The sequence below is a fragment of the Parambassis ranga genome, chromosome 9 (assembly GCF_900634625.1).
Source record: "Parambassis ranga chromosome 9, fParRan2.1, whole genome shotgun sequence".
Classification (NCBI taxonomy): domain Eukaryota; kingdom Metazoa; phylum Chordata; class Actinopteri; family Ambassidae; genus Parambassis; species Parambassis ranga.
This window is the reverse complement of record NC_041030.1, coordinates 590968-663056: the sequence shown is the minus strand read 5'-3', so window position 1 is coordinate 663056 and position 72089 is coordinate 590968. Positions and strand designations below refer to the sequence as shown.

The 72089-nt window shown below is 40.3% G+C and overlaps 2 protein-coding genes and 1 non-coding gene across 14 annotated transcripts; 1 reads left to right on the top strand and 2 right to left on the bottom strand.

The window, feature by feature from the left end:
• Positions 1–9826: 9826 nt before the first annotated feature.
• LOC114442096 (U1 spliceosomal RNA) lies at positions 9827–9991 on the top strand. Its single transcript, XR_003671311.1, has one exon. It is a non-coding gene; the product is annotated as a U1 spliceosomal RNA (small nuclear RNA).
• A 25029-nt stretch (positions 9992–35020) lies between these two features.
• On the bottom strand, positions 35021–62566 carry gapvd1 (GTPase activating protein and VPS9 domains 1). 12 transcript variants are annotated; one of them, XM_028413206.1, is made up of 30 exons: positions 62418–62565; positions 60504–60643; positions 58919–59137; positions 58064–58331; positions 57388–57960; positions 57211–57294; positions 57001–57135; positions 56734–56926; positions 54908–54988; positions 53648–53805; positions 53219–53348; positions 52897–53022; positions 52576–52749; positions 50479–50616; positions 47868–48002; positions 47097–47216; positions 44100–44177; positions 43105–43451; positions 42938–43025; positions 42209–42241; positions 41533–41604; positions 41331–41459; positions 41117–41243; positions 40880–40992; positions 39543–39702; positions 39230–39417; positions 38774–38987; positions 38463–38535; positions 38177–38374; positions 37748–37888 (listed from the first exon to the last, which is right to left on the bottom strand). In XM_028413206.1, exons 3-30 carry the CDS (start codon positions 59101–59103, stop codon positions 37748–37750), a joined length of 4461 nt encoding a protein of 1486 aa, XP_028269007.1. In that variant the 5' UTR covers positions 59104–59137; positions 60504–60643; positions 62418–62565. The 12 variants fall into 12 exon arrangements, with proteins under 12 accessions (XP_028269011.1, XP_028269012.1, XP_028269013.1 ...); XM_028413208.1 differs by having other exon boundaries at positions 60610–60643; XM_028413207.1 differs by having other exon boundaries at positions 60610–60643; positions 62432–62560.
• Positions 62567–64238: 1672 nt separating this feature from the next.
• Positions 64239–70865, bottom strand: unm_hu7912 (un-named hu7912). Its single transcript, XM_028414527.1, has 2 exons — positions 70678–70865; positions 64239–68538 (listed from the first exon to the last, which is right to left on the bottom strand). The coding sequence occupies exon 2, from the start codon at positions 68484–68486 to the stop codon at positions 65310–65312; it is 3177 nt and encodes a 1058-aa protein (XP_028270328.1). The 5' UTR covers positions 68487–68538; positions 70678–70865; the 3' UTR covers positions 64239–65309.
• Between the last annotated feature and the right edge of the window lie 1224 nt (positions 70866–72089).

The following is a 72089-nucleotide window of genomic DNA, read 5'->3' as shown; positions in this document are numbered from 1 at the left end:
AAAGCAAGCAGTGGGGATTTGTTGCTTCTTCCTGTTTTACCGAACTGTATCAAACCGTGACCCCAAAACCGAGGTACGTACCGAACCGTGACAACTGTGTACTGTTACACCCCTAATGTATAGTGTGTGCAGTTTACTGCTGCAAATGTTTCATTTTTAATTCCCTTTCTTTTGTTGGTATAACAGTGCAGGACCAGCAAAGGCAAAGTGTCCCAATGTTCCCTTTTTGAGTCTCTCAGAAACTGAATCTCAGCAAGAACTTGACAACTTTATCAATGAGCAGCGATAGTGCTTTCTGCTCATTGCATCTCCTCTCTTCACTTTGACTATGCTGTCGCTCCTCTACCCTATTGGTCATATTGGCAGCACAGTGTGCTCAGGGTGTCCTTGAGTTTTGTTTGGTGATGGTATTTTTCCTCTGTTCTGCTGCCCTTGGTACCAACGTCTCAGGTGAGGTTGTTGAATCTGTCACTTTGTGGTGTTAAGTTGCAGGTCATGTTGGTCTTACTGCTGCAAAACTGAGTTCATTCCTGTTGATGTTAGTAAAAGAAAAAATATCCCATCACTACCGTTCACCATACAGCCATTTCAGTACAGGCAGAAATGAGTACATCTCCTGGAACAAATGAAAAGTACAACAACAAAAAAATAATTGCATATGTGTGATATTTATAAAAAATAATTGCATAATTTAAAAAAATACTATGTAAAAAAGTCAGATTGTTAAATATAGTATGATACAGTTCAATAGTATAGCTATGCAGAAAAACGCACTCCTTGAGATAAAAGACAGCAGTACTGTGAGTTTGATGGCCCAATGGCTCTGAGCACTTTTTCTCTCCTCAGAGCTGTTATTTCCTTGGTTTAAGGTGAATGTAATGCAGCTGCTGGAGAGAAGGGCAGCATGTTACGGTGATGACTGTGGGCTTGTCAGTAATTCAGTAGATCAGATGACACTTCAATAGAGGAGCCAGAATGTGAGGTGGAATTTGAAAATTGAGTTGACAACACCAACTATAAAGGTGTTATGGTCTCTGGTATTGGTCTGTAAAAGGCTGGTGATTCTGTTGTTGAACAGTGTACTTGTGAAAGATTGCTCTATGAAACAGCAATATCACCTTTTGTACTTAAAAGTTCTGGCTTTAATATTTTTTTAAATTGAATAACAGAAGTCTGGGTAGGTGTGAATGTGCTCTAAATGTTGCATTTCAGCTTGGCTTGTACAGTGCGATAAATGCTAATATTATAAGTCTCATGAAAACACGTCAGGAAGTGGCATTTTCATTCTTTAAGACCATCAAAGAGTAAAATTGCACACAGATTATGAACCAGCAGTGATGCAATATTTTAAGAGGTGTGAATTTAAACAAAAGCAGCTGCAGTGGTATAATGTTACCATTGCACTGTCCTGTCAAGATTTCTGTTTAGTGTGTTATTTTCTCCCTCACAGTTCTGTCTGATTTGAAATGGTTTGAAGGAACAGTCTGCAAATCCTCCTTGAGCGGATTACAGCTGAGGTTGGAAAACTTGGGGCAATTTCATGTGCTTGCTAAATTGCATAGATATCAGTGAGTCAGAGGCATATAATACTGTAAAAACTGTTTTTTTACTAAAAGCATCACTTTGACTTTGTTGCCTCCCTGTGCTGAATTTAAACATGCTGTCCTTTTATATTTAATATTGGCTAATATTAGAAAATGTACATGGACGCTGTTGTATTGTTTGCATACAAATATGCTTAAAATCCAATTCTGCATTACCAGAGCTTGAGTGTTCTCCAAGTGACTGCGAGGTGTGATTTTCTGAAGGAATTGCATCAGCTTCTGAAGAATGCCTTTATATCTCCAAACGTGGCTCTTTAACACACATTTCAGAGGAGGGCTGTCAGCTTATGGCATATTAGCTGGATGGGACTGTTTCCCATGGGACATGAGCGGCTAGCTTGGAGGGATCCCAGTGAAGAAATGGAAGACACACTATGTGAAAAGCTTTGCTCTGTCATTCCAATTCAGAACAATAAAAATCAAACACAGCTTGGCCACAGACCACAGCTTCACCTGGAGCCTTCCTCAGTACAGTACAGTCTGAGACACTGTGCAGCTGCTGTAAAAAATACTGCTGTCAGGATTCATTTTATACTTTGCTTTGAAACCATGCATTATAATTGATAACATTTTCCTGTATGATATTACTCACCACACACAGTGTATTCACAGCAGCGTTTAGAGTATCAAATATGACTGAATCTGAATTAACTGGAAGTTGATTGCACCTAAACTGAAACTGATTAAACATTTTTTTTATATTATTTCTGATTATTCTTATTATTTTTTAGTAAACATGTAATGACATGTTCTTTTAGTCTTTTCTTGAAGCACACCTTTTAGCAGACTCTGTGTGCTCCACATGCCTTTTTCTAGATTCCTGACTGACTACAGTAAAACAACCTCCGCCACGCTACTTGCCCTTATAGACCCAGAAAAACACGAAATCAATACTGTATGCATTTCAAGCAGGAAAATTCTGTTATTGAGTATACTGCTATATAATGGTTTCCATTATTGACATATATGAGTTATGAAATAAAACCTAATGCAATGAGGTTGAGGAAAATAGTATTTGAGGGTTTTTATTGGATCAATTTCAAGTCAGACCAGTGAATTCTGATGACAATAAAATGCTAATCTTGTCCAGTATATGCAGCAACAAAAAAGGTTAGAAAATGCAGAGATATCAAAAATGTTAACATGGGAGAACATGGGAAATTATAATAGTGTCTCCAAGCTTGTCTCTCTTTATTTTATGACAGAAACTCAGCTGTAATTGACTTTGACACCAGTGAATGTGATTGGTTAGCTTCCCCAAACAGATGGCCATATAATCAGGTTATATCCTAAATGCCATAAAACAAACTTCTTTTTGCTTCCTTCATAGCAACTATAGTACCCACTCTAGTTTAGTCTTTACTATTGCATTTAACCTTGACAGCAGAGGGTCACTTAGACCATAACATTTTTTACACCACATATATTCCCCCCATTACAATAAACCCTCAAATTGTGCCTACAAAGAGGCTGTATGCTTTTAGTTTTTCCTGAAATCAGCATTATGATTTCTGTTATTCTGGTAAACATATGTGTCATGCAATAATCAGGACATTACAAAATGAACTTTCAACTGATGCAACCATTCAAAAGTGGCTGATCTCGGAACCCCCCCCCCCCCCCCCCCCCCCAATAGCAGCAACCCCCCCCCCCCTTCCCCTTTCTTATCCATTACATGGGAGCTGAATGATGGTGATTTGGTTGGGGCCCAGTGAGTGCCTGTAGAAAATTGGTTGTTTGATAAAAACCCTCCTATCAAAGGGGGCTACTTTCTCATTTACATTTAGATGAGTATTGATTATTTATTTACTCAGTGGAGTGGGATTCTGTTCCAATCTTATCTCTCGTCGGTGCCTGTCACCTGGAAAAAAAAAGAGATAGAGTTCTTGACACCGCACTAAGATAACAGCATTTTGTAGAGCAGATAAAACTTGGAATGGTGGTCTGTGCTTCCACCTCCCCTACCCAATTTTGACGGAAAACAGAAAGTTTGGAAAATTAAAACTGATAGCTCTAGTTCAGATTGGTGGGGGTGAGCAGAGAAGGAATCTCAATTTGTGGGAGGAACAGATCAAATTGGGTGTCCAGATATGGCCAGACTGATTCCACTGGGGGAAATCTCATCCTTGTTATCTCAATAGTTTAGTATTTCTATTAGATGTAATATAAAATTGTTTGATAATTGTGATGTGAAACAATACTGTACTTTTTATCTGATACCAGAACATGATTGTATCACATACAACAGGAGTTACACATTATCCCAGTGTTTGCAGACTGTGTAAATGAAGCCCCTGGACATGTCTGTCATGTTCCAAGTGCTAAACTCTGGTGATGTTTGGGTGGTTGACCTGGGGATTGGTCATGCATTGCCAATGAGTCTGGAGGCTTGTGGCAACGTGAGGAGCTTTGTGAGACTGACTAAAGGTGTTTAGGTGGGAGGTGCAGCATGTGGGTGCTCTGAAGGAATTGGGAACCTCTGACAGACCCTGCCTCTTCTTCTCAGCTCTTTGATGGAGAGTGAAGAGCCTCTTGAGATGGCCTCTGTCAGCTCTACTCCTTCTCAAAGCAGACACACGGTAACAGCTCAACACTGCCTCGCCTTCTCACCCTTCACCCCCCAGGCCACTCCCATCCTCTCATGGTCACTTTTCATCTCCTCTGTCTCTGTGCAGATGATGTTGTCACATGTAAATGGACTTGTAACCACTCTATTTAGAGTATATCTAATGGGGAGCTTGCATATGCTTTGACCAGAGAGTATATCAAGGTTGGCAGTATACGGTAGGATGGCACAATAAGCATAGCTGCATTGGACAATGACTATTCGCTACTTCCTCACAGAAGGTGACTTATTATGCTGCTCAAGAATTACAGTCCATTTTTCTTTGTTAGTCAGTCAGTCATTAGCCTAGTTACACATCTGGATCCCCACAGCAATTTAAGGATAGGGAAGGTTCCCTCAAAAAAACTAATTAGTCCAACTGGAGAGGAACATCTTGTTTTCCTACACCCCTAATGGATTGGACCAAGGTCTTTTGAAATGCAAACCTATCAAGGAGATGGCAGAAAACGGGCCCCAACCCCCAACTACCCCAACTGTGCCTCAGAGGACACATCCTTAGTGTTGACCCACTGCCTTTGCTGCTTTGTGGCGCTGTATGTGTTATTATTCATTTATACACCACAGGCCAATCTAAAAGCCTGTGAGTTCCACTTTAAACCCTACACTATCACATGAATGTTTTTATCATTTGACTCATTTTTTAATTTATATTTACTTCTCAAAATGTAGGCTAGTTGTTGGTTTTAAGTCATGTTCTATATGCATATCTGAGTTCTAAAGATCGCACTTTGTTACTGAAACATTAAAAAAACCCTGCACATTATTTTTTAAATATAACATTTTAAGAGCACATACTACAAACAAAACATATAACAATGTGCCTTATAGTCAAAAAGGAAGATGGCCCTTCTAAATAACTTAATAACTTAACCTGTCTTTGCATCTCATTATTTGCACAGAGTGTGTGTAATACTGTAATTGTAATGTCAGATATTTGTTAGATGATTAAAGCAGGGCCAATAAAATAGCTTATTGTCATTCAACTTGTAAGACTGTTAAAGCAGCCACAGTCTCTTGAAAGTAGGCTAATCCACATTATGCTGCTTGTTTGCCCACAGGAGAAGTGTATGTGACTGGAACTGAGGGCAGAAGCCACCACATTGTGAAACCCACACGTAAGTGCTGTGATGCTTCATAACCATACACATAAAGTCTTCTTCATCTTGGACATTTTTTGATATTCTCCTCACTTTTTTTTATTATTAAGTATTTAGAAACTAAAAAGTTACAGTACACAGTCCACACACTAACTCATGGCGACCTCTCAGTACATGTGTGCCTTGGCATTGTTACTGCAGCTCTGAAGGAGCAGTAAATTGGTCTATCAGTTTTCCAACAACAACACAGAGTGAATGGCAAGGTAAGTACAGCACAGACTTGGTTAGCTCACTGATTAGATGACAAGCTGTACGGTTCGGTCAATCAAGTACGCTTCAGAACTGCTCATTTAGGGATCTCGGTTAGAAATGACGTTTTCAGCTATCCCCACAGGAAAGCACAAATCCAAGAAGAGATCTCATGTTTCGATTTTTTCCTCAGTTTGTTGTAACAGGAGGATGAGGTTAGGGAGTTTTCTCCCACATTTCAGCTAAAGACAAGAAGCACAATCTTAAATTAACTAATGCACAGGGAAAAAAACATACATTATATTTTATGTTATGTGATCCAAGTTCTTTAAACGTAAGTGATTTAAGAAAAACAATGAGGTAGTAATTACTGCATTGATATTAATATCATTAAAGGAAGTATGCTGCAACTTACAATATTTGTTTTAATTTTGGGGGATTTCCCTAAAGTTACAAAAGAACATTGATGTACATGTTATTAATATGTCTGTGTTTTAAAGTAAACGTTTTAAATGATTTACTTGTAATATTTACATATTTTCTCAGACAGTTTTTCTACACTTCTACTTCCTTTTATTTGTCCTAAAATGACCAAACTTTTGACAGGTGGTGCTGCAGGTTTGGATTCGTGCTGCCAAAGTTTTGTAAGAGAGAGAAAACTCACCTTCATTTTAGACTCCCACAACCTTTTCTGTTTCTGCAGGAGCAGGGCCAGAGGTTGGGAGAAGGACCTGTCTGAGGTCTGGCTACATCTGCCAGAGCTTCCTCCCACCTGTCTGATGCTGCAGAGATTTATGTGGCTGTATGAGAGGAGGCCAATCCAGAGTGCCAGGCCATGTGTAGGCTTGCTTTAACTCTGACAGTTGTGTGTATGATACCTTAGCTGGTTTCCAGTGAGGCTTGGCCCAGTGTATCTGGAATCTGTCATAAGTGAAAGCTTGACAAGGTTAGGACAGTTCAGGGAAGATAAATGGTGAATTGGGAGGACAGCTGATGTAGGAATACAAACACTTCAACACGATGGAGTGGACTGCTCAATGCAGTGATGACTCTGCTTGCAGATGCAGGAAAACCTCCACTGTGTGCTCCACAAACAGAAGTTTCTAATGACCGTGCACATGAGCCACTCTATTACTCTCATCAAAACAAATGATAAAGAATGGTTATTAGCTTTTCACAATGTCTTTTGTGTAATAAAACTCGTTAACTGCATTGTGCAAAACAAATGGGCAGAATAATCAGTATACTTATTGACAATCTGTCATTTCTAGTTAGAGCACTAGGAGGACTCTCGCTATGGCTCCAGGCTTTGCCTTCTATCGCTCAAGAGGAAGAGCACTAATGGCTTCTGAAAGCAGGGATCGAAGGACCTCATAAAGCTCTGCACGATGAAACGAGAGGAGGAAGAATGTTATTAATCCTTTTGCATCAGAAGATTAATAAGAAAGACATACACAACATCTACTGGAATACAGTGTGCAAAGCTCAGGAAGGATTTCCATATCTGTCTAAGCTCAAAGTTTCTCCAATACAAACCCTGTAAATCCAATTTTATAACAACCCACATGTACTATTAACTGATCTGGTGAGCTAACTCTTGAGATAATTTCTATAAATGTTATAAATAATATCTGGCTTCCCTCTTGCCTAGAATGTATGTTGTAAAAAATAAGCCCATTATGTTAGGCCTACATAGTCAGAAGACATTAAAGGTAGGGTAGGAGATTTTGAAAACTCAGTGAGAGTCAGCCAGATTTCGAAAGTAAACACACGCCCCTTTCTCTCGGAGCTCACCCCGAAGCCACGCCTCCAATCACATGGACGCGCATTACCTGAAGACGAGCTGCGGTCTGTGACTTCGGCCATCATGCACGTACCTCTCTGGTGCACAGAGCAGGAAGAGAGTGACAACCAGCCAATACTGTGCGCAGGTGCGCCTCGTAGGATTGGCTGATGTTTTTAGCGTTTTATAGCTTCCACAGATGATTCATATTCTTCGTTTTAATGAGAAACTGCCGAACTAATCGGTTGCTATCGGATTGTAAAGAGAAGTTACACTAATTTAACAAAAAGTGCATCAGAATGAAATCTCCTACCCGACTCTTAATAGAACCACTGATTTTTAAAATATCACCACCTGCTCTTTTATATTTGCTAGTTAAAGCTCATAGATAGATAAATCTGTAAAGTGTGTGTGTGTGGCCTCACAGGTCAAACCCACAGCGTGGGAGCTGCTTTGCTTCCTCTGTTATTAAGAGGTGATTGACAGCTGTCATGTCTTCATCACTGCAGAGTGATATTTGTCAGAAGCCATCCCTTTGACAGAGGATCTGAGGGTTTCCTCAGCCAGGAGACGGCTTGCTGCTTCAATGCACTGTGAGGCTGCACCTACAGGAGATCACTGCATGTAATCAGCCTTCACAGATGAAAATATGTCTGTATTCATTTATATTGCATTTAGTCCTAAGAAAAAATTATGCACCTAATGTTTTTTTTTATTTGATCATGTTTTTTATTCATAAAAAAGCAATGTAGCATGAACACAGATGGATTAACAATCATGATTAACTTGAACTCCATTATATGGAAAAGAGACAATATACTGTGCCTGGTGTTTATCATCATTCATCATCAAGCTGCCCTCAGCTGTAAAAAGCCATGCTGAGAGAATGAGTCTCTGCTGTAACTGTTGCTTTGTACTACTGCCTTAACAACCCAATCAGTTGGCCCCACTCTCACTTCCTTCATCAATGCAGGCTCTGTAATGCATGATAGAGCTATGATTTATAATCCATGCTCAAAATTAAACAGCATAAATTACTCTTATTTACTCTGCAGGTGATAAAGATCCCGTCAAATAATGTCACTTGAGCATAATTTTTATAGAACAAATGAAATGTGTTATCAGGGAAAAGCAGGTCAAGTTCATCAATTAAAAGTCTGCTCTTTTTTTCCCTCCCTTCACTGTAAACGGTCCAGTGCTATTTAAAATGATTGATTTTATTATTTCTTCATTTATTAAAGTGAGGCTATGGAGTGAGTAATCAGGACAACAGAAACTGACTCAGCATGAATGTCTTAAAATGGCATTTACATCTCAGCAACTCTTGTCTTCTTCAAGGAGTTTCTCATTCTTGAAAATTTAAGCACTATTTAAAGAAACTCTTTGAGTGGAGCACAGATGTATGTGTGTTTATGTCTGTCAGACCTTTGGGAAAATGACTTTGTGAATAATATATATAGCAGCGGGAAGTGGAAGGATTTTTATATCTGTCACTGAATTAACTCATGGGACAAATCCATTTGAATGTAATGCATTTTAAAAAAAATGTTATATCTATGTATTCAAAAGTGATCCTGCTCTGATTGTGACCTCAAAGGGTTAAAAATGTGTGATTCTTGGAGTGTGTCGCCCAGAAAAGGAATGAGGTCCCCGGGAATGTTTTACAGATAAAATAAAAAGAATCAGGAGAATGAGGGAAAGAAGAGAAGTTGAATATATATTTCATGTGATAAGAGAAAGATGAAGCACGAGAAAAAAGATTCCATTACAGCTGCGACAGTTACAAAACTGCTGCTGTGTAGAGTAGCCTCTGTTGAAAAGATTGATGCAATAAGGACTGACCTTGGCTTGGAGCAGGAGTCGGTGATGTATGTATGAGCATCTCCCTGCTAAATGGACCCAGATTTGTAGCACTAATATACATGGAAGCCCAGTACCAAACTCACCACGGCTATAAATCAGCAGCCACTTTGGGTGTCATTTCTGGTTTATATTCTACTATTGTTCTGTGCTTTTAATTCGTGTCACTGCCATCTGTTCATTTGATGCTGTTTCATACTGTATGATTTGGCTGTGGAGATACTGTGCAGACGATATCTGTTGGACCATCAGACTGGATTAACTGCGTTGATAAATTCCACATTTTACATGTTGGGTCAGTGCAAAAAAAAAAAAAAAAAAAACAGAACAAAACAATAATAATAAACATTTAATCTATTATAGTTTGTCAGGTTCATATATATCAAAGATTAAACACATTTGAAAACATTCCATCTATTCATGCATGTGCTATTTGCAGACACTTGCAGACCATAGCACAGTGTGAGAGATGCTGAATTTGGAGTTCATTGCTACATCTGGACTGTTTTGTTTCTTTTGTCTATTAAGAATACATTACATTATTCCAATAATAACTAGTAAAGGTAAATTCCCCTGACTTTGACAGTGTGCCAGCAGATATGAAACTATACTTACCTGGCAGGGGAGATACCATGATCAAGAAGGTGGTTCACCCAGGGCGAGGCTCAGCCATTGCACTCCAGGTTGTGCTGACCCCTGCGAATTCCCCAAATGTGGGAATCTCGACTGCATAATTTCTGGTAGTGGGGGACTGCGTTCGCACTCTCCCCTCATAAAAAAATTGGGGGCACTAGTCACTGTTGTGTCTTGGGCAAGACACTTCACCCCAGCCTGGGGCGCGCCTTGCTAGTCATTGTATGACAGCAGATGACAACAGATGCTTGGCAGCAGCTGTAAAGAATTTCCCTCTGGGATTAATAAAGTATCTAAAATAAATAAAAAAATAAATAAATAAAAAATATAAGTAGTGTGCGTGGAGGGAGCCCTTTAAGTGCAAAGTAGTGCTGTACCTGAGAATAACCCTCCTGTAAAGACTGTAAAACCCATTGAGGCTAAATTGTACATGTTGGCCTATATAAATAAAAGTGACTTTACTTGTCAAGAACATTTTCCGTACACACACTATATGAAACAAGAAGGAAAGTAATGATCAACACATTTTTGTGTGTTGATTTTGAACAGGAGGAAACAAATCATGTTACTGGTGTGTGATAGACACACAAGTGTAAAACGAGCACAAGCCACGGGAAGAATTTATTGTTTGTTTTTGTAACACTTACTGAAATGGAACAGTTACTAACAATGGGGCAGATAAAAAGAGTCATTAAGATACTGCAAGCATAAAATATTTCACTGACATGAAGTAATGACGAATTAACCCTAATATGAGATTTCAGTGTGGTCCATGCAGGATCCATTCAGGCATCAGAGTAAACTGAGCAAGCTTTTATGAAGTAACTTTTATATCCTCCCTCTCATGTCCTAACCTTTGAATTCTTTCATTCCCAGCACATATAGGGTAATATTTCCTCTTCCTTCATGTCTGTGCAGCAGGGAAATACAATGACAGGTCAGGTCAAAATAGCTATTTTTGTTTTCTTTTTTTGGCAGTGTTGCAGGACTTTGTGTCTTAAATTGTGTTCATCACCCTAAACCTAAAATCCTCCTCCACTGCCTTTAATAAACCCACGATAAGTTTCCTTTCATCCCTTGGCCGCTTCAATTTTAGTGTGCCACCGAAGTTATTTAATCAGTGCTGCAGTGTCCCATTCACAGTGTATTACCAGTACTGTCTGCGATCTTTATCAGTGCAGTGATGTATGTATGAGGCAGATGTTCCAAGAGGCAGAGGAAACAGAGGCCATGAATGAATGAATTATTGGACCCACGAAAAGGAGCTATAGATACAGAATTTTGAGCCCTGTAATATGTTTGCTTTCTCTTGCTTATCTTGCCAGACAAGAATATACCTTATCTCAGACTGCTGGGGTCTGCATGAATGTGGAGCTTCTCCAGCTCGTCCTCTTGTTCAGTTTCTTTGTGTTGCATTTGGATAGGTTGTTGCTATTTACTGGGACTGTTGTTATTTTGCTGTTGTGCTGCTCTGTGTGTAACTTAGGATGGAACCTTCTGTTTGTTTTGTGCCATGGCTGCTGTCAGAGAGGCAAGTGTAAGACTTTTGATACTGAGAGTACTTGAGTTTATGTAAGCTCAAAATCCTCACAAACATCCTCACACACGGACACACCCTAATGTCCTTCCAGTGCCCCAATTTGGGAGCCTTGACAACAATAAAAAGCAACTATGTCAAATGTTTCCCTCCATGTTTCTTGTTATGTGAATTTGCAGTCAGTGTGTGTAGAATAGAAAAGGGCATCTGCACACACACACTTAACCACACACACATACAGCTGCAAGCCAGAAATACACTAGGCTGCTGGATAATGAGGGTGGACAGGGCGGAATTATCACTTCACATCACAATAATATTATCCTTCTCACAACTCCCGCAGCATCTTCCATGACGGTGTGACATTTCCATTTTACTTGAATTTAATCTTGGTCCTCTAAATAAAACCATAGCCTACAGGCCCTTCCTAAACTGACCCAGTCCTATTTTAATCACATGGAATTAAATAACTACAGTTTAACACTGTACTTGTTCTGACAGCAGTCATGACAACTGGTTTGCACAGCACACTTCCCCTCTAGTCAAATAAAGAATAAAAACAAAGTAAAAGGCTGCTGAGGATGACAAGAGTGATACTCTAAAACTAAACTAGTGAAAACAATTGTGATAAGACAGGATATTTATTTATTCTTTTTAATACAATACAGTTTTATTTTCACAGAATTAATGTATGTGCAGACAAAACATGGGATTTCTGTGAACTAAAATTAAGTTTTAAGTGCACTGATAAATTGTTACTAAAGTTTTTTTTCTGAAAATAAACATCACACCATCCTTTCATATAATAAATATACACACACATATATATATATATGGGGACATTTAAAAAAAATAGGTCCTCCCTTACGTACTGTTTACCAAGTATGTGAGAGAATCCACAATGGCTGCCACAGTCACAGTGGTCTGTGAAACATGGCAGGCCCCTGGAAATACATATAGAGGTCTTCATATTTAACAAAATCACAATAATTTATTCTTTACATGCATATCTTAATTTAATTATAATTAATGTTTGAATGAATGATGTTCATTAAACATATGCAAGTATGTATGAATACAGAATTGGTCATGTGGAGACTGACAAAGATTGAATTCACTGCTGCAGGATGTTTTACAGTGACGGTATAAACACAATGTTTTGCTTTATTCTAAGATGAGAGGTCACAGGGTCTTATTTCTATCTGGCATGAGGTTCCTTTAATTTTCACCTTAACAATGTGATATTGAACATGAGTGATTTCTTGCAGATAACTGACATATAGTATTATGTACACTGTAATGTGTGATATTTTTATTGGCAGCTTTGAGTTTTTCCACAGGTCAAATAGCACTGCAGGAACGTTCATTTTGCATCCCCTGCCAATTTAAATGCTGTGCATCTCTCCCTGTGAGCCAGCGCTCCTCCATCTCATTCCTTTGTTGCACTGGGGCTGAACACTATGTTAACCTAGTAATTGGCACTGGGCCTTCCCCATTATATGGCTTTCTATTGAGCCGTTCTACATGACTAGTTAAAGAAGATGGCATGAAGATTAATGAAGTCCAGCTAATACAGGAGGGGGGTACCTCTCCAAGATTTCCACTGAGGAGATAGCAGAGACCAGCAGTCTTCCCCCCCCACTCAGCCGTTTCTGTACACCTCTTTTTTATTGCCTGTTTTAACCCGTGAACTCTGGGCCTTCCACTTGTAAAGCAAAGCCACCACAGCGTCCTGGTTTGATTGATGCCACTACAGCAGTCAGTCTTTTCCCTTTGAATTGAAAGGCCCAGCTCTCCAAAATAGATTTTCCAGCACAATTCACACCGGGTGCCAGCAGATAGAATGGAAGGGCAGCCATTTATGCAGTTTCATTTAAAACCATGTGGTAGCTGACGTGTTCATTCACTTTTGGCAAATGCCCCTCTGGATAAGGTCTATGGTCATCACTTTTTCTACAGTTGAGAGGGTTTCATTGTTGATGTTGAGCCGCCGTGAATCCATGAGTAGAAAGAAAAGAACTGCTGAGACCTTTTAATGCATGTGTTTGTGGTGGGTATTAAATGTTTTGTAGCCTAAATTATATTTATTGTAGCCTTTATTATAATTATTATTGTTTATTTGTTTTGAGGGTTAGGGTATGTCATTTCTAGGCCACAGCAGGAATCTTCTTGGTTTGTTAGGTACTGAACCAAAATAACAGCTGTAAAAAGGCAAAACGTGTGCTAAATAGCTTCAAATAAACCTAAATACAACTGCATTTACCAAGAAAGTATGTTATGTCCTTAACAGTGAGACAGTAATATGTCACCCAGCCGTGACTGTGGCACATTGATGGCTGCACACACTAGAATCTGGAGCTGCTCAGATGCAACACATGTGAAAGGTTGACTGCAGTTTGTTCTTTGGGTGCTCTTGTAATCAGATAAATTAACCAAAGCTATCAAAAGATTGCAATAACACTCAACGCTGCCATAAACCTAAGAGCTGCAACTGTGGTGGGGGCTTTATGACAGACGTCACTGGAGCATGCTGATTTATTTATGCACCCCTGTCCTATCGATCTTTCGTACTGAGGTCTAACTCTGCCTCTCAAGAGAGACCTCTCAGGCCAGGTTCTCAAACAGCTACCATCGAAATCAACTCCAGAGCACCAGGATATTGAATGTGTCTGTCTGTATGTGTGTGCGTGTGTGTATGTGTGCATGTTGCTGGTTTTATGGCCCCCGACGTGACAGTGAGTGGCAGTGTTTTTCTTTTTTTTTTGTATGCGTGCATGTATTCCTCTGGTGTTTGTGTAACATTAGTACATCAGGAAAGAACGCAGCTAATGAAATTAAATAGAAAGCATGTGTGGGTAGCAAAGTGACCCGTATCCCGTTTGTGCATGTAATCAATATTATAGCTTGGCCTCTCTCAGTTGTTACTTTAATCAAGAACAAGCTCTACCTCTCTTAATCGCTTGGTCCCAAGATGAATGTTTCACAAATGCTGCTAAACATATGCTTTGATATATGCACCTGATTGGTGTATATAAAATATGAGGGCTCTCTTTTTCAATTGGTTCTAAGGAATTGTATAATTTGGATGGAAAATTAATTATTCTTACATACAAGGACTGTTAAGAATCTCTCTTTTTCATAAAGACACCTTTTTGCCATTTTAATCATAAATGAAAAGTATGACACATAAGGGCACCCAATCATATGGTGCATATTGCCTCATCCTTTTAACAAATATGTTTCATAGCCCTATTAAAAGGGGTCTTCATCTGTCCTGTCAAAAGGCCTAGCAGGGTTTTTTAGTTTAATTACACTATCCAATTAAAAAAAAACTCAGCCACATTCTGATCCGCCTCTCCTTGGGTTTGAGTGGATATGACATTTACAAGGCTCGCCTTTCAAGCAGACAATGCCATGATTGATGAGGTGCAGACGCTATGAAGGAGGCGATTGCCATGTGGAAGCAGTACTTAGTGCACTTTGATTTATTTATCATCTGTTTCTGAAGCAAGGCTGCGTGTTCCAGGTCCACACACTGCTAGGTGAGGCTGTAGGTGGACTGTAGCCTTGATGCTCTCTTCTCAGAGAGGTATCCCTGGAAGACCTTGAGTGGCAGTATCTTAAGGAAAATCAGCCTCCGAATTGTTGTCCTCATTGCGTGATGGTGTTGAGTCCACTTAATATTGCTGTTATTGACACTGACATGCTGTGGTCAACCAGCAGGGGCCTCTTGTTTGCTGACTCTTGCTGTTTTGTGTGTTTAGAGAATGATTAATTCGTTCAGGAGGGGAATAGCCCTATTCAGTTCACAGATGGATGCTTACGAGTACAAGAGAAAGGCTCTGAGCACAAGTATTTATTTTGCCTTTTTGTCAGAAGTCTTTGTTGTAAATAAGTACATACTTCTAGTCAGATCTTAAAATGTTTTTTGTCCACTGGAATGTTTTTTTTTTTTTTGCAGAATGATGTCTGAGAGGACTAAAAAAAATGATAAAACATTGTGTTAGTCATTTTGCAAGAACTTCAATATCATATTTGATTTTCATTAAACAAAACCATTCTAAAGTCCTTTGTACAAACCCCACCATCAAGACATTTTAGCACAGATTCATGGTCTGGTATCCTGTTACAAAACTCACTTTTCTAAAGGAGACGGTATAACATCTTGATTGGAACATCTTGAAAAGCGCAGCTGCATTGAAACTCAGTGAGGCGTGCTCACTCTCTGCAGCAGCAGCACCAACCTCATCAGAATCCACTGATGAACTTAGCCTCTGACATCTCTCTTGTCTTCACACTTGTATGGCGATGGAATAATTTAAAGCAATATTTTTTTGAGCACAAATACTCTGGTACGGGTTCACGAACAGTTAACTGAACCTGGCTTTCTTAGTGATGTCTTTTACTTTGAAAGTAATTACAAAATTCACACTTTTTACAAATTGCATCAGTTGACTCAGAAAACAACCGATTTCTTTCTTTTCTCTTAAAAAGAATCTTTTTTGACAGCTTGAAAGGAGAATGAATGCAAATCAATGTGAGTGAAGTCAAAGGTAAAACTGTGAGTCAGTGTTATCTTTTTGTCCAAACCAAAAGCACTGAAAACATTTTTGAGACAGAAACCGTCTGAAACCTTAACATGGTCTCCTTCATCTCAGTCAGACTCAGCAGTGATGGGTGGCACTGTTAACGCAGCGTGATGATGGTCAGCCCTTGGAGGGGGAGCAAGGGTGAGCCACCTTTGTTGTTTATGCGCTGCCTCCATGGCAGCCTCTTCCATACACAGACTGAAGGGGGGAGTCAGGAGACAGATGCTTAACGACTCCCTCAAGGCCACGGCTCCGGCCCTTATCTCATCCCCAGTTTGTGCAGGTTGCCATAGTAACTGACCTGAACACTTGAAAGGATGAGTAACACTACAGTGTATATTGGCCCACAAGCTTCAAGAAGAATTTATTGAACACGTACACAACTAGAGCCTGATATAATGTTGGGTTAATGTGGTAATAATGTTCATTGCTTGTTTATACATGTGCACTTTGAAACACACAGAAAAAAAATAGAGATTGCAAATCTTCAGAATTAAGAACATTGAATTTTTGTACATGTAATAATAACTCGAGTTGACTTACAATGAATTCATGCGGGAAAAAATATATTGTCCACAACTTAACAAAATGTAAGTCAGTTTAACATGAGCCTGTGTTTAATGCACACACAGGTCATGTTACAAGGTGATGACAAAGAGCAAACAGTGAGTAAACACTGAGTTATGTCCTGAACTGACATCAACACGCAGAATGATGACATGTTTGTAAATGATTTGTTTTTGGCTTCATTAGGGTGCCACAAGCATTTTAGTGGATTTAATCAAACACATAATGTTACCCAGAGCTATACTCACATTTATTATAGAAAATTACCAAGTACAATCACACAATAAAATATGTTGTATATGCTGTCTCATTATATATATATATATATATATATATATATATATATATATATATGTATATATATATATATATGTTTTAACAGAACTTCCCTGGAAGACCAGTGTAAAAATGTCTTTAAAAACAGAAGAAATTCTGCCTTGTGTACAATAATGTGGAAAAAAACCTCAGCAGCGTCTTTGTCAGCATAGTGTCCATGTGTAGTCACAGGCTAGGCCTTGAAGAGCAAACTATACTAACAAGTACTGTCTGCACTGTTGCTGGTTGCACCAGCATGTGCATGGTGGTGATCAGACAGGTGTTTTGACATCTCCCTCTCTCCTCTCAGAGAAACATCTGGCACTGCTGCCAGGCCTAATTGTAACAGTATTTTGCAGGCTGTCAGTAACCTGGACACTAACAAGCAAAACAAAATTATAATAATGACGCAAGTAAAGGCTTTTACTGTTTTTCTATACTGAATATTTCTAGAAGCAGAAACATGTAGCTTCTTCAGCTGTAATTATCTGTTCCTTGTTTGACTTACCAAAGCAGTTTGAATCAAATGTGTAATATTTACTTATTTGTGGAAGTGCTTACATTTTTCACACAATGCTTTTTCAGCCACTTCTCAGCAGTCAACGCAACAGCAACCCATTTTACTGCTGTAAATCACCTTGTTATTTCAAACTCATGAATCTTTTTTTAATTAAACTACCAACGTTAAACTGCACAGCATATACTTCAAAATCATAGTGACAGACCCTCAAGAGCAGGGCTCTCAAAGTGCCAGCCCAGGAGCCCATCCAAAGACGTCTCTTTCCAAACGGAAAAACGTGGATGATCAACACATACGGTTAGAAAGATGGACACTGCTATATTTTTATGAAATCCAGTTTAAATGCCTGATATGTAAGAAAAAAGTAATCGTCCTCTAGCAACATCTTTTCCATAAAACACAGAATACAGTACAAATATATTCAGTTAGTACAGTACAAGTTATTAAAGAAAAAAAAGATACCAGGAGTAATGTTTCCATCATTCAATCTGAGCCGTGCCCTGCCACCTTAACAAATCCTTAGGCGTACAATAATGTTAATCTACTTTGATAAATGATTGATTTGAACTAAAAATTATGGATTATATTGTGTTTTTGATTGATTTAAAATTTACCCTGATACATTGACATTGACAAAAATACCTAATTTTAACAAAAAGCTAAGATTATTAGGTATTTTTAAAATGAGAATAACTTCATTTAAAACCACTTTGGGTGGTACTGTTATGAGGTTAAGTAAACAGCAGGTTAGTTAATATCAAACACTGACAGTTTATCAATAACATATCATGTCCAATATGAATTACCATATACTGTACTAATGAAATGTCAGGTGTTTATAGAGGCTTTTAATTATGACATAATCGAACAAACAATGTGTGTGAGTGTGTGTGTGTGTGTGTGTGTGTGTGTGACAAATAGAGAATGAACAGTTTTATAAATGTAGACAAAGGGTGTTAAGCAGAACCATGGCAAAGAAATTAAACGACTACAATAAAAATGGTATGAGCCATTTTACGAGTGACAAAAGATGCTTACTTTTACAGCGTCCAGAGGACAAATTCCTGTGGCAGTTGTAAGAAACAATTACTTAAATAATTGGGCTTTCAAAGAAAAGATTGATTGTCTGAAAGCTGTTTTCTGTGGAGAATCCATTAGGGGAAACCATTTTTTCTGGCTCCTTGACATAGTGTTTTTATTAATTTCTACTCGCAAGGATGCATGATTCTTTGGTTCTTTTGCTGCTCTGTCACTGGTCTCTGTGATGAACTATGCTGCATGGGGAAAAGTCATCAGATGAACAATTTAGATTCAACCTGTGATTTACTGTGGCTATACATATCTATTAATTGAACATTTTTTTCTTCCAGTTTAGGGGCATGCATAAGAAGCACTGGATCATCTGAGTGAACTGCGATGTACTGTAAGTGTGTGTGTGTGTGAGTGTGTGTGTGTGTGTGTGGCTACAACAGCATAGCATCTTCTGTAAACTGACAAAGCTTAATTAGCACCTATTCAGTACATGCTCTTCACACTGCAAGGAGAGGCCTGGGATATGCCTGAAGGTTATCTCCCAGACAAGCTGCTCAGAGATGCTGCCTCATTCATAGTCGACCATGAGCAGCGTCAGGCAGGTCATACCCCCTCATCTTATTTTATTCCAGATCATTTTGAAGAATATATTTCCTCACATAGATCCCATTTTTAGGCTGCAAGCGATAGGCCCTACCCTTGACTTTAATACAATACTGTAAGTAACCACATGATTGATTCAGCATCTCCAGTACTCTGAGGAGGGGTGAGGGGGTGGGGGTGTTGTTAAAAACATATCACACTGGTGGGACGATAAGGCATCTCCCTGAATGCTGTTAATGTAAGGGGGGCCTGTGGCCATCTTGAGTCCCCCTTCTGTTGTGCTGATGGGAGAGAGCCACTGCCATCTGCTTCCCATCCTCCCTGTTCCCCCACCCATGGACATGGCCGCTCTCCGATGCCCTTTCTTCCAGCGTGCTTGCATTGTCTTCCGTGTCTCCTTGGAGGTCATGCAGTGTGCTAGTACAATAGCCTTAGCAGCAAGAGGGAATCCAGGCCGTTATCCTTCCAAAAAGATCCACATTGAAAAGGTGGGAAATAAAGAGCAGGTAAAATAAAAAACTGAAAAAATAAGGTGTGATACACATGATGTGTTCGGTTGTACTTCTAAAATTTTGGTTGCTAATATGAGTCAGTGGCAAATCCTTCTGCTACATGCATCATCCCATGACTCTATTAAACCTTAGGGCTGTTAGAAGTGATGCTGTGCATGGTAGAGTATTATGTAAATGTGAAGAGAGGGAAATGTATTCCAGGAAAAAAATCACTTTATTTATGTGTCCTACATCTCAACTTCTATTTCAATCATCCGGCCCCCCTCCCTCTGAGAAGGGGCCAGCAGCTTTGCTCCGGGGCAGTCTGGTCTTCTTGTGACTGACACCCTCCGTCGCTGCCCCCCCACCAGGATGCTTCACAAACAACCTGGGGGGCCCGTGTAGAATTAACTTTAAAAGTAGGGCACGGATAATTGTCTGGACAAGAAAGTGTATCAGTGCTCTGTCATGTTCAAGTTCCTGCCACTCAGCCTCATAAGGCTAATCCTGAGGAAGTACCTCACGCTGTAGGGGCAGAGTCACTCTGCTTTTTGACTTATTTCTCCACGATGGTACATACATGTTAATGCACTCCTCAGCCCAAGGCAGCTCAATATAATTAATATGTATGAAAGGTGAAAAAGGGAAGAAAAGAGGTGTTTTTGATTAATTGTTCCTCTGTGTCGGCTTTACCGTATTAATAACCAGGAGGATTAAGAAGGTCAGGACTGACCTGGTAAACATTAAAATTTCATGGAACCACTACACAAAGCTGACAGTAAAAAGACAGTAAGCGTACACACACAGGCTCTCATGCTGGCATGAATATAAATTACTCACATGGCGTAACACCAACCAAATCTGAAAAGTGTGCTGGGATGTCATTAATAATAAAGAGGCAGGCTCCCATTTATTAGAATAGTGAAAAGTCATGTTTTCTCCAATGTGGCCTATTTTAAAAATACGTCTGTGGGAATAAAAGAAGCTCTCGGTGCTTGTGTCAGAGCCGGCTTTCCAGGTCCCTGCTGGGAGGAGGTATGGCTCCTGAGCAGCTGAACACGCTCCTCATTCTAGTGGGACAGCACTGGGACAAATAGCAGAGGGAATATTTTGCAGCTTTGCATCAGCTACATTTCCTTTACACTGTGTCTCCATTCTGCTCAGGATGTAAAGATGTGGAATTTTATTATCCATTAAAATGTTATGTATATTTTTATGCTTTAAGCTATATAATGTCATAAAAAGGGAAAACCTCTTTTATGCAACATAGTGCATAAAAGATCTTGAGATTTTACATGTCATTGAATGATCCTAAGGGTCCAGGTTTATGTTTTGATTCTTGTATTAACCTTCCATTAAAAATTAACTATATTATCATCACCCTATATTTAGTCTATAATAAATTCATGTTTTATGAGCCGTCTTGGAGGAGAATTATCATGATGTTGTAGTTTAAGTAACATATGTTCCAATTTACTGACATCTACTGGATCTGATGTGGCATCAGCCATCCATTCACATCATCATCATCATTTCATGGCATGAAATTCTCTGCCTTTGGATTTTGGTGATCAAGCAGCACATGGAGCCAGAAATGAACAGGCTGCTGCTGCTGAATGGGGACTGGTGTAGGAATGAATGGGCTTTTATGCTTATTATGATCATACAACATAATGTAGCAGAGAAAAGAAACCACTGCACTGAATAATGCAGCCAATTTTCTTTGTGAGAAGCCAATTTATCTGCTATGCTAAATCCTCATATTTAAACATTTTATTAAGTGGAACCCTGTTAGCAACAAAAATACACTGAATATGAAATGATTAACGCTTGAATGCTGCAAAGAAATCCCTTTCTAACGTGTGTGCATTTTATTTCCTCTGATGACAGCATGTTGAAAGACACTAGTCTGTGATTCATTTTGCAAGAGTGGTAATTGATGGCTGATATATAACTACAGTCAAATATTTTTGGAGGTCATGGGAGATGTTTGGAATCTCTAAGGTGTTTGTTGCCAAACGATGTTGAGGGAGGTTGACAAATGCAGGTGTAAATCTTATTTTTAAAGGTTAATAGTTTAGAGAATTCTGACTCATAAAGTACAAGTTGCATTTATTCTTTTTTCTTCTAGAGTGTTCTAGTGATAAACCATTCCCCTGTGCTCACTCCAGTCATACTTGCAACAAAAAAATGGAGTTGTGTTATTGTGAGTTTGCGTAAAAACTCTTTTTTTAACATTATACATTGACGTCAGTAAAATGCTGTGTGGAGAAGAGTCATTCAAATGTCACAAAATAAAAGTGAAGTGATATCACGTACTGAATGACACCTCAGCACGCCGTACATGGAAGCAGTACCTTTCAGGAGGTCAGCTGAAGTCAGAGGGAGGGAGGGAGACTCTGGGACAAAAAATGAAGCCTTTCTGGACAGCTGCTGCAATAACGTGAATAGATGTCTCTCCACTCTGCAATTAAACCCTCCCTGATTACGTCTCTCTGGCTATTGATTGGAAACTTTCACTTAATAACCACTAACATGGTCTCTTATCTTAACCCCAAGGTCTAGCCTTCGAAGACTGACTGCAGAGATTTATGTCTGCTTCCTCAGTGACTCCTCCGGGACATTGTGTCATGTCTGTATTCCAGGAGCTCTGTTGGTTTCTGGTTAAACCACATTATTAAACTTCTTAGTTTGTAGGGAACCAAGGCATGAAATGTACAGTAGTCTTATGTGACTTTGATCATCACAGACTATGAGTTGAGTAGTTAAAAGCTGCAATAAAACTGCATCAATATATTACTGTTTGAATGACAATTTGAATCACGTAACACACTTTACTGCTCTGAAATTCACACAGCTAATAGAAACCTAAAGGGTCAACTCCACACACAAAAAAACAAATGGCACCTCACATAATGTGTCACTTACAAGGGAGATTTTATTAAAATCACATGTCATCGAAGGTGAGGGCCATTGTACACAAAGTGAAATCATCGTTCAAGTAGAAACAGAAAGCATCTGCTCTGTTGTCTGGCTCCAACAATATCACAGGGAATCATACAGGAAGAGAAACTCTGCAGCTACGCTGTGCTGTTGTGCTGCATATTAATTTGGCCTGCAAATGATAGGATTTATGCTTGAAAGTAATAATTACAGATACTGTGATATAAAAAAATGTAATGCTTGTCATTGGTCATGACCATATTTATATGTGCTCACATCATGAATCATACCAATCTTACTGTAGAAAATATTATGCACAATTCCTTACAGCTTTTTATAAGGTTGCCATTAGAACAAAACTATGTCTTGTCTTCCAGAGGGAAGTCAGAGTGAGTGTGTCTGGGACAGTTCCAAGCCGCTGTTTGTTCCAAAAGCAACATTGACTTGTATAAGAAATTCACCCTTCACAGCTCACGCCTCTGAATCATACACCTGTTTGGTTTTAGTGTGCCAGTCTTCCTCACCCGCTCTTCGCTCAGCCATGTGAACACAGCGCAGGTTGTCCACAGTACTGCCCTTAGGCCCTGCAATGTGTTCATAGCCTGGGCTGGCTGGCTGGCTGGATGGGTAGGTGCATGCGGGGGGAGAGAAAAAAGGGGAGGAATTAAATAAATAATAGCATGGCCTTTCTCTGGGTGAGTAAGCAAAGAGGGAAGCAGAGTTTTCAAGTGCCCTTTTATTTTCTGGAGCTTAGAGCCCATGCTCTTTTGGTGAATACAAAGCTTAAGGGGATTTAGCATGTTTGCTGAGTAAAAATTTGAAATTTGATAATGTGAAATGGGCAGTGGTCATTTGAACATGTTGAACAGAGGGGTATTATCTTTTAAACTGTATGTATAGATGGTTGGTTTTCTGTTCTCTCTGTCTGGCGTCTGATCTCCGGCTAACTGCTGCATTCATCAAAGGCCTAGTCAGACACACAGAGACAATAGCTAATGAGTAGGAGCTCCCAGTTGGGCTGATCCAGGCTTTGGTGCTCCAGACAATACAACAACATCTGTGCTGCTGAGTGCTGGTGTGTGCTGACAGAAGCGTCCCTTAGAGGGAAAATGGCGGGGGGGATTCTGGACATGCAACCCTCCCTCCTACATTCAAGCCCTCTCATCACCCATCTGTAAAGGGTCTTGACACGTGGAGGGGATGTGTGCTGTAAAAAACCATGATCTATTTTTCACCCAGGTATACAGCCTGCACAAAAACTCGAATCTCCCAACTAAAGAAGCATTTAAAATGTCCAGGATTTTGAGTTACCTCTGGAAGAAAGATGAGGGAGGAAACAGGTGTGGACCTCCCTGTGGATAGAACTCCTCAAGGGGAGGGTTAGCAGTGACTGGGGCTGCATGGATCCCTCCCCACAGGGAGAGTGGTGCACATAATTCAAGGAAGATGCTGGTTTCTCTCATATACAAAATTAGTTATGCTGAGTCGTGACAGGCCAAGCATGAACAAAGAGGGCTCAAGAATTGCAGGACAACATTTAGGGGAGTATCTAATTGTAAACATGCAGGTAGAGATAAAGAAGGTCTGAAAACAGGCACGTCTGCACACTCACTCCCACCAAGGCGGTGACCCATCAGGAGGACAAGGTGTGCCTGGTAATTAAAATGCAATCTCTGCTGCTGTGCCCCCTGGAGTGGCAGTGGCAGCAGACTCACCCAGGAGCCTGGGGGCGAGAGGTGCCACCTGCACTGCCACACCACCTGCGCCACCACTGCCTCCCTTCATTAAGCCTAGTACAGTGTCTGCCCCCCCCCCAACACACACACACAAAAAAAAAGCCTGGTCGTCATGGGCCCTGGTAAGGCATCGCTTTATTAGAATTAATGTGGCACTTCAGAGGAGAGTGTCAGTGTGGCAAGTACCTAGGTACCAGGAGAAAGAGTCCCCAGCTCTCCTCTGTCACATTGAATAAAGGCACCACAGCCAGCCTAGAGCTGAGATGAGCATGGACAGCACATGACAGAAGTGTTTTCCAGGGCCAAGGGAAAGTAAAGTATTCTTTATTCAATCTGTTTTTATGTTTACAGGATGAGCTATTATATTGTACATGGAGAAGATCATCGCCTTGAAGAGAACATAACAGTGTGAGACAGAGCGACGTGTCGTTTAACAAAAACTGGACATTCAACAAAGCTCGCCGCAGAACACATGGGACAGTTGGAGAAAATGAATATGAAAGGGCTCTTGTACAGTGGAAAGGCAGCAGCCCTCCACTTTCTGCTTTTTGAATGATGTAATTGTCAACATGATCGGATCAAGATTTAACACATGGATGACACCCAGCTTCGTGTTTCATCCAGGCCACAGGTTTAAGGTGCAGTCAGGTTCCCGATGATGTCAGCATAGGACTTCACACTATAAAACTGTTATATCTATATGTTATATATATACTATAAATCTTTGCCAATATTGTCACAATAAGTTTGCTTTTGTCATATACCAGGAAATAAAACAAAACTGTGGCATTTAACAATTAAAAATCTACATGCTGTGTGGCAATGTCCAGAAGGGGGTTTGTAAGAGCATGTTTCAGATGTTGTTAGCTGCATGTTCAGTCATTTCTGCAAGGATAAATGGAAAAGGAGGGGTGGCAACACTGATGCTACTTGTAGTCAGGCAGCAGGGGAGGGCATTAAAACCTAGTTTGCATCACTCAGCGCCTCCAATTAAACACAAATAACCAGATACAAGTTCCTGTCTTCAGATGTGTTTTATGAGCTCTTGGGCAACTGGGGAATTCTCCAAAATATACTGTACATCTCACCGCAGTTTGGCTATCTCTACTGCATGCCTCAGTTCATTAGTGTTAAAAATGGTAAGCATTTTACAGCCAGATGTACTTTTTAGTTCTTATTAGCTTCAGATGATGTTGTTTAAGGGGCATATGAGGCTTCCAATTAAAGCTGCAGAACACTTAAACAGAAGTTTCTCCAATATTTTTTTTCCTAGAGTTAGAGGCAACTTTTTCTAAGCCAGCGGCCTAAGTGTTATCAAAGGCAGACATCAAAAGACACACAGTGCACACATTGCTTTATGAATCCTTAAGACAAAATCTCACAGGCTTGAAATGAAGAGAGAAATGAACGGTTTAGTTGCGATTAGTAGGGGTTGTGGTACACAAAGGAGTCCTATTGGCAATAGAATCAATAATATTTCAAATTCATTACACTTCAGCAGAGTAATTATAAAAAATATGAGAGAAAGAAAGAGACGTAAACAGACAAAATGCCAGCTCATTAGGAAAACATCGTCATCAATTGAAATTTAACATGTGCAGCCAATATTTAAAACACAAGGGGACCTTAGAATGAGACAGATGTCTTGATGGGGGCTGCCAGCCTTGTAGTGTGTGTGACATCACTTACAGTTGAGTTAACAATAAAACAGTATTTATCTAGATTTTAAAGTAGTAAAACTACTGTCAAGTGTTTTAACCCCTTAATCAAAAACTATTAATTAATATTTAACCTCCATGAACTCTATGTCCATGTTTGTGATTGTGAAAATTTCTCTGGGAACAAGCATTTCCCAGCACAGGAAGGTGCACTGAGTCCAGGCTGTGCTGCACTCCCAATCCCCTTACAGTGCTGTCACTATTCATTCATGGCCTGCCCTTCCTCCTCGCGCCACAACCTCAACAGGGGCATCGCTCATGATAGAAAACAATGAGCATGATTTGCGAACTCTCGCCGTCTTTGTAATTTCATCAGTGTAATGGGATTATATTTCAAATCACCACTCCTTTGTTCATTACACATTTAAACTCCTCTGACAGACAAAAACTTAAATAAAATGTGCATGTCAACCCTGGTTGACTTTGCCTGCTCCCACACTTGATTAGACAAACAGTGCACCGAGGCTGTGGAATGGTGGGAAATAATGTGCTCATTTATTCATTTTTCAGACAAGTCACAATAGATTTTTAAAGACTAGCGTCTGACCTCCCTTAGGTACTTCTTGCTTAGGGGGTTAATAAAGCTTAACGCTGTTGCGCTCAAGCACCACGACAAGGAGTGCGCCGAGAAGATGCCTGTGATGAAATAAAGACAGGACCAAATCAAGAGTCTCGGAACGCCTGCTTCAAGAGAGAGGAGAGAGAGGAAGAGAGAGGGTGTCGGGGGTGGTGGTGCCGGCGGTGTCAGTGTGGGGTGAGGCTGGAGAAAGAGACTAGTATTCCGCTTAGATTCCAATTCCACAGGTCTCTGAGGGACAATTAAACCAAGTGAGGAAGAAGTGCTCTCTTTTTCAATGCACTGGGGCGTGCATATTAGACGCTGCAACCATGGTGATACACTCACACACAGAAAGGTCTGCCAAGATTTAAACTGGGAAGCTTGCAAAAGCAGCCCTGAAAACTTCTCACTGACATTTTAGAACACAAAGATCTGAATAGTCCTGCAGTATAATGTCAAGTTATGTGGAGTTAAAGGATGAAAGAAATATGTGCTTGTGAAAGAAGAAACCAAGTAATTTCTGGAGTTTTGAATTGCATGTATGCATAGCCTATTAAGTAAGCATCCACACAGCCTTGGATGTGGTGAAAATGTCAAAGTTTAGGCTGCGAAAGAGAGGGAGCCTGTGCAGATGTGCTGCCACTACACATCCATCTTGTTTTCCCACTTAGCTCAGTGCTCTATTTGTCTGAATCTATGTCATTTTAGCTCACTCAGGTCAACGGCAATTCAACCTCCTCTTTCGTCTGAGGCACTTCAGAATCATAATGTGATGCATGTGGGATAGGAACCTGCTAAACACAGTCCCTGTCACTGCTCAGACATTGCTGGATATTAATGATATAACCCCTCCGCTTGCCTTTTCCCACTCTGCCACACTGCATCCTGCTTCCACCTGACCATGATCACACACCCTCTCAGGTAGTGTCCATGATGTGTCACAGCATTAGGCTATAATCACATCTCCAGAAATAGTGGTTAAAAAAAATAACTATTCACAATGTGGAAGAAATAGTAACAAAAGGATTTGTTGAGAACAGTCAATATTTCATACTTTTGCTGGGCTCAGCCTCGTTTCTGCAGCTCTCTGCTGGGTGCCTCTTGGGAATGGAGAAAATTACATCCTACCTGATAATTAGCAAAGTTCAGAGCAAACTAAAATCTGCCCCACTCTCTTAGCTCCCCACCACTGGCATTCTCTTAGCAACTAATTAAGTCCGCCTCTGAGGTTTTTCAGACAGCAATGGCGTTGGATGCTGCAACAGCAGAATTAAAAAACAGGGAAAGGGAAAAGGATAGAAATGAAGAGTGAGAGTTCTTTTTTAAAATATTGTTTCTGTTTCATACAGAGGAATAAAATATGACAATGGTATTCCTGGAGGGAGTATTATTATTTCACACATGGATGCCTTCTTCAAATAGAAATAACAGCGTTGGCTGCCATTATGCATGGTAGCAAATGGCGAACACTGCCCGTCCATTATGTTCTTTAATTATTGTAATGTCATCATCCATATCCAGCAATGTTGCAAAGGAAAATGACCGGCAGAGCACACCGGACGGGTATAAGATGCACATCTACACACAGCTGATTAAAGTAGAAGAAAAGTACATTTCAATTCCAGGACCAGCAGGACCAGGCTTATAGACGTGACATTAATATGAAACATATATGGTCAAAGAATGGGAATTTATGTATTTGTTATCCTCATATAAGACTAGTTAGGTTGTCTCAATTATTTCAAGTTTTAGCATAGCAGGCCAAAAAAATAAGAATTTGTGAGAAAGCCTGTGATTCAAGCCCCACAAAAATAGAAGCTAATTGTAATCTGTCATAAACCTTCAGTTAAACTCAGTACAAGTTGCTCATTAGAGACGCTTGAGCCACTGGGCCACTGATGACTAGCAGTGTAAATGGAGTCAGCTTTTAAAAGGCAACTCAACTAGCCTCCTTGATAAGGCTCTGAGTTGCACTGAGACTGTTTGTGATGTGCAATCCATGAGAGACAGAGGAAGCAGGCAGGCAGGCAGTCATTATTTTCTCCACAATTACCTGAAGTCCTTGATAACAAGCAAAAAAATGCCATATAATTAGAAAAACACCAGCAACACCATTATTGTCAGGAGAACACAACAGTATAATGAAGCAATTATAAATGAGCAGCTTTGTGCTTGTCATTAATTTCTGCTTTTAAGGATGTGGAGATGAAGCATAGCTAAACGTCAGAACGAGCAGAGAGGATGTTCACCACTCTGGGTCGCTGTGTGTGTGTGTGTGTGTGCGTGTAAATGTGTGTGTGTGTGAGGGGTTTGCGGCACCGACAGACCTGCAGAACTCCTGGTGATGAGTCTCACCTCGGAGGACAAAATGTCCACTGGGGTACACTTTAAACACATTACAATAACCCTCTATCATGCAACCAAAGCTTTCAGTCTGAAGTGTGTGTTATATGCATAAATATGCACAGATGAGGACAGATTCCACTGCGGCCAGAGGCAGCTGAAGAACACCACGTTGCATTCAAGTTGTTTATTTTGCATCAAGTGCAAGATGCTCAGTTACTAAATGAAAGGTAATGAGGAAAAGTACATGCTGGGCGAGGAGCTTGCCCTTTTCACACATCATCACAAAGATTGATCTCTCCTTCTCTTTCTCTCACTCCGATGTAGTCTCAGCTGAGAGATACTACATTTGAAATTCATGCATATTTTCCTTTGAAATGTATACTGGGCTCCTGATGCTGCTGCCCAATTAAGTAATGTGTTGCATTTCATTAAAAAAATCCTCCCAACCACTGAGTGGATTAGAGATGTGTCTTTTTATTAATGAGCCTTTTTCCCTCTTTGATTTCTCCACATATTGAGATGAGTGGAGACAAGCTGAAATCCCAGTTTCCTGCCGATGTGTCAGGACTATGTTCAGCTCGTTTGCTGCCGTTAAAGCGTCAAGGAGTAAAAAAAGGTGAACAAGAAAGACACTGAGTGAGTGAAGTCATTCCGCTTGGTATACACTGAGTGTTGAACTCTAAAGCATCGTCCTCTTCAGTTAGAAATGCCATCTTATTAACACATCCTACAGCACACTTCATCATATTGTCTTGAGAAGGCAATTGTATGGAAGGAGCAATTAGGACAGAGAAGCTGTGAGGTTGCCATTATTTTAGAATTTAATGACCACGCAATATGGAGCTAGATGTAGAAATGAGGGCTACAATACTACAATTATGCATAATCTGGCAGATCTTACAGCACCCCCCACACTCCTCTTTCCATGCGCCTTGAATAAATTTACATGGAAATGCATCTCTGCCTAATTTATTCAGAAAAATTAGAATATACATTATAAATATTTCCATGGACGACACCAGCAACATGCAGTTGGAAATTTAATGACTTATTTCTTTGTATTCATGCTTATGGATTAGAGGGTGGGGGGTAGGGGTGGGGAGCTCTTCTGGTAGGGTAAGAGAAATTAACACACACACACACATATATACTGTATATATATGTCATTCATATAGGAAAAGCAAGCTTTCTCTAAAATAGAGACACATAAGATAACATGGGCTCTGTGTGCCTATTTGGTTTTATGTGAAATCAAGTATGTGTGTGTGGGTGTGTGGGTGTGTGTGTGTGTGTGCCACTTGTGGTAGCAAGACGCATGATTCTGAACACAGCCCAAAAACAGGGATTATTGACACGGATGCTCTACCATTAATAAGCGGCCGTATCCTTTGTGTTCGGGGTCGCCATTGCAGCAGTTAACTATAACTTGTCAAGGCTGCTGCAGCCGTACAATGCGCACCTCATGCATCTCCTGTCAGCAGGCATAATTTCTGGATGCTGGCATGCCACTGATTTCTGCATAAGTGATGTGAGCCTTCTAGTAGAGTTAGGAGCACGAGTCTTTTGCCATTGAGAGATGTTCATCATTCTTGATCTAGCTCTGTCAAGACCTGGTGTTTTAGTGCCTCTCACGATTAGGCAGAATTGACAGGCCAAGAAGGCAGTGAATAGCAAAAATGTGAGGAACTAAGGGGGTGTGGTGTATGCTGTAGGGTGAAGTGGAGTGTGGCCGCCATTTAATCTACAATTTATCAGTTTAGGCTGCACCATGTAACATCAGGGAGATTACATTCTGGTGAGAAGGGGCTCCACCTCCCCTTCCCCTCCTCCTCCTCCTCCCCATCCTCCTCTCACATGCCTCCTAATGTTGTCTGATGGTAGAACGCAGAGGACAAAGAGGGAGGACTGTCTTTATTGTCTCCATTATTGCTTCTGAGTTCCCTTAATTAATATATAGCTTTGAGGGATTCCTCTGTGACTAAGGTGAGACATGCTGCTTCTTTTATTGGAGCTGTTTGTCATAAAGAAAAAGTGGACCGTATTTTAACATGCACAAACACACACACACTCCACCAGTGATGGCTGCACCTGACCTCTGACAACACTGATTACGTTGGGCCAATAAGTGCTTGATTGCCGTTTTTCTGTTGCACCGCTTTATTGATGTCATTTCAGAAGTGATTAATACAAACTGGTAACTAGCTGTAGCATATAGCACTAAATATATCTAATGGACCTTGAATTGTGATTATTTTTGTAACATTATATATTGATAACAAATAATGACATTGTATTAAATATGCTTGCATAGGACAAAAAGAAATGTAGCTCAAGATGAATATAAGTCTGTATCATCATTTTGATTATAGGTACATTGAGCTCTGAGGTGATTCTTTATATTTAAAATATTATTTTCCTCAACCTTTGTGCTCCTAGCACACTTTCAAAAGGCTCTGGTGGTCTGGTAAGGCTGGAAACAGAATTTTAAAGACACTGGCTTACACGAAGGAAACCCATGGCAGCCTGATATTAAAATGGTTCAGGAGTCAAGTAGAACAAGTCAAGCTGCTTGAGGGCAAACAAAAGAGAGAGGAGGAGAAGGGAGAGAACAGGTCGTTCTTAAAAGCTAATGGACTGCCAATTGTCATATTGTAATATCTTGAAAATTATAAAACATGTTTGTCTCATGTGAGGACTGTACCATTATTCTTTGTCACTGTTGATCTAAAATGGTAAACAGATCTGAATGGTAAACAGATCTGAATGGTAAACAGATCTGAATGGTAAACAGATCTGAATGGTAAACAGATCTGAATGGTAAACAGATCTTTTTAGGATTTTTCTTTTTGGATGTTTTTGAATTTTAAATATGTCTACCCACTTTTTTATTCTGTTTTTCTACATCTTGGTAACCTTTCTAAAGTGTGAACTGGCGTCAGTCCACCATCCTCTGACCTCTGATCAGATCTACTGCAGCTCACAGTGATATCTACCTGAAGACTCGCAGCTCATACAGAGACACATTTCTGTGTCTGCACATTCAGCTAAACATCTACAATAAACCTCGTCTCTCCATTGTTATTATTTGTGTACTAGTACTTCAGGATAGGATAGTAAATGAGTGGGCGCTCATTGCCCCTTCATGATCACCAATAAAGCAGCCTTTATTAAGCTCCCTTGGATCCCAAGGGTTATTTTCTAGACATTCCCAGGAGGAAGTATGGCCCGCTACACTTATCTGCACAGCCTCTCTCCAGCGACAGAGAGCTTGATCCATCCTGAAAGGGGGATTGAACTCTCACAAGATGAAGACATGACATCTTCAGCTTACTTGATGTCAATGATAGGACAGCTCACTTGTAGTTCGGGCATGTTGCCAGCCAGCTCTCCCTGGGTCCTGAATGTTGTCTCTGAACAGAGGCCAACGACACAGATGACATCCGGGGAAGCCCATCACCTGTTGCTTAAGGACAGAATAATCAAAGTGGGTCATGCCAGGACGCTGGCCTCACAGCAGGGCTGATGTTTTCATCCTATGCATGTGTGTGTTTTCTGAGACTTGTCAGGCAGAGCTGAGCTCTGAAATCCACCCCAGTGACAGAGATCATCAGCATCAGCAGCAGATCTTCAGCCCAGATCATGTTCACAATGAGCGCTATGCCAAGCAACCACACCACAGCACTGTCCAGCTGTGCATAAAAAATGCTGCCTGCCAACCAATTTCTGAATTAGGAAACATCAGCATGAGCACCATGAGCATTTCACCAGGCAACAGAAACAAAGGCCAATTTTGATATAAACAAATAGCAGCTTTATTGATTTACATGCATCTAGAAAAAATACATGTTATTACTGCCCTTAAGGGTTTTTCCCTGACAATCCGCACGTGACACTTTCCTAACAATATTACTTAATTGCAACCTCAGTAAAACATGTACGCTCAGACAAAGAGGGGAGTTTATTGTCGAATTTATGGAAATGCAAGAAAGAGGCCTGTGTTAGTTGTAGAATACACCTGCACTTGTCAAGGTACTGAAGTACGTAGGGTAATTGGCTGTTGATTGCTGCCATTAACATGTGATGGCTAAGTGCATCTAATTCCTGTTCCATTGCCACGGTTCAATTTGATGTCACCACCCACTCTTTCTCTCAAAGGTGATTAGCCCAGCTTGTGGAAATTCTTCTTTTTCTAATGATATAAGCAAAATATAGAAAAGGAGTGATAGCCTCAGAACAACTGTAATCGACACGTTTTATGTAATAGATAGGCTTTGTGGTGAATAGTAAAGAAAGCATGGGGAGTGGTACTTATTCTTATGTCTTCTTATTTTAGGCAAAAAAAGCAACAAGAGTGATGGAATGGTCCACACATGGGGCAACACATTGGGATAATGGTTAATATAGGCTAACTCTAAATATAGACAATAATGAACAAACCTATGATGGTTTTTGTTACATGACTCAAGCATCCTTTTCAACCCTTTGTCTGTAGTTTGGCCGCCTCAGGGTGCAGAGGTTTGTTGTGCCTTAAGAGTTTTAATCTCTGCCTGCATCCTATTAGCCCTTAAGTTTTAATATGTGTATTTGACATTTTGTTCATTTCGATCATCACATCCTTTCTTCCACCTCCGCCAAGCCTTTGTGAAGACTTCCCGCCAGTCCCAGCAGATCAGCCCAGCCAAGGTCTGCAGGTAAGGACCATAGAGTCCGTGCTACGCAGTGTCTGCACCTAAGAGACAGAAAGCAGGTGCAGGCATGTGTGATGGTGCCATTTCACAGAGAAAGAAAATAGCACTAGGACTCATAAAAGTAATGCAAAGTATTTATACATTGCAGTCTGTTGATTAATGATACCACCACTACAACTAATAATAATAATAATAATAATAAAAACACATCCATATCAAACCAAATAGATCCCGTCCTAGACGGGTCCCACTGGTTTTAAATGTCAAGCCATTGTGTACCCCGTGGTGTTCTTTGTCTGGGCCGCTCTCAGATCAGATGTGCATACACGTCGTCGAGAATGGTGCGTCTGCCATCTGCAGGTCACCGGGGGTACTGCAGCACTCATATACCGTGGACATCACGTAGCCTATATTCAGGATGAATATATATACGCCTTTTACAGCTGCATGGTAACAAATTTTGTGTTTATTTTGCATCCAACCCAGCATAAATAGCTGCTTTAATCACAAGAATTACAGGTAATATCCCAGTCTGCTGCGAATGCCAAATTATGCGCTATAGGCCTGTTATGCTTCCAAATCTTGAATTTTCATCCATTGATTTTTAGACACCTGCAGGCATACTTTTCAAAGAATTTTAAAGGTTATTAGAAAACTTAAAGGAAGCCGTAAATGGTACGTGAACATGCTTAACCCGCATTCTCCACGTGTCATTTTAGGAGGGAGGCCCCTCTGCCTGTTCCCCCAGGTCAGGACTGCATGAGCCCCGCTGGACTGATCATCTGTTCTCCCACAGCCATCTGGGTGAGTCCTCGTGTCTTTTATGTCTTCAAGAAGCCGAACGGCATTCATGTAAAATTCAGTAGTTGAAAAAAGAAAACTCTTCTTTGTCATCATAAAAACAAATGCAGTAATACCAAGTAACTAGTGTGAGTGCACGGCACTAGCAAAGAAGCCAATAAAAACACAGCATGTGGAGCAGTTCCATTCAAAACAAAAACCAGCTCTTGCTGTATCTCAAATCAACCAAGTGCCACAATCAAAAGATCCCATTTCTGAATCTGGCCTATCTAACCAGTGGCTTATGGAACTAATTAACTTCACACACCAAAATTTGAATTTAAATTAACAATTGTAAGATACCATCAGGGGGCACAAAGCACCCTGCAAAGAAGTTTATGATAGAAAAAAAAGATGAGTATTAGAAGGCAATTGGTGCAGTAAGGAGTGCTTTTAGATGAGGGGATATCTCCAATTACAATCCACCGAAACACTTGTCAGCAGTAATGAAATGTTTGCTGAGAGGTTGCCATTTGTGGCTGCTAGATTGGATGATGCTGCTCCACTGCCCCCACTAACAATTATGTTCCATGCATAAATTTTCTTACCTTATCCTCTATTGTTTGACGAGTCAGCCAGATATACCTACAATTGTCCAAGAAGACACAGTATAATGCAACAGTGGATATATAATATTGAGGGAATGTATTTAGAGGAACCACAGAAGAAGAAAAAGGGAACAAAAACTTCTGCTTCTTTTATTGTTTTTAAAGAATTACATAATGCTAATCACAGTACGGACAAAATGGCTTCCGCCCATGTCATAATTGTGCAAGCTTACAATTAAATTTAAAATTAGGTGCAAGATGTAAAACTTAAATTTGCCCAGTCTTTCACCCCCTTGCACAGGGAGCAGAGCAGCAAAGCTGTGAGAAACAGACCATGTCTTTAGCCTGTATACACCACTGCCCATTGGCTTGCATACAATAAAAAAAATACACAATCACACAAGATTCATTTTGTATAAATGATTTGGTGTTTTGATCAGTACCATGGGGGTCGTTCTTGGCTGCTCTGATCAACTATATAAGGAGACACTGAAACACAAGCCAGGTCCAAATAATTTCATCAGATTTGTGCAGTATGTATTACCAATTAAAGTGACATCACATAAACCTAATTAGTATAGATGCATTTTGCAACTTGATTTTCCAGTGCATGGTTTTCTCATCAAATTGATGACACTGACTCTGCATGGAAGTCTACTGAACATTGTTTTTGTGCAAGTGGAGATGTATATAAAACATTTGTGATGTTGCCCATAAATGTGACTTTTCATCAGTATAAAGGAGCAAGAGTCAGGTTCTTAATTTTGCTACTCAGATATTTTAATCACAATATGGTTTTGTTAAATGACTTTAAAAGCAAAAAGTCATTTTGAAATGCACTGCTCCCTGTCAATTCTCCAGAAGACATCTATTCTGTGCAAAATAAATCAAGTTCTGATATGCAAGTATTACACAGAGAGCTTTGCGTCCTCTTGCAGGTTCAATTACTGGCCTGTGTGCAGATACTAATCCTGTTCTACAGTTCATCATGATTTACAATGTACAGACCATTCAATGACTTCATGCAAGAGGAGGCAGAGGGTCAACCAGCAACAAGCATCTCACACACACACACACTAGACAAAAACACACTCAAATACTACACAAACCACTTTAGCATAACCTGCAAGTCAGTAACATGTCAATAGTGTTGATTATTTGCTCTTCTATCCTACTGTGTATTGTGCTGTCAGGTCATTTACTGTGAAAAGTAAAGGATTATCAAAACTATAATACATGTGGCACATCTGTGCACAAAAAATGAAGCAGAGGATTTCAAAAGAAAAGGAAAAAGGTTTAGTCTTTCTGGATAATTGAAGACATGCTTATACTATAATTGAAAAGACACAATGATACTGGGATATCACATCACACCAAATTAGGGGGAAAAATAAGTGCACATAAACACAAGTCCCTTTCTTTAACTTATGAGGAGGTAGAAAGCCAATATCTAATAGTTCACTAGTTTGCTCATGTAGCATTTCAGATATAAGATTAGAACATAAAACATCAACAAAGGCTTGTGTTAATTAATGGTGATGTTACCACAACAAGCAATGCAGCAGGTCAATATCCAAGTTTCACTCCATCCCCCTGCTGTTTGACCATATTTACCCAGTGCAAAAACGGATCTGGTGCTCGGTTTCTGTGTATGGACTGATATCAGGCTCATTGGTTTTAACTGTGAGGTAGGACCTAGAATGCCAAAGGGGATATTTGTTCAAACTCAAGTCCATTAAAAGGGACTGAGCCATTACAGTCAGAGTTGTGAAGATACCCATGCTTCTGCTGTAAGAGCTGGACTGTGAGTCATGGTAAGCCCATTAGACTGTGTGCCTGTATGTGTGGGTGGTAATGCCTATGTTGGGTTAAAAAAAAAACATGGGGGGGTGGAGATCAATACGTAACTTCCTGTACAGAGCGCCCCACATTAAAGGCACTATTTTCAATGTTTCTAAAAAAATGCCACCACTACTCTGCATGAGCTGACCCTGTAAAAGCATCCACACTTAAGGGCTACTCGCTGCTAAGGTGCCTTCCTAACTCAAGCATTTCTAGCAAGTTCATTATAACATTATAACATTGCCTCAGACACTTTGAATGGGCATGATATGCATTTTCATTTTGTTAAAACTAGATAAACAAAGCATTAAGAAATAAGTAATTTTTTTATATAAATATGTGGGCCCTTATGTCCAAATTGATTTGGGAATAAGAATGAACGAGTAAACGATTCATGAAAAAGCTGCCTATGTTGTTGGATACACTAACCTTATGAGTAATATGGTAAAATGTGAACTAATCTCAGAGTTTATGAGTCACTACAACCCATCAATAATTAACACTCACTCTAAATCCCCTGCTCAAAATGCTTTTAATGAACATTATATTGTAATTTAACTGGAAGCCCTTCCCTCACACCTGGGGGAAAAAGATCAGTGATCACATCAAGGATATCTGGTCCCAATATAGGATTATCTTTTATGTTGGTTTAATGCCACATTGGTCATGTGTACCTATAGATATCCTAATCTATCCATAGACCTCCAAAGGAAACCTGGCAGAACAGACAGAAAGATAATAGGAAAAATTCAAATCACTTTTTTTTTTAACTTAATACGTTGCCAATTTTTCCCCCAATGGCCATTTTTTACCATGGCTAAAACATGGATTTGTTCACATACATACAGTGATATATACTTTGTGATCTTTCAACGTCTATGGCTATGTACAGGCTATACAAATAAAGAGCAGGCAGAGGGCCAGGTTTTATAAGCTGTGCAGAGGGAGCAGTTGGTTGGGAAGTCTCCCAGTCTCCCGGCTTCTTCCCCCGCAGTCTGCCCATACAGGTGGCTGTTCTGCTTCACTTGCGATCGTCGATGGTCTTAATGAATTCCACTGCCGCGGTGAACTGCATCCACCAATAGCACTCCTCCCCACTCAGCCGGCTGGCGTAGAAATTATTGATGTACTGAACAGTGGACAGCAGGCAGGGCGGGTTTGCCTGGAAGGGAGGAGATGTGGGGATGGGCCCACATTAGCCGCTCAAAGAACCTCATGCAACACAGTAGAGCTTATAATTATAAATATGTAAATATGTGAAATGTGTGCACACAGGTTAGCAAGACAGCAGTCTTTACGTTGCAGTGCAATTGCAGTCCTTTTATGAAAGAGTTTGTAAAGATTATTCTGAATCTTTATTAACAAGAAGTCAACAAGTGATAATTGTTAAGTGAAAATTTAAAAACAATAGCTGACTAGTATCAGTAAAAACATTGAATGCATGACTTACCCTTATGAGGACAAAGACAAGTACAGGGACAAAGTCATCTGCTCCAGGGACGGAGTCTTCATTGGCCAGACTAAGAAGATTCATGATGGTGGAACACATACGCAGTATACACTGGACCTTGTCTCGTGGGGTCTTGTAGGCATTGATGGTCCTGATCTCAGACTGTGCAGAGGGCCAGGGAGCTTCCTTTAGGTAAACCTGCAGCCACACAATTTCAACAGCTTTTTCAGATCTCTTCTATGAATACATGGGAGTGATTGGGAACAAAAAGTAATCTAGATGATACCTCTGGAATTTGAAGAGCTTTATGATTTGCCGTCACGACTTTTGAAAGTCGCTGGATATGTTCGTGGAAAAGCCTGTGTGCAAGAGAACAACTCTTTATGATAAGTTTATGATAACAGAAGAGTGCACAACTACACTTCTATATACTGTATGTTCTTACAACCTGTGTGAGGATCTTTACACCAAGACAAAAGAACTCCATTGAATTTGCATACATGTCAAAAATAAAACAGCATTTTGCTATTTCTACTTTTAGTTCAAAATCCTAGTTGAAGTAATTTGTTTGCCAATGTGGGCAACACAACTACTCACTGGTCTCTGAGACTATCTCCATCCAGATTGGGATAGAAGGCCAGTTTAAAGATGCGGTTCATAACGCTGCGCTCGATAGCCATTTGGGCATCCTGCAGCTGGTCTTCGCTTGCATACTGCCAAATGGCATCACGGGCCATGGCACCATACAAGTAGCGCAGAAAATCCTCCACTGCTGCCGTCTTGTCATCAGCTGCTGTGCACCCCTGGAATGCTGGAGGAGATCACAGAGACAACAGAGTAAGCTCTCAACAACATGCATGAAATTTTAGGTATCAGGTTATGTTTGATATAATGTATGGGCAGAAATATTTTAGAAAATATATAAATCATAAATAAAGGACGTTCAAGGTCTAAGAAAAAAAAAGGAGGGTCCAGAGCCTCAGTTCTCAGGAGGCTGCCAAGTCAACCACTTAGCAAAGGTGAAGTTACACCGAAGTGAAAATGTTTAAATACCTTTAATGAAGTCAAGCATCTTGGACTCCATATGTTCAAGAAGGAGTCGAACACAGACAGTGGTGAAATATCGGTTGGCCACCTCTTTGTCTCTCAGCACCCTCTGGAGAAGCCTCTCCAAATGAGCCTGAGAGGTCTGCAGGCCCTGACGACACCTGGTCAGATAAGCTATGTATGGTGCTCGCTTTCTAAAGGAAACACACAAAAAAACGGCACTTTATATTTCCACTGTATTGCTAGCTACCCCTCTGTAGTTGCTTAAAACAATCTAAGTTAAGATGACAAATTGAAAGGCAGAAGATTTCAGATGTACCTGTAGTCCTCTGCAATGGCAGTCAGCAGCTTTCTGCAGGTGCGGGCATCAAAGCGGCTCACACAGCGTGTGGTCTCCTGGATCTGGGCCATCTGGTTCTTATCCTGAAGGTTGATGGCCTCTGCTAGCTGGACCTTCAGGAAGCAGACGATTTCGTTGTCTGAGAGAAAGGAAGATGGAGAAAACAGAATTAGAAGACACTGATGACTGCTCACTCAGGAACACCTGGATGCTGTTATGTAATCAACCTCCATACAACTATGTAACTGATGGAAATAGATATAGATTTTAAAGGTAGGGTAGGAGATTTCATTCTGATGCACTTTTTGTTAAATTAGTGTAACTTCTCTTTACAATCCGATAGCAACCGATTAGTTCGGCAGTTTCGCTTTAAAACGAAGAATATGAATCATCTGTGGAAGCTATAAAACACTAAAAACATCAGCCAATCCTGCGAGGCGCACCTGCGCGGAGTATTGGCTGGTTGTCACTCTCTTCCTGCTCTGCGCGCACCAGAGAGGTACGTGCATGATGGCCGAAGTCACAGACTGGTTAGGAGGCGTGGCTTCGGGGTGAGCTCCGAGAGAACGGGGCGTGTGTTTACTTTCAAAATCTGGCTGACTCTCACTGAGTTTTCAAAATCTCCTACCCTACCTTGAACTCCACTTGAAAGTACCTGTCTTACATCATTACTATAGACATTACATTACCTTTCTGATAAAAAGCTTTGTAGTTACATACAGTCAGGGTTACAAATATTGGAACACTGATGTCTGGTTTTCATACACACACATTTTTGGTGGCTCATACAAATGGTTGACCAGCAGTTGCATATAAAGGTGTGCCCTGTCCCCTCCTAACTCCATGACTAATCAAGCAGATAAAAATCCTGGAGGTGGTTCTGAGGGTTACATTTGCATTTGGTAGTGTTCACTGGAACTCTTAAGTGAGGTTTAAATAGGTGTGCAAATAAAAAAGGCCATCAGATAGACAAAAATGATGATAGTGACCAATAAAACAGTCTGGAGCATTCTTACAAGGAAGGAATAAACTGACAAGCTCAGCAAAAGACCTGAAGACCACACAGGACAACTAAATTGGATGATGGCAGGATTCTGTCCATGAAGAAGAAGAACCCTTTTATAACATGTAGACAAGTCAAGACCCCCCTGGAGGACATAGGCGTCTCTTTGTCAAAGCCTAGAGTCAGTCAGTCTTCATGTAAATATATCCATTTGTTTGTTACAATATATTTGAGCCACCAAAAATGTGTGTGTCTACGGCAATGGCTATAACTCCTTATGGCTATGGTAACAAAATTACAGAAAAATGTGAACCTTCAGGGTCCATGTGATCAGGCAGCCCATTCCGTGTGGTTGGAGGAGCCATGATGGGGAAAGCCACTGAGTCTGCAGAACACAACGCCAACCTCAACTTCTTCTTTGCATCACTAAAGGACAAAAAAACTCAATTATCCTCATTTCAATCAATAGCAATGGCTGAACCGTGTGCGAAAAGAAATACAGTGTTGAGTCACTGCAAAATGGGGTTTTGTGCAGGATTGTGAGTCAAACCTGAAAGAGAACTTGGAGTCGTGCTGCTGTGCTGTCTGGCTGGCAGAGTCTGGGAGGTCATCTGTGGAAATGTTTTGGAGAGTGTCTTCCCTTGAGGAGTCATGTACACCATCCTCAACACAAAGATCTGTGGAAATATACAAAAATACATCATGGAAATCTATTGCTTTGTCCTCCAAAAAGTTATATGCACACATGCAGTTTATTTTCTGACCTCCTGTACTATCATAGGAGGCTCCAGCTGTGGCTCCATCGCTTGGGCTGGTCCTCTTGATGTTTCTGTACTTGTCCAGGATGTCTTCAGCTGCCTGGGCTTGAGAGCTATGTCTGGGTAGTGGGTCATCTGAAAAAATAGGCTATGTTAAAAAGTCAACCAACATCAGCTAATCTGGAATTAAAAACAAACTACAATTGACCTTGTGGAATACGCTCCTGGGCAGCATCATCTTTCTCCTGTTTGTCCCTTTTTCTGAAGGCAGCAATTGGAGCTGGAGGAGAGACATGCAATGACTAAGATGCATGGACAGGCACTATTTTAATTATCGTGTTGTATAGCAAGCAGATTGTCTTGATTATCTTGCGGACAGCTACTGTGGTGAATGTTCGGTAAATTCCCATCAGTTGCATTGAGATGAAAGCTTTCAATGTCTGATGTTTAGCATCAATACAATATCAAAAAAGACCCTTTTAAGAAAAAAGCAACCAAGCATTGAAATGTAAATTACCTATGGCTCACACTAAATATCACAAACTCCACTTCACTTTAAAAGGAGTGTGCAATCGTATTAACACCAGGGTGCTAAACGGGACAAACAAAGGACACGGAGGCCACACACACAGGAAACATCAGATGAAATATCTACACTGCTATTCTGTATCTTCATACAATAAAATGAACATGTAGCAAAAACATAGAGGGGGTGATAAAATGGATGCATGGTTGAGGAGTGTGAGCATGTGAATACAGGCTACAACGTGTGACATGACAGATATACAGGTCTAAGGCAACATCTAGACAAAGCAACATGGCACGCCGTTGCTGGCTCCAGCAGTAAAGCTAGGTCAATGATGACAGCATGGGAGCAGTGTTACCTGGGACATCACTCTCAGCCGTCCAATACAGCACTGTGAGGAACACAACAGACAAGGTTGGCCTTTCAAGCATAGGCTGCCACTGTGGGATAACTGACCAAGCATCACCATGCAGAGCAACAAGACAAACATAATGGACTCAAGAGACATTTAGGTAGGGGACTGGCAGTTTATGCTTTACAGGTCTTTACTTTTTCATGTCTACAGTTTTCCCTTTTCTGAATATCAATTTAATGTTTACTTAAGAAATATCATTATCTCAAAGAGCAATAAGCAGTCATTCTGTGTGAGCACAGCTCATTACTTCCCCAGACACATGTATAATGGATGGTTGTAGAGCAGGACTGTAACACAAGATATGTCATCTATCAGTGCTGATGCCAGAGAGGTCTATCTAATGACCATTAGCCATCAGCTGACAGCACTGCTGGGAGGGCTACAGCTATACAATCTACACAGCTAAAGCTCTTCTGATGACTGATTAGCTTTGAAAAATCTATATAAATCTGCAGCTAGCAAGACCTAAGAGAAACAGAAATGGACCCATCTCTGGTGTAACTTCAAATAACAAGAAACATTATTTTCAAACTACAATATCAGCAATAGAGTAAACAACATGGGTCATCACACTGTGATATATCCTGTCAGTCAAAGTGCTGTGATCAAACAGATCACTTTTCAATGGACAAAAGAAAAGGTCATGCTTAAACTGACCAAGTGACATGTTACCTTTGGGAATGGCTGAAACAAAACGCTTTTTCCACCATGGTCTGTTGCGATCAGACTTCTCATCATCACTGTCTTTTCTGTCATCAACCTTTGAATGTAAATCAGCACATTATAATTGGACAGAAATTTGTACGACATCAGTACAAAGCACTACTGCAGCTGGTTACCTCTCCTTTTAGGGAATCCTTGCTGGGGGATGAGGATGGTCCCAAGGCAAAAGCCCCAGCAGGGTCACGCTCTTCAACTGCTACCCGCCGGTTAAGGCCTGGGTCACTTGTCGGCCGGCGGCCTGGACACACAATGTCAGAGCTGCGGCTGCGGACCAGCCTGTCAGGGAAGGAGTGGCGCTGCTTGGTATGCTCCAGCTCAGCCTGGGCCAAGCAGTGGGGCGTAAAAAGAGAGTGGCGACTCTCTTGTCCCAGGGCACTGGCTTCAGGGATCGGAGGATCAGGAGGAGGGTGAGGGGGCCTGGCATAATGCACTTTGGGCCTCACTATTGTCCCAGTGGACGAACCTGAGGTATTAAGGCAAAAAAAAAACAGTTTCAACTCAATAAGGTACCTCTCTGCATTCTGTACTCTCTTTTTAATTGATGTTTATAACATTGTTTAACTGCATTAAATACACAAATAAAATTCTTCAAGTAGCAGTGTTCTCTACCATAACATCTCACTTGATTCTAAAAGGGGGGTGCAAAAGAGAGATGTTGGTGGGAGATGAGCCCTCATCTCTCTAGGTGTAGGTAGGCCACCTGTTCCAAGGGTAGACTGTCTCTCCTGAAAAGCTTCCAATGGCAGCCTCGAGCCAGTAGCACAGTGGGACAAAGGGACAGTGCCAAAGAGCCTGGGGTGAGGTCTCTCAACCTGTCATCCCTTCACCTTGCCGCAGACATACAACCACAACCATTCTTCTCTCAAACATTCTACCTAAACTCCAAATAAAAGCACAGACACTTCTAACAATTATTTGGGTTTATAAAGTGGAGTGACATTTCAGTTGCACCTACAATAAGACAGGTAAATGGGTTGAAGTGAACAGGCACACTTTTGGTTAATTTTGCACAGCTCAAGCTGCTCTGCGCCTTACAACATTGGGGCAGGGATTTATTGATACTCATTTTTAGCTGTCATTGGCTGCACAGCATTGTGGGAGTGCAAATTACCTTCACCAGAAGATAGGGGATCGAACATGGCCAGTAAGGAATCGGCCTGTGAAGGTGGAGACGTCAGATGGTGTGTTCCTGCGAAAACAAAAAAAACGGACACGCCAATAATCAGTGTTTGCTAACTCAGCAGCTTATATAAAATACAGGTTACATGTAATTTAAAAAGAGAAAAAACATCTTAAAAAGATAACAACAAAGCCAATACATTTTAAGGGCTACTAATAATCAGCGCCACATGCTTGACCTGTTTATCTTTCAAAGATTTACCCTATTACCCTTAATGTTTGGATCTCAGATCATTTTTAATGTGGATTCATTGTACTGGGCTTCAAATTCATCAAAAAAATGCTTACACATCAAATGAGTTTATTGCTAGATGTACTATCTTTTAGTGGCACAAATCATGATCACACAGTAGGGTAAATTAAACACCCAAAACACCTGTGGGCCTAACGCTATCAACCAGTCGCCTCTATGTGTATCTTTGCACACAGTTGCATCTGCAACTGGTGCCAGCAATGTATTTAGCAGCTGGCTATCATAACATAGCCTGCTGCTCCTGCCCAATGAGGCAAAACTAGAATTCATGCTAATTTACAAGTCGTAAAACCTCTTCATTTGCCACAACTAATGGTGATAGTGATAAGAGAAAACAAAGACATGCTGTATGCATGTGATGTGGCACACAGTGACTGAATGGCAATTGTGACCCATGTGTTTAACATTTAAGATTGTGCTGAGCACAGAATCCTTGTTTGCCTTACTTTGTTTTCTGTTACACAACCATTTTATTTATTATTAAATATTATTATCAGGGGGGTCCAACTGTGCGGCCTACAGTTGGATTTTATATGGCCCACAGCTTCCGTCTTAAAATGTGCTATTTTTGGCCCACCAGCAGTATAAATCAGCAACTCTTTTTTTTTTAACTCATCGTGAAATTTTTAAATGTTCTGAGCAGACCATTGGCAGCTCATGCCGTCTGCATCATCACGGTGCATCACACAGTGCCAGAGGGCTTGGACGATGGTTACAGTAATGCATAAGTTCTGAAGTTGTACAACACCGGTTCAGCACTTCGACACAATTCACCACGAGACCAAACATGCTTATGCATACAAAATCAGAGAGTGCTGTGAAAGTGATGTTCTCGGCAGCTGGATAAAAGTAACATTACTGAAATGCGAACATCTGTAAAGAAAAAAATACCTCACAAACAGGCCTCAAGTGGTGAGAATTGGGGAGTCCACATCCTCACTGATCCTGAGCACAGGCACACCACAGGGGTGTGTGCTTAGCCCGGCTCTTTTCACCCTGTTCACACATGACTGTTCTGCTATTCATTCACCAAACATGGTTGTAAAGTTTGCAGATTATGGGTGTCATATCGGACAATGATGAGACTCACTACAGAGTGGAGATCCAGCACCTGACAGGATATGCTGAACACCAGCAAGACCAAGGAGGTCATTGTGGACTTTAGGAGATCCAGGAGGATGGAAGACACTCCTCTCCTCATTCATGGGGAGGAGGTGGAGTGGGTGGACAACATAAGTTCAACAAAGTTCCTGGGCATCCACATCACATCTGACCTGTCTGCACACGTCCTACCTGGTGAAGAAGGCCCAACAAAGGCTCCTCTTCCTCAGGAAGCTCAAGAGGACTGGAGGACTCAGCTTCTGACAAACTTCTACATAGCCACAATAGAAAGCATTCTCAGTCTGAGTGCAACAGTGTGGTATGGGAGCTGGACTGCACAGGACAGGAAGGACTTGGCCCGGGTGGTGAAAACGGCACAGGGAATTGCAGGGAGTCCTCTGCCACACCTGGACTCTATGTACCACAGCCGGTTGTATAGCTGCAGACCCCACCCACCCAGGACACAAACTTGTTGTACCTCTTCCCTCTGTAAGGAGGTACAGGAACATCAAAACCCACACCAACAGACTGAAGCACAGCTTCTTCCCCACAGCTGTGAAATCCATTACCCCATTTCCCCACACACCCCCCACCCATCCAAAGACTGAGCATTAAACCTCTGTAGACAGACACTCAGACTGCACTTTATGCTGTATTTTGCACAATATATTCATACTGGTCACTTTAAAAAGTTAATTTGCACGGTTACTTCTACTCTTTTTATTCTTTATTCTATTTTATATTTATTTAGATATATTTTAATACTGTAAAACTTCAAATAATAGCCTGGGCCTTCATTTGCTTAAATCGCAAAATTGTCCCTGCTTATATTTGGGACAGGCGGCTATTTGGGGCAGGTCTTATTCTGGCAAAAAAGCCATCCAGAACTAGCTCATTTTCACCTCCAGATCTTCCCTAACCTTTTTTCTCCCTCCACCACACAGTCTGGCCCTCTTACGGTCTTCATCAAAAAGACGTTGAAGTTCAGCCTTAATTTTTCTCCATTCTCTCACCCTCTTTGGATCGATCTTCTTGCTGCTGTTTTCCTGAATTTTCTTCAGCATATTTGACAACTGATAGTTTAAATTTAATATAGTAGTTCTTTCTCTTTGTCGCCATGGTGGCCCTTGCCATCTGAGAACATGTGAAGAGTACTGGTTAACAAAGGCAGGTTGTAGCTGACGCGAGTGTGTGTTTATGTGTCTCCATGACAGCGTCACACATTGGCATAAATTGTTGTTGTTTTTTATGTTATGTTTATAGTTATATATTTGCTCCTTACATTATGAGAAAATCAGACCTGGCTTATAATTGAGGCCGGCCTTTATATGTCCAAATCCATAATCGGACTAGCTTGTAAACGGGACCGGCATCAGTTCGGGACTCGGCTATTATTTGAAGTTTTACGGTAATCTTGATTCTTATATGAATAAATGTAGCTTGACTTACAGTAAGTAACAATGTTAGAGAGCAAAACAGTGATTTAGTTTGGTGGCAGCTGTAGAAGTGACAGGGACAGTTTTGACAACAGACTGATGGCTTAGCCAGCTTAGTGGGAATCTGACACTCTCCTACCGTGGCCTGACTCGTCCCCATCTGGACTGGTCACAGAGTCTTTCCCCCCAAAGTCTGAGCTGCACTCTGACCGCAGGTCCTCGATCTTGTTGGGGATGTCTTCCGAGGTTGCACTGATACCTGTGGCATCCACACACCAAAAAATGTGTGACATTGTAAAAAGAGTTGTGTCGACATTCAGGACAAAAGCAATTCAATATCACCTGCATGTGCAATGGTTCTGCAACAAAAGAGGATATTTTTCTCTTTAGACTATGCTGTATGGTCTCTCTCAGATGGGAACCCACTGGGAACTCTAAAATTGGTACCATACGTTCCCATGGGTTAAGGGAAAGACACAGAAAAGAGTGATCATCAGAAGCAGACTATCCATCGGCTGGATCCCATGGGACGTTTTCCTGTTAGCTGAGCCAGGAACGTCACCGCTGGCTTCTTAATCTGGGATACTACTTCATGCATGTCAACGTGGCATGTCCAACAGAGCCCACAGACAAGACACCTAGCATTAACCTCTTTGTTATACACAAAAAAAAAATCACACTGACACCACCATGCCAGTTAACAACCCTCACAGCAAAATGACCACTGTACACATAAACAAGGAGATTAAGAAGTTAGTTAACCCAAATTTTAAAAGGTCACATAATGACTTTCCAACAGACAAACAGATAAATAGAACTTTTACAGTTAATACACAGGCAGACAAAGAACAGCAGTAGTAAAAGGCACAGAGGGAGAAGGCAACAGAGATAAAAGAGTAAAGCTTCCTACCCGAGACGACACTGAGACCTGGTGTGCTGGGTCTTGAGCTAACTTCCCTGACCTCAGTGTCATCTGAGGTACTGCCAACCCCAGAGCAGCTCTCCAACTCCTGCAGACGCTCCTCCTGCTTCAGGTCTGGGGCTTCTGTAGATGAAATCGAAAAGAAAAAAGATGATGCTGCAATCATCTCTTACGATCACTGGGAAACTTAATGTGCACAATTACACATATGGAAGAAATCAAACACATACATCATGTCAATCCAAACCATAAAACTTGTACGGCCAATTCTGTGGCTACCCAATGGAGCTGTTGGGTCAAACCCAGAGGCTCCATACTAACAGCAGTACTCATTTGCATGCTCGTTAGTTATAATGTGTTGGTGAAGTGCTCTTCAGAGTGTAGTTTTCTGCTGCCTAGCCATGAAACAAGCACTCTACTTGAAACAAGCCTCTATCCGTGCCATTCGAGCTGAACAGGGGCAGCAAACACAACAACAAGCAATCAGGACACTCATGCATGTCATTTCTGCACTGCACATATTGAAATGGTGAAGTACTCAATTAACACAAGGCCCAAGCTTTTCAAAGAAACACTTATCACTGTTATTAAAGCTCTCAACTGATTTTCACAAGACTAGTTTTCTAAGCAGTGAGTAATGTATGTAATGTTACATTAATAAAAGGTTTAGTTTGCATGTTCAATTTGCAAGAGCATAATCTATGATTTTTAAGAAGGCATTTCCATTAAAATGGCAACACAACAATGTTAACTGATGCCCTGAGTAATTACTGGCATAAAGCAAAAAATGCACATATTCATCTGAGAGCAGTATTACGTTAGAACTAGCCAGATAAATAACAAACACAAAGCAAACTGACTGAGGACAGCTGCTGTCCTTGTGCTTCCTTCCCCACTGCTCTACCACAGGTGCAAACACACCTGGTGGTCCCTCTAAGGAAACCCTAAGCTGCCTTTTACTGGCACACACAGATCTGCCCTGAAAGACAGGCAGGTGCAAACAAATATAATGACAGACACATGTACACATTTTTGGTATGGAATGAAGTACAACCACACCTGCTGTCCCAGCCACTATTCTATTGAAGAAATATATGCATGCACAGGATTTTTTTTTCTGGCCAAAATTAGGCAGCAGTGGTACTATACTGATCAGGTACATACGAGTGCATACGTACTATGTCTTTAACTGGTTCCAGGAAACAGTTTTTACTACACTCATTTAGTTCAAAATAATATCTGATAGATGAAAATTATTAATAATAATATTAACAAAGCTGTCCTGTTCAAGACAAATTAAATATAAAAGCTACAAATTAAGACAGTTAAACAGCAATAATGTTCAGACTCATAAAGCTGCTGTAAACGCTTCCTGTCTCTGGGTCCTGTCCCTCTCAGCCTACATGATAATTACATGATTCTTTGCTGCTTTAATGTTTTATTGTATCACTGCTGTTTGTGTTTCTTAAAATTGAAGTGCATACCTATCTCACACAGGTCACTTTCTGTTCTAAATAAAGAGTGAGACAAAAACACATATGCACCTTTATTTAGTGCTGATTAAAGTCTTTACAAGCACTCCAAAGGTGACCATAGCTGTTACAGTCACTGCACATATGAATCATTGTATCAGTGATGTGTCACTGTTACATTGGGACATTGGGAATAAATATGCACCACGTGATTATCCAATGTGTCATGTTTTGAAAACTAAGTTGCTTAAAATGTAAGTAGCACTATACATCAGCTATAATATAAACGCAATAGTTTCAGGTTGCTTGACAAATCATGTTTGTTCTCTGTAATGTGTGATGTTTGCTGCATGTTTGTTCCTCTCTCTCTCTCTCTCTCTCCTTCATCCTCTCTGTCCTGTCTACCTCTTCTCCTCCTCTACCCGGCTGACAGTCAGCAGGAAGATTCTCCTTGTGAGCTGGGTCCTGTTCAAGGTTTCTTCCTGACGCTGTTGCTCTTAAGGGGGGCTCTGAGACAATTATGATTGTAAAAACCGCTACAAATAAAATAAATAAATAAAACTGAATTGAACTGAACTGAATTTAAAAACCCCAGTTTGTGCTGTAAACAAAAGTCTCCCTCCATGGATACAAAGTTTATTTTAATTACAAGATGGACATTGTAATGTAAGTTGTATGTAAATGTTAAAGTTTTTTTTTTTGGAAAGACATAAAGCCAGGACTAATGTTAAGCTCAGATGGGTTTCAGTTTTACTAGGCGTAAAAGTGTGGAATCACTTAATGAGGGATTTTCAAACAAGCAGTCCTTTAAAAAAATCTTTACAATTAATTATTAAATGAAACTAAAAGGTAAAATCATGCAAAAAAATAAATGTGTATGTGTTCTGTATAATTTTGTAATGTGTTTGTCTAGCTGACCTTCTGGATAAATTCTGAGATTTTTTGAGGCCACAATAAGCCATGTGCTTCAGCCTTTCCTTTTTGTGGGGGGTTTTGTAGTTTGTATAAGTATATCATGTATTATGATGCATACGGCCAAAAATAAATAATTCATTCATTCAAAACCAATAAGAAACAGTCAAAGCAAATGAACAATGTAACAGTATAAAAAAGACACGGCACCCCACCTGAGTCGCTGGGCAAGACCTCAACACTCCATGCCTCGCTTGTGGTCTCTGAGATGGTGGAGCCATAGGGGTCCAACAGAACTGAACCAGAGCCAGGAAGACACAGCAGGCTGCCAAGCATGTTCTCTGCAGCTGCTCCTAAAAGCAAAGAGAGACAAAGTGTTAACCTCAAGTAGGAACTTTGTTTTCCTCTCAGAAAGCATTAGACTAGCAAGAAGTCAGATATTATGTGATGTGAAATTAAAACTTTGTTAAAATGTATTGCTGTTCCACAGCAACTGGAATCTAACTATTATCTACGTGTCATGACATTTTTTTTAGGTATAGGCTTTCAAGATTTTGTCACATTTTAAAAAAAGAACAGTGCCATCTTCAAGTTTCTAGTTTTGTCTGACACAAAGAGATTACATATGAAATAATGTAAGCAACAGCAAGTGTAACCAGTTTAACATTTTGCTTGATGAGTGACTCTAGGGACTAGAATGTGTTGCTTTTATGTGGCATCTTCATTAAAACCAGAACTGTTACTTTTATGCCTTCATTCTGACTTTCAGCACAGTAAAATGGCCAAAAAAAGCAAAAACACTGAGAGACAGTAAGCTTTGCACATAGAGACACAGAGAGGTCACATGCATTTCATGCTGGGACCCACAGGCACATAAACCACAGTGCCAAAGGTCAGAGGTTAATGGTAATATCTCACCCTGCCCTGTTCTCCAGGGCCATGACTTTGGGTTGTTGATTAAGCCTGGCATTATTCACAACCAAATTACTGTGTTGTCCACCCCCCACAGAAGTCCTCAGCATAATGTCCTTTCATCTCCATTTGGGAAGCAGTGGCTTAACAATGCAAAAGATGTAGAGGAGCTAGCAGTTGTGAGTGGGAGTAAGTGTCTAAGGCTCATGACCAAAAAGCCAACCTGTGGTAGCTATACACCCTGGTACATAATGCTTCCAGTTCATGGCGCGCGCACACACACACACATTGTGAGCACATATGCATGACAGCCAGGCAACAGAGTGCACTGCTGTTGGCAGGGGCAGAGCTCTCATTGGCAGTGGGAGAGCTCCATCCCGCTGTCCATGTTTACAGTCTTCAAGGTAGGGGCGCAGAGTACTTGTCTTTCAGGTGGATGATTAAATGAGTGGCACAACAAGAAGTGAAACAATTAGAATTTCTGCCTCATTATCATGGTAATCTTATCAGTGGGATAATGAGGTATTAATGGATATTTAATGTGCATCTCATAACCCAATACCTTGGAGAAAACACATAAGGAAATCGCTGTAAATTCACTTAATGATGGAAAAGTCCCCCAACACCGTATTCCGAAGAATGAAAAACGGTGGATGCAAATTAGAAGGAACCAAGGTCAATAAGACTGCAGGGACTGAGTGAATGTCAGAATGAGACAGAAAGGGATAGAGAAAGATGGGCATAGGGAGGGATGCAAACAAAATATGTGAGGCAAAGGAGACAGCGAAATGTAGGTCTTTATAAACAAAAGACTCAAATATGCTGTCTACTGGTGAATCAACATCAACATCAAGGTTATCCTGGTACCTTGTATTTTGATGTTATCATTTTGGCTCAGTAGAGTATAAAAGGTGACTTCCACAGCATACTGAATACGTTGACCATATATGTCATCATATTATCAATATGCAAGTCAGTTGCAGTAGAAGAAAAACTATATTTTTTTTATTATATTGAATTTTTTTTGCTCTATCTATCTAGCTATCTATCTATCTATACTTCAAAACACAATTTACAAATATTATTTTAGGCTAAATAAGTTAACAAAAAAATGTATAATCTATTAATTTACATGTAAATACAAATAAATGCACTGTTCAAATGAAATAATAAATGGCACCATGCAATTGGGTTGACTTTTTTGGAGATGTGCCTTTTGATGCTGTTTCACTCGCATGCCACAAGATGATGACATTTTCCTCATGATGAACTGTGCATATATATTAATTTGTATTAAGATTAAGATAAACTTTATTAATCCCCATAGGGACATTAAGTTTTGAAGGAGAGAGCAAAAGAAACCTGAGTCTACAAACACAGGTAACTAAGCTATGCCCCACCTGCTATTTCCTGCAGCCGATCTTCATCCACATTGGGGTCAAAGTCACTGCCAAGCACATCAGTGCTCCAGGTTTCACTGACTGTCTCAGAGATGTCCCGATCATCTGTCAGACCCATCATATCTCTGATCTCAAATTTGCGAAGTTTGTCATCCAGATTGTCCTGTGTCGTGGCTGTAAAAGACATTTTGTGCGTTAGGGTTAGAGCCTGGTATTTTTATTCTATGAGCTTTCCAATATTATATTTATTATAGTATCTTTGTGTTGTATCTGATTATACATCCCGTATATTTATGCTTCCAACTTGAGTTGGAAATATACCCTGTTCATGTTCCAAAAGCTGTAGAGCCTCCACTCCATTGCTCCCTGATGGTCCAGCTCCCAGCTCAGAAACAGACTCTCCCTCCAGGTCCAAGGATGAGACAGAGTTGGAACGATTGGATGGACCTGTATAAATAAATAAGTAGGTAAGTAAGTTAATAGTGTTACTGCATGACCTTTTACTTGTTCTGTGAACATAACAAGACAAAAAACTGAAAGATAACTGAAAATCTCAACGATGCATTTACCAAAAAAAAAAAACAATAATATCAACAGCTTGTTTTTTGCAAGCAATGTTTTTGTGTTCAAATTGCAGACTGACCCTCTGAGATTCCTTCCAAGTTGTCACTGCAGAGAGAGAAGCGCAGGGTTTTGTCTGGTTTACCATGCAGCTTAGTATCATCAGCATGGCCATCCCCCTGGGACCCATCAGCCATCTGCAGGTTCAAAACCTGGAGAGCAGTAAAGAGTGGAATTGCATCCAAAGAAAAAAAAAAACTTGTGCTGGGCTGTAAAGTTGCTTTAACATCCGGTATCACCTTGCTCTAATATAGCTAAAAACTAACTAGATTAGGTCATTCAACATGGGATTAGAAGTTTTCAAATTAATTTTGTAACATTGCAAGTGCACACAAAGAACAGTAAAATGAAGTTTTACACCTATTAAGTAATGAAAAAATAAGCCACCGGATTTATAACATCATCTTCTCTCCTGCAAATGAGTACCGTACATTATTTCAGGTCACATTACCTCATTCTCTGACATCATCCCAGGGACAGTCTGAGGACCAGTTCCAAGTGAAAGCACCAGCACCTCCTCTGGCATCAGCTCCTGCAGAGACTCTTGGGAGCTGGCCTCTGCCTCCCCCTCCTGGGCTATGTTGGTACGGCTGCGGCTACGAGCAGCTGCTGGTTGGTGGGTTGACATAGGAAAGGAAGGAGAATCAGTTTCTGATTGTTAGATATGTCACAACTTTTAAAAATCAAAACAGTATTTAAATAAACAGCTCTAGCCTAAAACTGGAAGCTCAAGACTCTCATACTGCATGTTAGACTAATGCATTGCATGTAAGTGCTATTCACAATAGAAATGACTTCATGGTAATTGATACTGGATTTGACTTCCAACTGAGCTGAGAATTAGAGTGGCTTTAGAAAATGAAATAAACTCTCTAGTTAGCTACACACAGGTATGACATGGACCGTAGTTACCTACAAAACAAATGGATAAGTTGTTATTATAATAATATTATATATGTACAGCAGTTCAGTGGTTAAACTGGTAATGCATAAACATACACAAAACACTTAAGAGCTTTGATCACAATGTTACTAAGTACACTTTATATGCCATATTACCAGAATAAATAATGATTTATGTTACATCACTATATTGATATATGACTTTCAGTTCACAAAAAAACCCAAACTCATTTGTGAAATATTTAAATATAGTGTTTCATACTAGATATTTCTATTGCAGAAACTCAATAAATGCATGGCTACACAACACTCTTCCAAGGATTGTGTTTCTGCATTTTATGAATACCATCATATTAGTAATTGTGTCCTTGTCCTAAATATAACTTTTCAGTGAATAACATATGAACAATAATATCACACAATCACCATCATTTTATAAATGAACTGTTAAATGAACTGTTATGAAATTACAGCTTCTCCATTCATTTATGAATCTATCAGAAGGGGGAAGGATGGAACTGATTTTTTTTTTACTTTAAATGTAATAGATAGTAAATGAATCTTAAATACACTGACTAAGGAAGCCAAAAAACCTGAAGAAATGAATGAACTAATAATCCAAAGCAGTGTGCACAGCGAAGCAAGCACGGTGAGAGCACGTAGATAACAGCAGTGCTGGGTAAGAGCGGTGAGGTGGCACTACTCTGTGGCTTGATGAGGGTTATCTAACAACGCAGCTGGATGAAACAACAGATAGTTGCACAGGTTAAGTTCTCTGTAGCTCTAACATGACTGACAGGCTACCCACCAAAAGGGGTTACTAATGGAATGTGAGCAGACAGAGTGGTGCTTGTGGGGTCCCAGGACGTTATAGCAGCTAACTGTTGTCCTGGTCATTCATTGGCAGCACAAGAGGAAAGCAGAAGGACAAGGGAGACAGAATACAGTATATATTTCAGAATTTAAAGTAGTACAAGCATATTTCAAAGAATCAAGCACAAGTTGATTTCTAATTAAGGAGGAGTTACTACATCATTTGTCTTGGAAATGCTAATGAAGCATCTTTTCCATCTATTCCAATTAAAATTAGTTCATTTATATTTGGTAATTTAATTGGTTGTCATTTGTGTAATTGAGCCTCAATCCAGGCCATGGTAATTATCTTCATAACAAGCTAAGAAGTAGCTCATTGGCCTCCTGTAAAACACAGTCTTCAATAGCTATCCTACGGAAGCATATTGCATTCACTTGAGTAAAAAATAAATCTTGTTTTAACCAGAAATATTTTGTTTTTATGAGAAAAATTCTGTTTTTACTGCTTTTGCTGCTGCCCACATCAAGCCGGCTGTGTAACTGTGATCAGGTAGGTTTTGTATAATGCGTATGCCGCAAATGATACGATATATATGATATTATTTGGTAGAATGCAGCAACAGTGTAGGCTAACTTTTTGGAGACAGCAACACAAGTGAATGTTTCTTAAGCGGGTTAGCTTCTAACTTGGATGATAAAACATAAGTAAACTCATTGTAGAAGTGTTTTAAAGTGAAATTGTATCCTATGACATCTGCCGTGGTTAGAAATACTTTAATGGGATGTGTTTTCAGCATATGAAACGTTGGGTAGGTAGGTTTATGTAGCTAGCATTAGCTTTAGCATAATGAGCTTGCCACTTCTCTGGCCATAGCAGAGGTACATCAGTCAGTGTTGCTGTTTTTCTTCTGAATCTGAGGGACCAGTAGTTGAGTTGGACTGAACTCCAGCAATACTTGGCAAGTGAACTATCATACTAGAAGTGGAGAGGGAAATCCACGGCAAGAGTAGAAGAGCAACTGGATACTATTCAGTCTGAATTTAATATTCTGGATGAAGGTGTCATTGAAGGCTTTTCTAAGTGACATTGAAGAGATACAAATAAATCAATATCATAAATAAGAACCCCTAGTCTCTTAAGTGGTGAAACATAGCTATGGGTAAGATTTTGATGTAGACTAAACAAATCAATATGCTAGAACGGTGGGATCCTTCTAGAGCGGTGAAAGACGCCTCGCTCCCTTTGACTTGACTTTGGATTTTCAGAGTCACTTAAGATGGACAGGCACACGTTACCCCAATGTTGGCAAGAGCTAATTTGTTGTCAGGGTTGTTCATGGAACCAACAATGTCGCATCTTGATGTCGCTATATTAATGGTACTGTTATAAGTTCATCGATTTTGCACAGGCACCATAACACTTTACAGATGTTTAGGCAAAAGGAACAGTCTGATCTACTAGACATATAAGATTTTTTTTCCACATAAAAATAGAATTTATTTCTGGTAAAAACAAACAAAAACAAAGATTACCGGTACTCGTAAAAATGGAAATTATTTCTCGTAAAACAGAAAAATATTTCTGGTAAAAACAGAAAATATTTCTGTTAAAAACAAGATTTATTTTTTCAAGTGAATGCAATATGCTTCCATACTATCCCCACTCAACTGTACTTTTTTTTGCTTCTGATAAGACAGAACATCACTTTGCTTTCTAATAATTTCAAATTATTATATTTAAGCAAAGTTTTGAGTTTTTTATTTAAAATCAAATTTCAGAGTGCCAGGAACCTGGGTCTAAGGGGAAGCAGAGGGAGGTACCTATGGGTAGTCTGTTCTTCTTGTTAGCAGGAGTGGTAGCTGGGGAGAGCTGGGGGGTGTTGGAAGGAGTGAGCTCGAGGCTGTTGCTCTTCACGGTTCGAGACTGGGGCACATTAGCCAGCAGGGTTTCCAGGGCCATGTGCTCCTCCTCTCGGAGATGGTCCCCTGCCATCACATTCCGGACAAAATCCACCTATGAAGCAAGAGGTCATTGAAATAAATCACAACAAGTCTATCCTTGGAAGTCAAAACATATTTTGAGCTTACCAGTGCAAGCAGCTGATTATGAGTAATATAGACTGCAGTCCTACTGAGGCCTTCTAGAAGGTTCACTGAAGACATGGGTGGAGTCTCAACTGCTCGTCCTCCAATCACCACATCCAGAAAGGCGGAAACACAATTCTGCAAAGCAAAAGACCCAGAGGATAAAGATACGAGGACATATAGAAAGCTGGAATTAATTAACAATTTACACACCTTATCGAACTTAGACAAACTGCTCTTCCGTCTTGGGTCTGCATCATCATCAGCCATGGCCAACTGCTGCAAAAGTTGTCCTACCTGTGTATAAAAAAACATTATGTTACATTGGTCAACAGTTGAATGACTGTGCCATGTAAACCTACTACAAACACATCTCACTGTAACACTCGCCTGCATTAGATTGAAGCGGGCCACTTCATTGATGGGAGCGTCTGAGATAATACCATACTGCTCTGGGTTGACTATAGCTGGGCAAATGAAGCAAGTCAGCAGCAGGTCTGTGCACATGGTACGCACCTCACCAACCTCAAGACGCTCCACACATGAAAGCGTCTTGTACATCTGAGACACAATCCAGCGCAGGCTGTGAGGAAAGCAGTAGGTGTTCTGCTTTAAGTAACCAATAAACTTGTTGACCAGAGCTACCAGCTTGGCTTCATTCGCCTCCACAGCTGCCTGCACTCTTTGCTTGTAGCCCTGAGAGCCTTTCTCTCCAAAGCGCTCCTGCTGGGCAGGAGTGAGGCGCTCTGTCACTTTTGCTGGATCAGTCTCCAGGTGGTCTTCATCTTCTACCAGCAGCTGCATAATGGGTTCATGAAGGGTGGCAGTGAGGAAAAGCTTGGCTGAGTACAGGCCCTCAGAGAAGAGCTTGAAAAGAATGCTGAAGGCACAGGTTCCTCGTCGGAGCAGGCGGCGAGGGTTGTCACTCTCCTTCAGCTCAAACTCTATCAGATACCGCAACACCTGTGAGTTGACAATAAAGTAAATACCAGATTGAGACCTCACATTCACTGAGAACATCCAGCTTTGCTAATGTACAGCACTAGAAATAGGCAGCATCCCTTACCTGTAGCAGGTAGCTCTCATCCTCCTGCATGATACAGTTGCCGTAAAGTGAGGTGAAGACTGTATGGATGACGCCCTGGGTGTGCTCCTGGTTCAGCCTCTCTCCTGCCACAAGGCAGGATGCAACCAGTCTGGGATTGTCCCTCAACCTTGCCAGGAACTCGCCATAGATAGTTTCTTGGAAACACAGAGTCTTGTAGCCATCAACAAACTGTGTATGTTCCAGTGTTTTGGCATGTTGGCAACATTCAGCAGGGGAAGCCTCCGCACTATAGAACAGTTGTTTTATTACAAACATGTACCACATAGCTGACAGCTGCAATGATTTTACAATACTGTCTGCTACAGGCTCAACAAGAATACAGCACTTATTAATAGTGGATGACATGTAATAAAAACTAATTCTCTTGCAAGCTCTTACAAGCATCTTGCAAGCAATACACCCATATGCTTAGTGGTTAAAAGCCCCTGTCACCTTTTCATGTCATTAGAGTTCAAGTGAATACAAGGAAACAAGAGCAGCATAAGCTTAAATTTCTAGGTGTTTTCTTGTGCTGCTAGTCTGATTAATTTTACATTGACTGACAAGACACAACAAATCTATGTGTTTTAGCATTTTATCACCTGTAATCATTTCCTGACAAACTGATAAACTGCACTGGGTCATTTGGTCAAAATTGCTATCTGCTGACTTGAGCACTGCAGGGTACAAAAACAAATCAAACAACAGGCATGTAAAAGGATTGATTACCTTTTGACAGTCCACCTATAAAACATTTTTATATTTGCATCTCTCTGAGCACAGGTTATACAAACTAGATTTAAGACCTGATTCAGTTAGGAAAATAAGTATGACCTGGTGAGAATAAGACGATCAAGGTTGATCCTCTGCTGCTTGGCAATCCAAGCAGCCCGGTACAGCCTCTCAGCAGTCTTCAGCACATCGCTGTTGAGCCTCTGAATCAGCTGCTTCTCCGAAGCCACATACAGCCGCTCCTGCTTCAGGTGGTGGGCCAGAGTGTGGATGTCTGGCTTCACCATATTTACCAGCTCACACAGGCAGAGAGGTGAATGACTAGAACATGAACGGGACAAGAATGAATGGAAACAGGTAAGTGTGGTGAAATGTTGAACAGAGACCAAAGCTGAAAGTCACAAACAACACAAAGTTTGTTTAAAGGGAACTCCAACAATTTCAAATATGAAAGTCAATTTAATCAATTTAGTTAATTAACGCCTTATATGCCTCTGTGGATGCTTTGTCGCCATCTAAAAAAACAACTTAGGAGGACTTCCGAAGGTTGAAGCTAGGCATTTGGACTTGTAGAGATGCCTAGCTTCAATCTTCTGAATGAAAATGACCTGGATAACTAATAATCTCCATCAATAGCCTAGGAGGAGATGGTTTTGAGTTTGAGAATGATGGCAGGGCATGAAAAACTTAGCTAGCTCTAAGGAAACTGTGAGTGTGTGTGAACAGTTTTACTATTTATATACCATGTTTATTATTTTTATGTTGTGCATCAAAGTTGGAAATTGCTCTTTGCGTCACTACCCATTTTGCAACACTGCTCATACACAATGGTTACATCTATGTTTGAAAGGTAATCAGTTGCATTAAATAAACACTAGCTAAAGCAGGCCTTTTCATAAGCTTCAGAAGGTGCTGCACAGTACAAAATGTAAATCACTTTTTCTTTTCCACACACTTCTTGGTGGCCGGTTGTGAACATAGAAAAAGCACAGAATTAGCTGTGGACTTTGGGCTGTGGAAGAGAAAGAGACTAATCTGGAGAACTGCCTAAGAATGGGAACGACTGCAAGGTGCGCTAGCAGACAACAACTATGAGATGACAGGCCTGACAAATTAAATTGGTCATGCAGATTTAAACACATAATGTTGGGCTCATTTGGTAAACCAAAAATAAACAATGATTATCAATCCCCCATAACCTTGACAGATTTGCATCATATGAATGTCATTTGGGTAGGAAATGACCATTCATAGTATTAAGTGTTGTTTAACGTCAGGAATTGCTTGTGTTTATAACTGATGGGGGGTTTATGCAATGAACAGACCGAAAATCATTGCAGAAGAAATTTAACACACAGAAACAAAAATAAAAAGCCAATCAGCAAACCAACTCTCTGAAAACCTTCTTGGCCAAATAGATTGAAGGCAAAACATTCAATCTGCTTTCTTAAGGTCACTAATAATTCAGAGAACTGAGCAGAAACAACTCTGTATCACAGAATTACTTACATCAGGAGGTACATTAGATTTTTAGATGTGAATATATAAAAGCAATAATGTGATTTTGTCATTTGGTTTCTTCACATCTGCATGTACACACACTAATAGATTGCTGGCTAAGGACTGCATTCAAGGCACACTTCCTTGTACACATGTATCATCTTGAATAAGTGCAGTCTGCACATACTTGGACAGAAGTGAAAAGGCAACAAGGCTATTAAGTGGCTAGCAGAGAGTTTTACTGCCATTTGCCACTGCCTCATGTGCCCATCCAATCCACAGTGTAGAACTACCTGGTGAGTCAGTCATGGAGATCACTGAGGAACTCTAAAGCAGAAGAGAAACCAAACAACAGTCAGTGAGTGAAGGCATATTCTGAGATTTGTGTTTGAGAAATATCGTAGTTGTGACTGGACCGCCGAATACTCCTAGAGTCTAAGAGTCATAACAGGATCACCTATTCACCTATATTAGATATGCAAGCACCATAACAATAATAATAATAATAAAAGCATAAGAGAGAAGAGGCAAGGCAATGACAGTCCAAACACATCAGTTATATAAGTACTCCATAGAGAACAACCAATGAAACAAATGTTTTTTTTTTTTAATAGATATTTAAGGGATTTCACTTTCTGCAAAAGTAATCCGCAGTTGTGAACCAACATCCTTTTTACACTTCCCTTTCAGATTCCTTACGCTGCTCAGACAGCCGATAGTATACACTGTGCCAGGTTTTAAGTGACCTTTACCACTATTTTGGCTAGGTACTTTTGGGTCCTGACTGTAATCGTAACCTCTTAGAGGGAGTAAATGCTGAAGGTTTGGTAAGATTTCAGGTCAGGGGCTGGTCAGCTGTTAGAAGAAGTTAGAGGAAAGCATTATTTCACCTACCCCATTGACATTTATTCTGCTAGTCTGGGGATCAAAGAAGAACGATTCTGGCCATAAACTCACTTGTCTAACCTTCAGGCTATCACTTCTCCAAAGGATGTTTGACACTGTCCACAGGCTCTGACATTATGTCACATACATATGCTACACATATGCACATCATTAGCTCTTTATAACTAATATAAATCAGGTACCAGTGACTCTACATGCCCCAAAAAGTACATTATTAAAAAGAAGGCACTGATATTAACGCTTAGCACATACTATGTGTCTTTTTAGCATTACACATGCCAAGGAACCAGCAGGCCTAGGAATCATTGTATCGAGTTTGAAAGCACAAGCAACATGTGATTTCCTGGATATACTCACACTTGAAAGTCATGTTCCTCTGAAACCAAAAGACTGACCCGATTTCCTGGCAACATGTAGTCATCACTACTGAGCCTAACTCAGACCTGATTAGTGGATAATCTCGAGTAAAAACTGTGTTTTGTACTAACAGAGGAGAGCTTGGGGAAAAATCAGGACACTGACTATTATCTAAACTGCTGTCAAAAGTGTAAAACGTATGCGGGCTGTAAGCTTTATGTTGGAAACAATAAATACAAAAGCTTTCAGAACAGCCAAACACTTCACCAAGTGGTAACAAGCAGGTACACAACATTAAGACAAATCACTGTAGTGATTACCTGACTTGTTTTGGTCTACACTATGCTATGCAGAATTGTTAAACACAGCTGAAAGACAATGCCACTAAGATTAAACTGTAAAACTACAGCAACAACTAAGAGCAAACATGAGCAGCAAATTAAATGAGGTTATGCTGAAGTGATTGTGTTAACTAGGGTCACAAAACTGCCAACAGACGTCCCAAGACTCATACCAAACCAACAATACTGCTAGCATTTCTGGTCCACCAAGCGCTATGAAGGAAAGTGATACAACCGAAACACACAGATATTACATTCGTTGCGGTCTAGATCCTTATTTTGAACTGATTTGGATGAGTAGCACAGAAACCTAACTGGTGAACTGGCTAGTGTAGTAATAGCCTGCAAACCTAACGCTGGTTAAACTAACGTTTGTTAGTCAAACAGGATAAGCTAACGACGAGCTAGTTAGCTATGTTAGCTTAGCTTGAGACTGCAGGCTCCTGAGTGACCAAATTGACTCAACAATACCTGCTAACGTAAATTCGTCTACTTACCAAACGTAACTGACCTGTACTAGTTGTTCCCAACTTCTCTAAATGCAGCTGATCCTAAGATTTCTCCAGTCTTAAGAACTATTTGTTGACGGTAAGCGGTCTCAAACGGGCTTCTGCAACAGCGAACAGTGCTGTCACTTGCTGTCATCACGAGGAGACCTGCGTAACACGCATGCGCACAGGGAAGCGTCGCAAAGGCTTAAACAGCACAACAGAAAAGCTATTTCTAGGCTGAGATGGGGCTTAGTAAAACAAAACAGCTACTTTAAACGGACACCCACATTATTAGGTGTGTTTCACCTGCTTAAAGTACTACTATAATAGAGAGAATTTGTCTGGACCCTATGTCAAGCAAGTAATTTCGTGGCATTAAAGTACGTTTGATATCCTATTACCTGACCACACAAACAACCACCCTGCCTACATTACTTCATTTTGGTCATTCATATTCAACACTTGGTTCCTACAGCAGGACATTGTCCCGGGTTTCTTCCCTAATGCTGACTGCAATAATACACTGAAACAAATTACAATCATCAAATCTGTATTGAGTTTGTGATATAAGATATGTTCAATAATATATTAATAATGGGTGGCAATGCAAAATCTGGCTGTGCCATCTATTTAGGAAAATTGGGGGCAATAAAATGTGCACTTCATTAATATTGTATGCTTCATACATTGCAGGAGTATTTACCTGGACTTTCTCCACAGGTGGTGACTGCGTAACACAATGTGATGCAATGAGACAAAACAATAAAATCCTGATTTCTTTAATTTAAATATTAAAGATAGTTCTTTTTATAGTCAACAGGCATATATAGTGAAAGTAGCCTACTGGTGTTGAACTTATATTTTAATATTTCTCAATCAGCAGATACTACACCTAGAGAGTTTTTGATATCTCTAGGTGTAGTATCTGATTGTTTGCTTTGCATAGGTATAAACAGCCCATACAGAAGGCATTTAGATGTAGGTAATACATACATTGTTCCACTAGGTGGTGGTCTAATGGCATAGAGGGTAGACAATATCATCCTTAAATGAGAATCAGAGTAAGTTTATCCAAATATGTAGCACAGTCACCACAAAACCATATGAAATCTTTGAGGAAAACTCCCTTATTGAAAATTCAACTTCAGCTGCCTCCCCTACACAATGCAGTTTGGATTACACATATTGTATAGCTCCACCATTTATCAAGCAGGAACTAATATGTGCACAAACACCATGCCTTCAACATAAGGAATTTACATTTACACACAAGCTATTTGTCACATCTTAAAATAAAATGGCATCTCATCTATGTGCTGTATACTGCCCTGTCCTTCATCTACAGTATCTGCCCTTCATCCATTATTCAGTGGCTTTGTCTTTTAATCTGTACATAATCCACTTGACAAGACATGACAGTTACACTGTCAAGGTGCCTTTATGTCACATTAGGTGTCAAAATGAGGGCACACACATGAAGTGACACTGATTTCAACCAACTGGCCTTTTGTGTTTAGACACAGTCAAAACTAATCTTCAATACATGTGGCTCATCATCAGCCATCTGAATAAATTCAAATTCAAAGCCACAAGGTCACTCATTAAATTCCATTTATTATATATTTATATGTATGTTATAAACATCACAAAATAGAAAGTTGAGGAAGGTCTTGCACAAAGACAAAATCAGAGCAACCTTAGATTAGTCAGCGATCGTACTACAAGCAGGAATATCATCATGTCTAGGTTCAGTGCTGCAGATATGTTAGGAACATTCTTATTATATAATTTATGTTTTAGTGCAAACAGATTTTACAGCTCCTGGCTCAAAGGAATTATTAAATATTGGTAATAAAATATATATATAATATAATGTCAAGGTTGCTTTTTTATTGCATATGTTTTCATTAGGAACATACTGTAGTATTAGTTACAATAAGGTCTTAGGTTCATGATGTTCAAATTATATAATATACTATATTTATACCTTATATGTGGGGTCTTGTTAACATAATAAATTTAATTATAAGCAATCTCATTATTAAAATACCTAAATATAAATATCATGCTTTGAGTAAAATAATTATTCATTTACAGTGGTATTTCAAACAACCTAAGTCTAGTGCTTTGAAGCCTTACATACTTAACTCTACATTGCTTTGTGTCAAATGCTTTTGTTTTTGTTTGTTTTTTGAGTGAAGGCCACTTTCAAACAAAGCAACTTACATAGAGATGACATCAGGTCTTTTTACATGATGAAAGAAAGTCAAATCCTCAATGCAGTAGGAAAACAAATGGTGGTTTGATTGTTCTTCTTTGCCTATAAAACAAATAACTAATATAGCAGTAATTCAATTAAAAATATCCACACACCAAAGAAATAATACTTAAATACTAATAAACACTTGATACACGTGATATTACCACTGTAACAGTGTATTACTGTGCAATATAACATATGTTGGAGAAATTAATAATGGGTGACTGTTGAAATAACAAATCTGGCTGTGCCACCTATTTAAGTGGAAGCAAAGAAATGTGCACTTCATAAATATTGTGTGCTTCATAAATGGCAGAAACTGCACAGATCTTACATGTTCACATCTTAAACACCTGGTAACTGAGTGTGTGCCTAGTCTACATGCAGGCTATTCACTCTTCTGAGTGAACAAGGATAAAAAACAAGCCAAAAACAACCTAGGACAACCATGTTGTGTGTTTACTGTATGCGTGTAACAAGGTAAGAACAGAGCTAATAGAAAGACAGAAAAAAAGAGAGAGAAAGAGAAAAGCATACAGTATATACACATATTTCTCGATTTGCTGAACTACACAACCTATATACAATATGTACATTTGGTGTAGCTGACATCATTATCATTTCTATTTAGTGCTATACTATATTATATCATCTAAGAGATGAGGAGTACCTACCCAGTCTAATGTTCTTGGCTCAGATGCAGCCATGATCATACACATGAACTGTTTCCCCGTTCTCTTATCTATTGGGAAAATAGTAGTGGGAGTGAACCTTTTGTTACTTTCCACAAACTCACACAGCTGATTGTAAATTTTGGGGTACTCATGACGAAGGAACACTCCTCTGGTCCTGAGCTCACGCTGGATATTGACAAAGCACACCTCTCTGGCTTTCCTTCCTTCCTCACCCTCTTTGTCAATGTCTGGTGTCCCTGGAGGCGGTGTGAGGATCAGAGTTTCCATTTCAGTATCCTTCTTGAGTACCTTTTTGTCAGGGCTTGAGGAAGCCAATGACACCTTTGCATATTTTCGAACTGTTGGTGCTTGGACTCTTGGTGAAGGTCTGTTAGGCACTAGTTCACCAACAGCAATGGATACATTCAGAAGGAAACATTCATTGGGGTCATATTCATTACCTGCCAGCTGCAGTTCCTTACAGTATTCGCCTAGGTTGTCCTTGAAACCATCCAGCTCTCTGAGAGATAAGTACGTGGGAGACATAAGGAGACTCTCAAGCCCAACTTGCAGGAAGTTGTCAGCTGTCTCTGGATTCGCAAAACCTAGAAAGAGAATGCCTCTACCTCTGGAGAGGTAGCCAGCTTTAGCAACCCGTGAGAAAGCTTTGTGGATCTCTGAGTTTTCTCTGCAGAACTTAAGAGTGTGTCGACACACACTGGTCACACGACCATACAGACATGTCTCTTTATGGGTGTCCCAGTCATCTCTGCGACAGTTTCGAGAGCAATAGAAGGTGTAGCAACTGTGACACGATTTGAAATACAAGCAGGCATTGAACATGTTCTCAATCCGGTTGCACTTCTTGTTAGCACACACCATAGTGTCATCTTCATCTGTGCTGTGGTCTGGAGAACATTCCTCTGCACTCCTTTGTAAGGCATCACACCCACTGTCAGGGTCTTTGATTGTGTCAGGGCTGGATTTAGAGGATGGAAGTGTGGTATTCAGACTTCCTAAGTTGCCAAGTCCAGATCCTTTTTCTTTTTCATCGTCTTCAGTGATTAGTTGTTTTAGTTGGTCTAAAAGGTCCTCATTAGACTTTATACTTGTTGGTGGCTTGTAGTCAACAACCAGGTCAGCTAAGAGTTCATCCAGTTGCTCCAGACTCTGCTGGAGAGAGAAGTTGTTGTTTTTCCTTTCTTTGCCAATGTCCGTTGTGTTAGATGGCTGCTTTTGATGCACTGACCTTGGAGGAGGTGTCTTTTCACTGTCTAATGTATCCCAACTGACAGAGTGGACATCACGTCGTCTGCTGTTACCTGTACAAATGTCATTGTCTGTTATGGTGATCTCAGGGGTTACAAACCAGTGCCCACTCTTGGTATTCCTCCATGGATTGCTTGAACCCTTCTCCAAGGAATTTTCAGAGATTGACAGGGCAGCATAACGTCTTGGCGAACTTGAAAGGTTGAGTATGACAGGTTGCGATGTGACATCAGAGGATGCTCCATGCCTTGCTTGGTAAAATAGGTTCTCATAGCTTCGTCCACGTGGCACTGATTGCTCTCTCTCATGCCGTGGATACAGTATATTGTCCCAAGACTTCGAGTGGTTTTTGATCTCTGTTCCAAGACGATTTGTGTTAGTACAGCTGTTAGTAAACCACGGGGGTATACTGGGGGACTGATTAGAGTAACCAGATATACTTGAGCGATACAAGTCATCTGAAAAGGCTTGGGACATTCGAGGGCGTCGACGACCTTCTGTGTGATATGGCCTAGATGGAAAGTACTGCTCCTCAGGAGATCCAAATGGTTTTGAATAAAACAATCTTGGATTAGTCATATGGTAAGGGTTGAACCGGTTGTCCTCTCCATAATATGCTCTAGAAACTGGAGTTTGAGAAAAGTAGGATCCAGCCTCACTTGTGGAGTAAGGCCTACTATAAACAGAGTTTGCTGGATCTCTGCTGGAAAGGTAGTCTGTGTAATAAGACCTGACAGGAAGAGTGTGCACCCATCGAGTCCTTGGATCATACTGACTAGTCATTGTACTACCATGACTGGTAAGACTGGATTGATCATCCTGAAAGTAAGCTCTGGAACAAGGATGGACTGGATACCGCACAGCATCTTCAGTGTAGAAAAATTTGGTTGGTATGTTAGGATTTGAGTAAGCTCTTTGTTCGTGACTCAGATATGGTGCTGTCGTTGAGGGCATTCTGTGCATGTCTAGATGCTGGTAAGATATAGGAGACATGCTCGTGGTATAGTGGTATCCTTGTCTAAAGTCTCCACTGTAGCATTCGCTTGGAGTGGGCGTTGGTGAGGAGACAGTCTGCTGTGGCACATACAAACCTCTACTGCTACTGGCCTGGGAGTATCTCTGCCATAGATTCTGAGCCCGTACATTGGGAGCCTGTCTAGAAGTGTGCTGCAGCACAGCAGCATCTGGTTTAATGTCCACACGACACCTAACATGAGGAGTTACAGAGGGTTTATCTGGTTTATCCTCCTCAAAACAGTCTGAGACATAGAGTGGAGAGTGAGGCTGTAGTTTGATAGGGTGCACCTCATTCAAAAAAACTCTGTTTGAAGAGTAGGTTTCTCTTTGTGTTTCAGAAGTCCTTAAAGTTTCTAGTGCAGCCTGAGACACATCCCTGCCCTTTCTTATGCCAGGGGGAGATACTGAGATTGGGACAGGAGTGAGGGTAGCCTTAATTCTAGGAGCACTTTTAGATCTTGATCTCTTTTTGGGATCAGACCATGTATGTTGGCTGGATTTGTCTTGAGCAGCATGCTGCTGGAACTGCCTGGTGTTAAATAGATCAGGAGAGGAAAAGCGAAGATGCCCTGGCTGATCTAGTCCATTCCACATTATATCTTTGCTTAATGTCTGATGCTCAGACCTCTTGTAAGGGTATTCCATTGAGGAAGAGAAGGTTTGTGGGTCATCTAGTGACTCGATGAAGTCAAAACTGCGGCAGTGTCTTTTGTTAATGATCTCTGATTTGTCAATCATCTTCAAGTCACTTTGCTGAGAGGGGTGGGGAGAAATGGAATGGTCAGTGATGGCATTCAGAGTTATGTCCTGATACAGAGTCGATGCCAGTATATCAGGAGGATGTGTCCGTGTCATCTTAGAGGGACTTCAGTGTTCTCCATTCGGTGTGATTCACAACCAGCACAGTCTATAGAAAGAAAGACAAAGGAAGTACAACTAAATGCACTTTAAATGCACAAAGATTTAATGCTAAAATACACTGACAGTCGTAACAAGACATACAAGAAAAATATTTTAGTTTTTTCCTATGAACATATTAATCCACACAAAAACACAACAGTAGCTGGTCTGTTCTGATACTAAATGTTTATAGGTAATCATTTAACAGGTGTAGTTGCCTATTTCCTAATCAAGATAAGGAGCCACAAATCACCATTGTACCTGAGTAACATGACAAGCAGTCACTATTTTAAAGGGTTGAGCATATTCTAATCTAACCATAGAAACAAATGATAAGACAAACCATTCAGTTAAGGTCTTCATTTTAACCTTAGTGTTAATGATTTACAATGAAAATGTGTCCAAGATATTTATTACAGTAACACTGAGGCATGTCTTGGGTCACCATTATATCCTATAACCAGTTACATTAGCTCCTGAAAACCTGAAAACAAAACTGCTATAAAAATATCAAGAATAGACCATTTCTCTCAGTGTTTGCTTAAATAATCTAGAGTATTATTTTTTTCCTCTTTGAAGAATGTAATACTGAACAGTCCAACAATGGATTTGCAACACACACAGGCTTTCTTGTTGGCACTCACCCACAAGCCAACCCTGAGTTACCATCTGTTCATCGTGATGAGGGAGGACTGACCAGCCATCTCCCTGTCATGTCTCTACAGCACACCTAAATCACGGTTCCCAACTAATGTCGACACACAAATACACGCTGCTTATGACTCATATTTTTTATGTTCTAAAGGCTTTTAGGTAAATAAATATCTTACATGACCATACATGAGCATATAGATACATATACAATACAACACTGTATTATTCAGTGAGAAATTTTAATGTAAATAAGAAACAGTTTGATTTGATTGCTTAATTTAACAAATGTCTAAAATGTACTGCAGTACATTTTAGACATTTGTTGAATTAGTTGGCATAATCTGGGACAATCTGGGACACGTGCTGTCATATTGATCCAGCACATGAAGAAGAAATCAGCCAATCATTGATGAAATAATCATAAGCTAGGCCACTAAATAAGAAACACTTAAATCCATCCCTAGAAGTCGCTTAAATGCAACTCTAAATGGAGTATAACTTAATATTTGTATCAAACGGTGATCCAGCTTTTACATAATAGCAGCCTAAATGCCACATGAGAAATGAAAGAAATATAAGAATGAATTAAGCCTACAATAGAATAGAATATACTTTATTAATTCCTTTGGGAAGGCCCCTTAGGGAAATTTGGGACAAGTTATATCTATCCTAACTGTATTAACAGGTATCCTCTGCAAAAACCATAATAGACAATAAAAACATCTGACTGAAAAAAAGCCATATTACCTTTTTATTTAAAAGATATCCCCACTGTAAACGCATGCATTCCTTCCTCCACTCATCCTTATGGTCTAAGGCTCCTCTTCAAGGACTACACTTTCTAGCACAAGTATAAAACCACATGCCACATACTGTCTCCATGACTACAGCACACAGCACAGAAACCATTAAACTCCTCCAGTTGCACGCTGGGGGCAAAATCTCAGTCAGAAAATAATGACTGATTATAAACTGCGTTACAATCTTTGTGGGCTAAACTATCTTACTTGTAACAAGTATATGTCAAAAGATGTAACATTTATGCTGTTTAATGACTATATACATGGAAACAAACGTCGCATCTCCCATTTAATGCCCGAGGATTGAAGCAGTCAAATATTAATTAGGAGCATATATGCACAGAAATTATATATAATTTGTTTGCAAGTTTGCAACTAACAAAAACTTCTTAGTGTGTATTCCACTCTGGTGCGAGGTATTCCCGTCTATACAGATTTTTCATCCCTACAGGCCCATAAGGCGCATTCAGCCCTGAAGCGCTATCAATTTTTTTGGGCACCCCTTTTTATTTTGGTGCTGCGGCACAGACGGCCCCGCATCCTTTGTGTCCGACCTAACGCCTATGAGTCTGGAACGACAGCATTAAAAAGAAAGAAGAAGCAGGTTCAAATCAGGACAAAGTCGGCCCGGAAGCTGGAAGAGAACGACTTTGGCTGAGTTTGAGAGATAACGATTTCGAGAGGCCTTTTACCGTTTTGCCCGTGAGTTGATCGGATGCGGTGGACATGGTGAAGCAGCCGCTTCTCCGCGGTTTGCAGCTTCAACCCTGCCGCTGCTGCTGCGAGCTTCCTGGAGCCGAACCCTCGTCCTTCATGCTGCCTTTTACATGTTGTCTGCTTCATCCAGCGATGCTCTCACACTCGCCTGTGTGTGTGTGTGTGTGTGCGTATGTGGTTGTGTTTGTGTGTGATTGAGGGTTAGAGGAGGAGGTGTGTCCGAGCCTGCGCCTGTGCGCGTGCCTCTGGAGGCGTGGTTGTGCGTGTTTTTATGAGGAGGGGGAGGAGGAGGGTCCTGGGTATCTGGGTGTGCGGTCTAGCAGTAATGCAGTCTGCTCATCTCTGAAGCCGCAGGTCCTGGTCATCCTGCAGTGTTTAGTGCTTTGTAATTAGCGAGTCCGTTATGAAGAAAAGCAGATGTGACAATTAGCTACAGCTAAAAAAGTTTACATGTTTCAAACAACCTGATCTCACAGAAATACGTGACATACGCACGGATTCTTACCACTGCGTGGCACCGACATGGACACAACGTGGTGAAAACATCCATAGAAAGTCAATGCAGGCACTTCCGTGGGGACACGACGGGTTTTTAATACGTGTGGACACCACAGACATGAGTGACAGAAATGAATGAGGGATTACACGAGCTCTCTGAGTTTAAGGCCGCTTCCTCAGCCGGACTATAAGGAAAACACACTTATTGATCCCATATGCAGTTAAAGAGTAGTGAGACCGGGGCTTGTTGTCACATGGGTAAGTTGTCACACTTGCAATAACTTGACCACAGGGTGTACTGAAAAGTGGAATAGCTACTTGTGCTTTCATACTGTGATGTCACATCCCGTCTGGGAAAAGCACAGCACACTGTCAACTGAGGCGAGGACACATGTTTCAATTTTTCACATGTGAAAGTAAAAAATTACTAAATAACTAAATATTTTTTTGTAATTGTCTGCTTAAAGACAAATATCAATTATTTCGTTACAGTGCTGCTTCAAGCTATTTTTAAAATATGCTAGTATTAGCAAAAAAGTTTGGGGCAACTTGTCACACTACTTGAGTATATGCAATAATAGGCACAGAGAATCTGCTGTTAATGGTTGTTCAATGTGTGATTGTTTTTTTAAAGAACAAAGAAAAACTCACAGGAGAAGAAATTGTCAGGAATTACACATGAAAAACAAGAAATGGCCGCACAGCACCTGACGTGATGCTGAGGTCATGGAGGGAAGTGAAGTTGGACAGTTATTATTTAAGTTCATTGATTAATCAAATTTTATCTAGATAAATTTAATTTGGAATATTAAATAAACTGAAGTGTTCTTGTTTTATTTATGCCAACTTTACTTCACACGGTGTGACAACTTACCTGCTAATGGGGCAG

Excerpts from the sequence above, each read along its gene's own strand:
- gapvd1 (XM_028413205.1), bottom strand. The coding sequence starts at position 59,103 with ATGGTGAAGCCAGACATCCACACTCTGGCCCACCACCTGAAGCAGGAG. Across the intron at positions 48,003-50,478 it reads GGTCTTGCCCAGCGACTCAG|AAGCCCCAGACCTGAAGCAG; the intron begins GTGGGGTGCCGT and ends TTTCATCTACAG. Across the intron at positions 40,993-41,116 it reads GACTCCAAGTTCTCTTTCAG|TGATGCAAAGAAGAAGTTGA; the intron begins GTTTGACTCACA and ends TTTGTCCTTTAG.
- unm_hu7912 (XM_028414527.1), bottom strand. The coding sequence starts at position 68,486 with ATGACACGGACACATCCTCCTGATATACTGGCATCGACTCTGTATCAG.